Source organism: Ranitomeya imitator, chromosome 2, assembly GCF_032444005.1.
Source record: "Ranitomeya imitator isolate aRanImi1 chromosome 2, aRanImi1.pri, whole genome shotgun sequence".
Taxonomy (NCBI): Eukaryota; Metazoa; Chordata; class Amphibia; order Anura; family Dendrobatidae; genus Ranitomeya; species Ranitomeya imitator.
The window spans coordinates 766311471-766383559 of NC_091283.1; positions in this window are offsets into that span (position 1 = coordinate 766311471).

Below are 72089 nucleotides of genomic sequence, written 5' to 3' on the forward strand. Positions count from 1 at the left end.
ATCTTTTAAGAATGAAATACATGTACAGTAAGATGCACACATACTGTACTAATTGCATATGTCACTGACAGCTATTCTATGAGTATATACTGTATGTATTCTATCTATTCTAACCTGTCACTCTGTGATTTTACTTTACAGGGACATTGAATTGCTGGCATTTCATCTTTCTATCTAGAAAATAGGAGGAGAAAGGAACAGTACATACCAGTCCTTATATTATATAGAGAAAATGAGGAAGCAGCACACCATTCCTTTAGTGCAAAAAAAGCTGTTTTTAATGGCCCATTGTGTGATGTTTCAGCTTTGTGTGTGAGCCTTCTTCTTCAGCTTGAAGAAGACTCGCACACAGCTGAAACATTGCACATTGGGACATTAAAAACAGCTTTTTTGCACTGAAGGAATGATGTGCCGCTTCCTAATATTCTCTATTTCTATCTACCGTATTTTTTGGACTATAAGACGCACCGGACTATAAGACGCACCCAGGTTTTACAGGTGGAAAATAGGGAAAAAAAATATTTGAAGCAAAAAAGTGGTAAAATATTTAATAACATAAATAATATACTATTATATGTGATGTTATTATATATAATAGTATGTTATTATGTTGGAAGCTGCGGGAAGAAGATGGCGCTGCGGGACCAGTGTGGTGTCTGTAAAGTACTATATGAAGACTCTGGAGGGTGAGTATAAGAATGGGGGCACAGGACTTATATTTAAAGCACCACTCCAGCACTGCAAAATAACACTGGAGTGCCGCTTTAAGAACCCATGGGAGAACCATAACTCCCAGCATGTCCTGCAGATCCTATGGCATGCTGGGAGTTATAGTTCACCACAGGAGTGGCAGAGTGCTTTATTGTGTGTTATAAAGACTAACCTTTTAATTGTGGCAGCCAGCCACATTGTGATGAGGTGAAAAGCTGAAGCATCCCATGACCACACAGAGCCCTCCCTCTTGTTGCCTCTCCACAGCTCAAGTCATAAGAGGAAGCCAGCAGATTCTAGTGCGGTGTCTGAAGGACCTGTGATGTCAAGAAGAGGGAAGGCTCTATGCTGTCATGTGATGCTCTAGCCTGCCGACTTCATGACATCACACAGGTCGTTATGCCTCAGCATCCAGCACAGCCAGGCAGGTGAGCGGCGATCTTGTCTCCTCTGCCACCCTGCTGCTCCCTCCTCCATGGGGCACACAGATCTATCCAGCTGCTGCAGGAATCCAGCGTTGGGGAAACCAAGTGTGTCCCTGTTTAAGTGAAGGACTATGCAATGGCTGCTCCCTGCTCACTGCTCAGCTGACAGGTGGACGGGGAAGCGGCTAATGAATATTCACTGCACTTTAATCATCGGGATCACATGGTTTCCCCAGCACTGCAGTCAGGCAGCGGGAATTTTTCTGCCTCCTGTGAGTGGGATCACAGTGGACTCCACTCGCTGCTGCCACCCCCTCCCCACATGTTACATCCGGACCATAAGACACACCCATACTTTCCTCCCAAATTTGGAGGAAAAAAGTGCGTCTTATGGTCTGAAAAAACGATGCAAATTTCCAAAAGGTAAATAATATAGAAAAAACAGGAACAGCATCCAATACTACCTCAATAGTGTGCAAAGCTCTCCCAACCAGCAGTCCAAATGGCCTCCAGCAATAATATCAAAAAAAGAAAAGCAGCACAAAAAATAATAGAAAAGGTGGACTTTATTGCCTGAGCAGGCGTGGCGACGTTTCGGATATAAGAATCCTTTTTCAAGCAGTGAACAAGTGAGTGAAACCTCTCTTTATACAAATCCTGAGCATATCCAATCAGTACATTCATTACATTCAATAACATAGATGCTGGATAGGTGTAACTGTTAATATTTCAACATTCAGTGCAAAATGTGACCTGTGTTTCAATTATAAAAATTCATTATCTATACATACAGTGCATTACACATCCTGTGCATAATCCTAAAACATTGCTCAATGAGCAATTAACAATTATAAAATCCAGGTGCTCCAATCCCCCGAATCATGGTAATAATACACTTACAGCGTTGTATACATGCGTGCCCCTGTCTTCGGCGTCCTAGCGCACTTACTGCGCATGTCTGTGACATCACAGCCAGTGTAACCACAATGCACAGGCACGCAACTGCGCAGTATCGCAAAGAAGACAGCGGCGCCATTTTATTTAAGGGAAAAATCGCTATATGAAGCAGCGAATCTCTTCTTAGCACAATGTTAATAAAAAAGGGGTAAGATATGTCCAATTTACATCACCTCGTTCTCATCATCCTAATTAACCAAGAAAATAATAAAATCAAACAAGTTATCATCTAATAGCAATATAGAGCAGTTCCATATTATGCTGGGGATGAATCAAGTTGTGCCTTTAGCAGGATTTAAAGGGCCAGAGCATAAGCCCATAACAGTCATAAGGGCCGGGATACCCTCCCCAATCAAGTGGGGCACCCCGTACCTCCATGTGGAGAAAGAGACATTTGGGGGTGGTACCCCCCCGCATAACTCAAACCCACCAATGACTTAATATGACCCATATCCAGTGCCACAACATATCAAACCCATAACAGAAACACACACAACATTGCAAGTGCTCCCGATATCCAAAGTTTATTGTGCTCTCATATTTTTTTATATATTTTTTATACATTAATTTTCAAAAACAACGAGAACCAGGGGATGCAGAGGCCATAAAACTTACACAATCCTAATCAAAATTATACAAGAAAAAAATATAAATAAGACTCAGAGAATCCGTCACTCCATAAGCACAGAAGATTTTTAAATAAAGAAATAATATTCCTCTGAATACCATGCAATTCAAGGACTGGAGCATCTGAAAATAAAAGCAGAAGAAAAAGGAAATAAATATCATTCCTCATTTAATAGATACATAAATCAATACGTTTGAGAGAGGAAACCCACCCTCATACATTTTACATGACTTGACTAAGTTTATAGTCTACATTAAGACCATATGGCTTTAAGGTGTTCAACCTCTTTATCCACTCCAGTTCTCTCCTCTTAAGCAATTGCACCCGATCCCCTCCTCTCCTCTGTATAGGTATCATATCAATGATTCGAAAACGCAACTCCCTTTCAGTGTGAGACTTTTCTACAAAATGTTTCGAAACAGGTAAGTCCATCCGTTTTTTCCTTATGGTATGTCGGTGCTGATTGATTCTAGTTTTGAAGTCACATGTAGTTTCACCGACATACCACAAGGAACATGGACATTGTAATAGATAGATAACAAAAGCAGAATCACACGTTAAAAAATGTTGGATTTTGAACTCCTCATTAGTAATGGGATGAGAAAAACTTGAACCCTTTAAGATCAGACTACAATTAACACATGATAAACATGGGTAACATCCCCTTCTATTACGACCAGTCAGTGTATTTTGGCCTTGTTTTTTAAAGGAGCCTATGTCTGATTTAATCAATGTGGAGGCAACCGTACGATTTCTCTTGTACGAAAACATTGGAGGTTTAGAAAATTCTTTTACTTGGGGTAAACAATTGTGTAACATCTTCCAATGTTTATACACAATATCGGCAATTTTGTTACTTTCCTCACAAAAGGAGGTCACAAAGGGAATGCGATCAAGTTCATTTGCTTTTGTCTTTTTTATAAATAAATCCTTCCTAGATAGTGCATCCACTTTATTCTTTTGCCTCTGCAAAAGCTTTTTTGGATACCCTCTATCAGAAAATTTTTTTAAGGTTACTTCAGTAGATTTTTCCAAAGAACCTGTATCGCTCTCAATCCTTTTTATTCGCAATAATTGGCTGTACGGAATAGATTCCTTCATTTTCCGAGGATGTTGACTATTAAACATCAATAAATCCTTTTTATCAGTAATTTTTGTATACAATTGCGTGACTAGTCTGTCATTCTCAAGTCGGACATTAACGTCCAAGAACTGTATATTTGTATCCGAGTATACAAGGGTAAATTTAATCGTTTCATCGATCCTATTCAGATAATCATGAAATTCTTGTAGCAAGTCCTCGGTCCCAGTCCAAATGAGGAAGACATCGTCTATGTATCTCCACCACGCAGCTACATAGCAAAAGTGGTGGGACACATAGACGAGGTCCTCCTCAAGGACACTCATAACTATATTTGCATACGCGGGCGCCATGTTCGCGCCCATGGCGGTCCCACGCAATTGCAAATAAAAGGTGTCACCAAATAAGAAATAATTTTTGGTCAAAACCAATTCCAATAATTGAATGATGAACTGTCTAGCTTCAACAGAATAATGTGTAGTCAAAAGTTTTTTACCAACTGCCTTCAACCCCCGATCATGATCTATAGACGTGTAAAGTGATGTAACGTCAAAAGACGCCAACATCACCTCACCTGTCACTTCAATATCATTAATTTTTTCGAGGAAGTCTGAAGTGTCCCGAATAAAAGACTCTGCACAGCTCGCAATAGGATTAAGGACTCTATCCAGGAACACCCCAATCTTAGAAAGAATGGAGTCACACCCTGATACAATTGGCCTACCCGGGGGATGTACGAGAGATTTATGTATCTTGGGCAATATGTACATCACCGGAGTGATTGGAAATTTAACTGTCAAAAAATCATATAGGTCCATTGTTAGTTTGATTACTGTAAGTGATATCTGTAATTTGTATGTAACGCCTTCTCATGTACAGCACCGTGGATTCAATGGTGCTTTATAAATAAATAATAATAAGTTATCATTCTACAGGATGCAAACTTAAGGAACTTCGGTCCCGGCTGGAAGAATACAGATCTGCTCCATTGACCATGGCAAATCAATGGATACGTTTGGAGAAAGCCAGGATTCAGGTTCAGAGAAGCCAGGTTTTGACCCTCCGGTCAACTGGCCTTGTACCTAAATGGCCTTTTATCTTCCTACTCTTGTTGTTACCTCCTCTCTGTGTGCATGTCACAGGTGGGGTAATCAGGCCTGGAAGATCTGAAGTAACAGCTGCTATTATCCGAGTGAGTCAGCGGAAGGGTGAGACTCTGTAATATGCACCATCTTGGACTGTTCTACGTGTTATCTACCTGTTTTGTGGTTCAATAAAGTATTGCCACACTGTTTAACCTCACCCTGTGTTGTCTGAATAATGTTATGTCCACGTTAAAAGGAAAAAGGGAGCGTTTGGTAGAATAACCCTGGTCCATGCGGCTTCGGCTAGCGGAGCGGGGTGCCCGCCAAACCCCCGTGTCTTCACATATGGTAATCCTAATTGACCTAAAACGGGAAAGGGTTTTTCTGATTTCTGTCAAATATTGAGAAAAACATGCATATGTGTCTTTTTATATAGTGTATGTAAACTTCTGCTTTCAACTGTATGTGAATGGATCTATGAAACTGTGAGTCCATGTGCAGGCCGATAAAAAAAATCGGTCAACTTATGGACATTTCACACAAATGTTTTAGTGTGACCTAAGGGATGTTGTTCTACAAACAACAGTATTACTCCAAGTCATACAGTACAGAATAATATTTACATTCAGTGACCACTGACATCTCGTCTGATTAGAATTGTTTTCTGTTGTTTCTTCTCCATCTGGCCATACTTTCATGTCGACATCTCCCAGCCATGGCTCGTCTTGTCATGATAATCACCACAGCCTTGAAAATAACAAGATCACATATATTGTATACATACAATAGTCTCCTGGAAAAAAAATCCTCCACAGTGCGCCCCGAATACAAATATGTACTCCACGATTAATATACTATTAGCCACCCGCCAATCAAAATATAAATGAATAAGCCAGCGCCTTGCTCTTCATTAACTATAATTTTCACTATCCAATATATGGACCCAAATATGCAACAAGAACACATCATAAATGTGTATTTTACACAGTGTTCTTCCTGACAACATATAAGGATTTTTAGAAGGATTTTCTGATGCAAATCCTGAACATGTGCACATAGTATCAGACCTTGTCCTATGTATTCCCCCCACATTTCATTATAAGTTCTTTTGTACTGTCCCCCATTCATTATAAGTCCCCTATAGCATCAAAATTAATTTGGGGTGGGAGAAGAAGTAATCAGGGTTTTACAATGAATTGGTATGTGTCTGTCACGGAAGTGGTTGTGGAACCACTGTGCCACGGATCGCGGTGACCCTGGAGGGGCGTGACTAAGTGAGCACCGGACTGTTCACTAGAGCCTCTGATGGTGAGGTTAGACTTGGCTCCCGATGAACACCAGGTTCTACTCCAGGACAGACCAACGGTCATACAGCAGCTGGACCCAGAAGGACAGACTGAATGGAGCAGCAAGCAGAGTTTGTATCAGACAGCAGCAGACAGAGTTCGTATCAGAGTGCAGCAGACAGAGTTTGTATCAGAATGCAGCAAGCAGGGTCTGCACCAGAGTGCAGCAGGCAGGATCTGCACCAGAGTGCAGCAGCCAAGATCTGCACCAGAGTGCAGCAGCCAAGATCTGCACCAGAGTGCAGCAGGGACTGGTATGAAACCTTATACAACATAGACTGCAAAACAGGAAGGTTGATCAGGCACCTCTCCAATGGGGAGGAAGCATTATATACATAATGCCTCTCAGCCATTGGCTGGGAAGGAAATAGCAAGTGCCCGCTTGCCCTAAGGACATGGCTGGAAGCTCTGCTGAGAGCATGCAAAGCATGGAGAAGGGAAGAACCAACCACAGTGCTGGTGAGTGAAGTGACGCTGCCTGTCAGAGCAGGACTCCGGCATGGTTTTAACAGTGTGCAATGATGCGATCAGGTACTCAGCATCCCATTCCATCCCTCAATTCATTATAGATCCTTGATAGCATCTTATCCAGACCCCAATTCATTATAAATCCCTGTATAATGGCCTCCACCCAATCTTTATTACAACATAATATAACATCATAATGAATTGGGGGGTGTAAAAAGACTATCAGGGCCTTATATTGAATTGAGAAAGGATGCCATTTGGGACCTAGTATCACCTCCTCCACTATAAACCTCTTGTTATCATTTCCCCCTCCCCAACTGTTCACTATCAGCCTCTTTCCTTGCCCCCATCCCCGCCCTGTGCTCTCCATGTGAATGCTGGGAAAAAACTCACCATTCTGTACGTTACCCCGTGGAATCACTTCTCTCGTCTTCTTCCCTGGTAGCTTCTAAATGACACTGGTGCGTGGCGTGCTGAAATTATTTTGTTGCGCGGGCCTGCTTGTGTCACACAAACAGAGCTGGGCTGGAAGCTGAGCTGCCATTTTGTATTGTGGGCAGTGGAGCTTCAGGATCGCTCCTTGCCCAGCATGCTTCTAAAGATGAGGGCAATCTGTCCATGAGCCCACCAGAGCCACTGGCCAGATTGTCCTCACTTTTAGCTGCCCCTGAAAGGGCTCACCTCCACTAAAAGGGCCCACCTCCACCTCTGGGCCCCAGTGCAGCTATATCGGCTGCTCCGGTGGTTTGTCCATCCCTGCTACAAAGATCTATTACATAGAAAACATAAACTGCACGGTATACATTTTTTGGAGTGGCCTTCTGTTTAATAAACATTCACCGGGCGTAGGTCAAAAGTGTGTCCTTTTTACCTAATGCCATATTCACATATGTGTGTGTCATGATCAGAGCATGGACTATGATTCATGGACTGGCCACGGGTCTTCTGACCCAAACACAGCCTTAAAAGCTTTTATAAGGCTGTCAAGCTCTGGGCAGGAGACTTGCAGACAGGCCATTCATCACGGTCCCTGCGTGGACTGTGCTACTTGGATATGTGAGTACAGCATCAATCTGTCAGAGGCCAAAAGGACACATTTTTGCACTTGTGACCTATTTCTGGTGAATCAGAGTCTACGGGAAGAATAAAGTATATACATGTGAGATTTTCCCCTTTATATATGCTTAACAAACCGCACAAAACCAGTGTCCCTTAGCATTATGTGAGCTAGCTGAGAGGGTCATATTTCGTTGAATGAACCTTTCCTGTCTCCAGGCCTACATATAAAATGGATGGGTAATATACTAGAAAAATTGGTAAAATGGGTGTGTAAAATCAAATAGAGTGCACAGAAAATCGGCTATGATCCAACAAAGATAAAGCGTAAAGTTCAGCGCTGGCAACGTACCAACTTTACATGATTGCTAAATATTTCAGTGCATGGATCCTAAAATTGAAATGAAATGTTAATAATTTAAATGTGAGCTGTAAGAGTGATATGTTTAACATTTCTGATTTATGCCGTCTATATACTTTAGTTTGATGATATGAAATAATACTAGAAAAGCCTAAATTCTTTTAGTGGTTTCCTCCTAAGTGGACATAAAAAAGGAGCTGTCATCTCTGCTTACTTTTCTCTTTTAGCTACTTGAATTCTACATGAAATGACAAATCTGGGGAACTTTTTACACTGCTTTGCGTTTTTCCTACGTTATTCACCTGGAAATGTCTGAATAAATTGGCAGCTAGCCCTGTAGATTGTGAGCCCTCGCGGGCAGGGTCCTCTCTCCCTGTAGATTGTGAGCCCTCGCGGGCAGGGTCCTCTCTCCCTGTAGATTGTGAGCCCTCGCGGGCAGGGTTCTCTCTCCTCCTGTACCAGTTGTGACTTGTATTGTTCAAGATTATTGTACTTGTTTTATTATGTATACCCCTCCTCACATGTAAAGCGCCATGGAATAAATGGCGCTATAATAATAAATAATAATAATAATAATCTGATTGCTTAATTAGACTTTGTAAGGACGGCCTACAAGAGCAATAATATCACCCAGTTACTAACTTATACATACATTTCCAAACAGAATCCAAAGCAAGCCTGGCCCAAAATAGTCATTTAATGGGGAATATACGGTAAGTATTTACTAAGAAAAGATGTGCTTGGAGAGCGAAGAAACTAGAAAAGTCAATATCAAAGGGGAGAAGTGTAATAGCACTTTGAAGCTTCTCGAAAAGATGTTCTTCTTATGCCTGCTGCTTCCGTTGAGTAATAAGTTAATATAGATTATGCAATAAGGATTGGTTTACTTGGTTATAAATTCTGTATCTTTATGTTTCTGATTTTGGATGTAACCAGACGGAGATTTTTGGTCATTGATTCATTGCAAACCAATGATAAAAAAAATTGCATACAGCATTGAATGTTGTAAAATAGGTGAACTTTCCACCATTGACAGGGGAGAATGCAATGCCTTAGAGATACAGCATGCAGATATGGACTTATTTTTCCACACTGATAGAATAAAATGTATTTATTTTCAGATATACCATGCAGACACAGATTTTGATACACTCAATGTCCCCCGTATTATTAGGCTCGGTCACATTCACGCAGTACCCCACACTGAGCATTACATAAGGCTTTCTTTCTATATCCCAAAAAATGTGATTGAGGCGGATCTCTCAATGGAGCCATTCATTATAGTGAGGCAATTTGGACTTTTAGGAGGACACAAAAGCGTAGTATACCATGCTACAAAGAAATATGGACGTTGCCCAGGGGCCAAAATGGAGACCAAAGTAACTCCATCTTCAATATACTGCACAGCTCCATCTGAATCACTTTTTCTGGGGGGATTTAGATGGATACCCTAACACAAGTGCTTAATGTAGAGCGCTATATAAATGTGAACTAGGCCTTATATCAGCATGACCTGAGCTAATTTTAGCAGGTTGTCTGAGCAGATAATAGGAATAATTATAGTAATAATAGTCTTTGCCTATGTTCAGTTTAGGCTACGTTCACATTTGCGTTGTTGGGCGCAGCGTCGGCGACGCAACGCAACCAACAACGCAAATACACAACGCAGCGTTTTGCGACGCATGCATTGTCATCAGACCCTATTGATCAAGAATTTCGGCGCAGGGAAAACGCTACAAGTAGCGTCATCTGCGCCCTGTCTTGTGCATCTATATGACGCATGCGTCGTAAAACGCAGTACAACGCATACCGGCGCATGTCCATGCGCCCCCATGTTAAAGATAGGGGCGCATGACGCATGTGTTGGTATGCATCGACGACGCTGCGCCCAGCAACGCAAATGTGAACGTAGCCTTAGGCTACTTTCACACTAGCGTTTTCTGCAATCCGTCACAATGCATCGTTTTGCAGAAAAAACGCATCCTGCAAAAGTGCTTGCAGGATGCGTTTTTTCCCCATAGACTTGTATTGACGACGCATTTGCGATGGATTGCCACACATCGCATCAGTCGAGCGACGGATGCGTCGTGCTTTTGCGGACCGTCGGGAGCAAAAAACGCTACATGTAACGTTTTTTTCTCCTGACAGACCGCTTTTTCCGACCGCGCATGCGCGACCGGAACTCCGCCCCCACCTCCCCGCACCTTACAGTGGGGCAGCGGATGCACCGGAAAAATGCATCCGCTGCACCCATTGTGCAATGCAGCAAACGCTAGCGTCGGAATCTCTCCCCGACGCATTGCGACGGGGAGATTCCGACGCTAGTGTGAAAGAAGCCCTAGTTGAATTCTTACGAACAACAATTAACGTTCAACTTATTTTTTATATCATTGCTGCTTTCCCCATTTAAAAGCCATGCAGGTATTATAATTTCATTCTACCTCGTGCAATGTTATACAAGGCTGTACACATAATTACTTGCTTTTCTGGCACATTGAAACATAAATTCTATTTTGTGGTGTTTGGTCATGAAGAAACAAAGTTACATATTAAAGCTCACAAGAGACTTGTGGTAAAAGGTTTTTTGTATATTATTTATATTTCTGAATGCATACATTATACAGAAAGCCCCCTCCCACCCTTGCATCTCTTAGAAAAAGACCCTCGCATAGCTTTACCCCTTAATGATCAGGCCAACTTATTTAAAATCTGACCAGTGTCACTTATGTAGTAATAACCCTGGAACGCTTCAACATATCCCATTGATTTGAAGTTTGTTTTTTTCATGACACATTACACTTTATGATAATGGTAAACTTAGTTTGATATGTTTTGTGTTTATTTATCAAAATATCAGAAATTTGACACAAGATGTCAAAAAAATTAGCAATTTTCAAACTTTGAAGGATTATCTCTTTAATCCAGATAGTCATACCACACAAAACAATAGTAAATAACATTTTCCTCATGTCGGCGTTACATCAGCACCATTTGTAAAATGTTGTTTTATTTTGTTAACGTTTTTAAAAAGGTTTAAAAATGTAGCAGTAATTTTTCATTTTTTTCAAGGAAATTTTCAAAAATTGTTTTTTAGGGACCTATTCAGTTTTAAAGTGACTTTGGGGGTCCTACATATTGGAAAAACTCCAAAAGTGATCCCATTTTAAAAACAGCACCCCTCAATGGATTCAAAATTGCTTTCAGGTAGTTTATTAACCCTTCAGGTGCTCTTCAGAAATTAATGCAAAGTGGCATAACATGAATGAGAAAAATAATTTCTGCCACCTAAATGTTTCTAACTTCTGAACAGGCGGCTGTAGCTGGAAAACTTTAAGGCCGTTATTTGCTCGTAAGTTGCCATCGCATACATCAGGACCACACGATCAAGATCTCTGGGTGCCAATGGTGTTAAAGAGGGAGCCCCCCCACTCTGTTAACCATCTATATTCTGTAGTCACTATTTACAGCAGTATCTAAGGGGTTAAACAGCCATGGTCGGTGCCAACACTGATCATGGCTGATGCAGCAAGATGTCAGCTACAGTGTACAGCTGATAGCTGCTGGATTGTTACCCATCAGAGGATGCTATTCTCATATCACAGGTCAGTTTTAATCCGTATTAGTGGTCATTAAGGGGTTAAGTATTTTATTAGCAATATTTGGGTATGATAAGATGATACAGTACACATGGCTTTTGCGCTTGGCTTTATCACATCACTGTTTTACTCACCTGTCCCAGGTCCGAGCTTTGCTCCCTTCACCTTGGTCTGCTGCCCTCTGTTGTGCCCCACGCTGGGCTTTGCAGGTTGCCAGACATGTGACATCGTCTCCCTCGACCTTTTAAGGCCCAGCAGGACACACATCGGTGTCTTCGTATTGTTATCCCAGACTCTAGTATAGTATTCTCCAGCTCTTGTGCACACCATGCTAACCTGCTTCAATCCTAGGTTATCAGGACTCCTGTGTGGGCTATGTCCATGCTAATCACGTGCCATTGCCAGCTGCACTGACGCTTACGGTCCATGTGTCTATCCAGACCTGGTGTTTAGTGGGCACAATGAAGTAATAATACCTCCATATTATGGCATCTGATGTGGCAAGCAATGTTTTCTTCATATACCTTTTAAAGAGGGATATATCTGTATTTCAATATATCTCCAATTTCATATAAAGGAACAAGGTATACTGTACATAGACTTTTATGAGCCAATTATTTTGGCTCTATACAACACAGAGATTGTATAGAGCTGTAATACAACCAAGAGCCATGCGTATCATCTCATTATACCCTCAATCAAATAGTTGTAGCTATATGAGGGTCTCTTTCTTGGAGGTGCAGGAGAGGGTCCTTTCTGTATAATGCATGTGTGCAGAAATATAAATAAATAATATACAAAAAAAAACTTTTACCACAAGTCTCTTGTGAGCTTTAGTATGTAATTTTGTTTCTATGAGAATATATTGTAATGTAAAATTCATTGAAAATGAAACAAGCTAGAAATGATCGGTAATAAATATTAATGAACTCTTTTCTGCGCTGTTGGGTTTTGAAATTATTTCATTTTCTTTCGTTATATTTTCCAAATATGTGCAGTGTTTTTGCAATACAGAATAGCTAATTTTTCTACAATAACAGATATAACATAATTTTTACAATCAGTACATCGACTAATGGTTTAATCCACGGGCCTCAAACACGGCTGGGTATATGCGTCGCATATAGAAAAAACACCTTTTGAACATATTTGCCATGTTTTTAAAAAAATTTTTTAGAGCTTGGTTCGTTATGGATGTTATGATAACAAATGTGCACTCATATTGTAGCTATATCACCATATTGTAGTTATGTCTCCATATCCAGGTCTCCGTATTGTAGTTATGTTTCCATATCCAGGTCTCTATATTGCAGATATGTCCCCATCCAGGTCCCCATATTGTGGATATGTCCCCATATTCCTTATTGTAGTCATGTTCCTAGGTTTGAGAGGAGGAAAACAGAAAAAAAGAAGTGAAGCAAAAAATGTGGTCAATTATGTACTAATATCCCCCATCATATTATATATATATGTTGCCAATCCAGGACTGTATGGCAACCTCATCTCTATCCTATATGCATGGTCTCCTAGTCCCTATTTTGGTACGCATGGTGTCCATCATTATCTCTATCCCTATCCTGCTATGAATGATGCCCATCCCCATCCTGCCATGCATGGCCCCCTTATACCCATCCTGGTATACATGGCCCCCTCATCCCCATCCTTGTATACATGGCCCCCTCATCCCCATCCTTGTATACATGGCCCCCTCATCCCCATCCTGGTATACATGGCCCCCTCATCCCCATCCTGGTATACATGGCCCCCTCATCCCCATCCTGGTATACATAGCCCCCTCATCCCCATCCTGGTATACATGGCCCCCTCATCCCCATCCTGCTATGCATGCCCCCTCATCCTCATGCTGGTATATATGGCCCCCTCATCCTCATCCTTGTATACATGGCCCCCTCATCCCCATCCTGGTATACATGGCCCCCTCATCCCTATCCTGGTATAAATACCCCCCTCATCCCCATCCTGGTATACATGGCCCCCTCATCCCCATACTGCTATGCATGGCCTCCTCATCCTCATGCTGGTATATATGGCCCCCTCATCCCCATCCTTGTATACATGGCCCCCTCATCCCCATCCTGGTATACATGGCCCCCTCATCCCCATCCTGGTATACATGGTCCCTCATCCCGATCCTGGTATGCATGGCCTCTTCATCCCTATCCTGTTATGCATGGCCCCCTCATCCCCATCCTGGAATGCATGGCTTCTTCATCCCTATCCTGGTATGCATGGTCCACTCATCCCTATCCTGGAATGCATGGCCCCCTCATCCCTATCCTGGTATGCATAGTCCACTCATCCCTATCCTGGTATACATGGTCCCTCATCCCCATCCTGGTATGCATGGCCTCCTCATCCCTATCCTGTTATGCATGGCCCCCTCATCCCCATCCTGGAATGCATGGCTTCTTCATCCCTATCCTGGTATGCATTGACCACTCATCCCTATCCTGGAATGCATGGCCCCCTCATGCCTATCCTGGTATGCATGTGGATCGCCCCCACATAAGGGCAATGGGGTACTCGGTACCGGGTCCTTCAGTTCCCGAAGTGAGGATGTCATGGTGGCCTGACCCGGACCGTGGCCCTATGAGGGGCGCCCAATAAAAGGCAGAGTTCGTAGCTAATGGTAGTGTTTGTGACGCCACCTGTGGTATTCAGTCAGGGTGACCGACGCTGCTTAGGGGTCCGCTGGGGTGATGGAATGGTAGCTAGATGGTATACCTTCCCACAGGTGAAGTATATCTCCAGGGCTTCCCAAAAGTGTAGGTGGTGATGGTGGATGGTGCAAGGCGCAGTGAATAACGAGGACACAATGGGTGCAGTCTCTTTTCCTTTACTGAAGGCTTCAGCTTCCACAGTCCAGGGTGCCGGATGACAGGATAGGCAGAGTCTGGCCGGTTTGATGGCAATTCCAGAGTCCCCTTATCCAGGTGGAAATCAGTAGCCTTCCCCTTGCGCACAGTAATGTAGTAGGTCCCTACTTGCTTTAGCTACCATAAGGTCCTCACTCTTGTTATTTCTCTCTCTCTGTCCCCCAGATGGATAGGACATAACCCGTATGACGGTGGTGGCCTGAGGCTATTTTATAGGGACCCTAGCGTCGCCCCGCCTCCGCATTGCCACCTTGTCTGCTTAGGTGTTTAGGTTGGACAGCCAACTTGGAATTGACTGCCCTGCCGGTCTCTGAAGTAAAGCGTAGAGTCTATTACTCCCTCGGTGTTCCGGCCACCGGATCTGCGCTCAGAGGGAGGCAGCCTGCTTCTAGCTGGTCTCCCACTGATGTTCTACTCCTGTTGCTATGACTTCTGTGCTCACTCACTACAGCACACTTCCTTTCTTGTCCTTTCTTAGGAGGCTGCCGCATGGGTTGCAGGCGCAGCTCCGTGTCCTTCTTTCTTTACTGAGCCTCTGATGTTCCTTCTTGTTCCTTTGTCTGCCTTACAGGAATTCCCTGGGCCGAGCCCAGTCTGCTTCCCTCCCTCTCCTCCTCCTGGCTCCAACTGTCTGACTTCCTAACCAACCCACCAGTTTTACCCAAGTGTGAGGAGTGGCCTAATAGATAGAACCTTTTGCTCCCCCTGGTGGCCGGCGTGTGAAGTGTCTGTGTGTGGCTGTGATACCTGGCAGGGTGAACTCCTTTGGTGCCATCAGACGTAACATCGCTCCCCCTGGTGGAAGAACGACATTACTGCAACGACCAGGACTCTGGGGCGCTGCATATGGTCCACTCATCCCTATCCTGGTATACATGGCCCCTCATCCCCATCCTGGTATGCATGGCCTCCTCATCCCTATCCTGTTATGCATGACCCCCTCATCCGCATCCAGGAATGCATGGCTTCTTCATCCCTATCCTGGTATGCATGGTCCACTCATCCCTATCCTGGTATGCATAGCCCCCTCATCCCTATCCTGGTATGCATGGTCCACTCATCCCTATCCTGGTATGCATGGCCCCCTCATCCCTATCCTGGTATGCATAGTCCACTCATCCCTATCCTGGTATGCATGGTCCACTCATCCCTATCCTAGTATGCATGCCCCCCTCATCCCTATCCTGGTATGCATGGCCCCCTCATCCCTACCCTGGAATTCATGGCCTCCTCATCCCCATCCTGGAATGCATGGCTTCTTCATCCCTATCCTGGTATGCATGGCTCCCTCAGAGTACAATGCAGCCCCCCTACGAGTATAATGCAGCGCCCCCTCACAGGAGATCTGTTGCATATATCTTTGCATTGCCTTATAACAGGGTGTCATTCTAAGGGAGCCATTTATGAATATCAATACCACTTGATTTCTTTTTTGTTTAAATATATCCAGTGCCGGCTTTCATTAAACACTGATAGGGAGTGTATATGCTGTTTTGATAGGACTTTGTATTGTGGCATCTATTATATAACATTTGGGAACTTACAAGGTGCACAGTAATATATATCTTTTGAGTACTATTACTGTTAGAGTAGAATTTGCCGTGTATTAATAACGTCAGTGGTTCATTGGTGTATTTACTTGCTCGGTGTCCTTTTGACTGTATTATTGCTTTTTAATTGTTTTTAATGTTTTATTGAATAAAAGCTACATTTTATTTTAATATGGAATCTCTTCTTATTTCCATAAATATAATGTAAAATGGAAGTTGGGTGATACACTTTATTATTAGTGTTGAGCGATACCGTCCGATACTTGAAAGTATCGGTATCGGATAGTATCGGCCGATACCCGAAAAGTATCGGATATCGCCGATACCGATATCCGATACCAATACAAGTCAATGGGACACCAAGTATCGGAAGGTATTCTGATGGTTCCCAGGGTCTGATGGAGAGGAAACTCTCCTTCAGGCCCTGGGATCCATATTAATGTGTAAAATAAAGAATTAAAATAAAAAATATTGATATATTCACCTCTCCGGTGGCCCCTGGACATCATCGAGGATAACCGGCAGGCTTCTTTGTTTAAAATGAGCGCGTTTAGGACCTGAGGAATGACGTCGCGGCTTCTGAATGGTCGCGTGCCGCCCATGTGACCGCGACGCGACCAATCAGAAGCCGCGACGTCATTCCTCAGGTCCTAAATTCCTAGAATGAGGAGTTTAGTGCCTGAGAATGACGTTGCGGCTTCTAAATATCGGAATGCTCAACATTATTTATTATGTTGCAGCATCATTCACCTAAAAACCCTTCCTATTTTACAATCCTACACCTCTCCTACATTATGAGATATTAGCAAAACTTCCATTTATTCCCATGATGTCTTGTTACAAACATGCAAGTTAGGCTCAATTAAAGTATAAGGTTAATTAAAGAGTTACAGTCATGGCCAAAAGTATTGACACCCCTGCAATTCTGTCAGATAATACTCATTTTCTTCCAGAAAATGATTGCAAACACAATTTTTTTGGTATTATTATCTTCATTTAATTTGTCTTAAATAAAAAACACAAAAAGAATTGTCCTAAAGCCAAATTGGATATAATTCCACACCAAACATAAAAAAGGGGGTAGACAAAAGTATTGGCACTGTTCTAAAATTCATGTGATGCTTCTCTAATTTGTGTAATTAACAGCACCTGTAACTTACCTGTGGCACCTAACAGGTGTTGGCAATAACTAAATCACACTTGCAGCCAGTTGACATGGATTAAAGTTGACTCATCCGCTGTCCTGTGTCCTTGTGTGTACCACATTGAGCATGGAGAAAAGAAAGAAGACCAAAGAACTGTCTGAGGACTTGAGAAACCAAATTGTGAGGAAGCATGACCAATCTCAAGGTTACAAGTCCATCTCCAAAGACCTGAATGTTCCTGTGTCTACCGTGCGCAGTGTCATCAAGAAGTTTAAAGCCTATGGCACTGTGGCTAACCTCCCTAGATGTGGACGGAACAGAAAAATTGACAAGAGATTTCAACGCAAGATTGTGCGGATGTTGGATAAAGAACATCGACTAACATCCAAACAAGTTCAAGCTGCCCTGCAGTCCGAGGGTACAACAGTGTCAACCCGTACTATCCGTCGGCGTCTGAATGAAAAGGGACTGTTTGGTAGGAGACCCAGGAAGACCCACTTCTTACCCCGAGACATAAAAAAGCCAGGCTGGAGTTTGCCAAGACTTACCTGAAAGTCTAAAACGTTTTGGAAGAATGTTCTCTGGTCAGATGAGACAAAAGTAGAGCTTTTTGGGCAAAGGCATCAACATAGAGTTTACAGGAGAAAAAGAAGAGGCATTCAAAGAAAAGAACACGGTCCCTACAGTCAAACATGGCGGAGGTTCCCTGATGTTTTGGGGCTGCTTTGCTGCCTCTGTCACTGGACTGCTTGACCGTGTGCATGGCATTATGAAGTCTGAAGACTACCAACAAATTTTGCAGCATAATATAGGGCCCAGTGTGAGAAAGCTGGGTCTCCCTCAGAGGTCATGGGTCTTCCAGCAGGACATTGACCCAAAACGCACTTCAAAAAGCATTAGAAAATGGTTTGAGAGAAAGCACTGGAGACTTCTAAGGTGGCCAGCAATTAGTCCAGACCTGAATCCCATAGAACACCTGTGGAGAGATCTAAAATGGCAGTTTGGAGAAGGCACCCTTCAAATATCAGGGACCTGGAGCAGTTTGCCAAAGAAAAATGGTCTAAAATTCCAGAGGGCGTTGTAAGAAACGCATTGATGGTTACCGGAAGCGGTTGGTCGCAGTTATTTTGGTTAAAGGTTGTGCAACCAAGTATTAGGTTGAGGGTGCCAATACTTTTGTCTGGCCCATTTTTGGAGTTTTGTCTGAAATGATCAATGTTTTGCTTTTTGCTTCTTTCTCTTTTGTGTTTTTTCATTTAAGACAAATTAAATGAAGATAATAATACCAAAGAATTTGTGTTTGCAATCATTTTCAGGAAGAAAATGAGTATTATCTGACAGAATTGCAGGAGTGTCAATACTTTTGGCCATGACTGTATTAGAAGAGGACATTGGGGCAGATTTAACAATTCTGTTTAGTTCTTAGATGGTGTCTTCAGGGAATTAGGCTGCAAGCTGAAAGCAAGGACCTCCAACGTGGTATTTTCTGAAATACTGCCTGTACCACGTGCCAGGGGGAGAAAATGGCTAGAAGGTTGGAGGAGTGTTTAAACTAGGGATTGGGGGGGAGGGTATTCAATTTATAGGAGGGGAAGATAGTACAGGTAGAGACCTGGGCACAAATAAGGAAGTTGGGGGTGGCGGTGGCATGAGGGGTGGGGTTAGAACAATTAATAATTTAAGAAAGAATAGAGGTACAGAGAGGAACATCAAGTGCATGTATACTAATGCCAGAAGCCTCGCCAACAAAATGGAGGAATTAGAATTAATGTTGTTGGAGCATAATTATGACATGGTGAGGATATCTGAAACATGGCTGGATGAGAGCCATGACTGGGCTGTTAACTTGTAGGGCTATTGCATGTTCAGAAATGACCGAACAGATAAGCGAGGGGGAGGTATGTGTCTATATGTAAAATAATCCTTAAAACCATCCTGCGTGATAATATAGGTGAATCTAATGAAAATGTAGAGTCCCTGTGGGTGGAGATAAGGGGACGGGAAAACAATAATAAATTACTGATAGGGGTTTGTTGTTATAAGTCTCCAAAAATAATGGAAGCAACGAAGAATATCCTCATAAAGCAGATAGATGAAGCTGCGACTCAAGGAGAAGTCATTATTATGGGGGACTTCAACTACCCTGAAATAGATTGGGGAACAGAAACCTGCAGTTCCAGCAAAGGTAATCGGTTTTTGACAACTATGAGAGACAATTACCTTTCACAACTGGTTCAGGACCCAACAAGAAGGGGGGCACTGCTAGACCTAATATTAACCAACAGGCCAGACCGCATATCAAATATAAGGGTTGGGGGTCACTTGGGGAATAGTGATCACAAAATAATAAGTTTTCATGTATCCTTTAATATGATGTGTAGTAGAGGGGTTACAAGGACACTAAACTTCAGGAGGGCAAATTTCCAACGGATGAGAGATGATCTTGGTGCAAAAATACACAAAGAAAATGGGAGACGTTTATTAGCATCCTGGATAGGACCTGTGCACAGTATATACCGTATGGGAATAAACATGCTAGAAACAGGAGGAAACCAATATGGCTAAATAGAGCTGTAAGGGGCACAATAAGAGACAAAAAGAAAGCATTTAGAGAATTAAAGAAAGTAGGTAGTGATGAGGCATTAAATAAATACAGAAAATTAAATAAATTCTGTAAAAAGCAAATCAAGGCAGCCAAAATTGAGACAGAGAGACTCATTGCCAGAGAGAGTAAAAATAATCCCAAAATATTCTTTAACTACGTAAATAGTAATAAACTAAAAAATGATAGTCTTGGCCCCCTTAAAATAGTCTGGGTGAAATGGTGGATGAGGATGAGGAAAAATCCAATATGCTAAATGACTTTTTTTCATCAGTACTCAGGCTGGCTAGCAGCTGTAAATCATGCAGCTGTGTCAACAAAAACTAAATCTCCGAGCAATCACAAACACTCTGAGACCACCCAAACATGCTCGGGAAAATGAGCAACGAGCATACTCGCTTATCACTAGTGCTAAATTTAAGTTGATAATTTTTGCGTTTATTTGTGAAAAAAAATTAATTTGGGCAAAAATGTTGAACATTTTGCAATTTTCAAATTTTGAATTTTTATTCTGTTAAACCAGAGAGTTATGTGACACAAAATAGTTAATAAAAAAACATTTCCCACATGTCTACTTTACATCAGCACAATTTTGGCAAATTTTTTTTTTTAAGTTATAAGGGTTAAAAGTTGACCAGCGATTTCTCATTTTACAACAAAATTTACAAAACCATTTTTTTTAGGGACCACCTCACATTTGAAGTCAGTTTGAGGGGTCTATATGGCTGAAAATACGCAAACGTAACACCATTCTAAAAATTGCACCCCTAAAGGTGCTCAAAACCATATTCAAAAGGTTTATTAACCCTTCAGGTGCTTCACAGCAGCAGAAGCAACATGGAAGGAGAAAATGAACATTTAACTTTTTGTCCCAAAAATGATCTTTTTAGCAACATTTTTTTTTAATTTCCCAAGGGTAAAAGGAGAAAGTGGACCCTAAAAGTTGTTGTGCAATTTGTCCTGAGTACGCTGAAACCCCATTAGTGTGCGGGAACCACTGTTTGGGCGCATGGCTGCTCTCAGAAGGGAAGGAGCGCCATTTGACTTTTTGAATGGAAAATTAGCTCCAATCGTTAGTGGACACCATGTCGTTTTTGGAGAGCCAATGTGTACCTAAACATAGGATCTCCCTCACAGGTGACCCAATTTTGGAAACTAGACCCCCCAAGGAACTTATCTATATGTGTAGTGAGCACTTTTTACCCCCAATTGCTTCACAGAAGTTTATATTGCTCAGCCGTGAAAATAAAAAATAATTTTTTTTCCTCAAAAATGATTTTTTTAGTCCGCAATTTTTTTATTTTCACAAGGGTAACAGGAGAAATTGGATCCCAAAAGTTGTTGTCCAGTTTGTCTTCTGGAACATAGTTTAATCGTATCTCAGCTCCTTGGGAAGGGAGGAAGCAAAAAAGACCTACAGGACAGCATCTGGCTTCTGTAAGGAAAATTATTTCACTGCCTGTTTTTAAGCAATAAGCAGTGAATTCACAGCCTAGTCGTCACCACACCCGATTGGCTAAAAAAATCCGTTTTCACCTTAAGTATTTTGAGCGCTGACTGCTTTACTTATGCGATATTTACATGACAACAAGATAGTTGTCTGGGAGGCACCCACCTTTGACTTATTCAGTGCTGTTCTGGCATTATTATATCTACCTACCTACCTATATTTTTGCACATCTTTAACACCTGAAAATCTGCAATTTTTATTCTACATTATATTCCGGTACTTGGCACACGGATGACACACAGCTGAAACACAAGGATCACACATGGATGGCACACATATACACATGGATGGATGATATGCGGTGCCCCGTTGTCCTGGTTGTTGCAGTGGTATTGCTTTCCTCTCAAGGAGAGTGATGCTACGTTTGGAGGCAATGAAGGAGAACTCTTTGTCAGGTAACACAATGCATGCAACATGTTCACACTCCAGACCAGAAGGGGGAGCTCTAAGCCTGTTTAAGGTGAACTCCCCTATAAGAACATCCTGATCTGGAGGGAAATGGTTCAGTTCCTGTCAGAAAGATAGAGGGAAAGGAGGCAAGGGAGCCTTGTGGCCTGAAGTGCTGCAGCTCCTAGGAAACAGATGGATAGAAAGCAGAGCATATTGCAGCAAGCGTGAAGGAAAGCAAAGCAAAGGAGAGCATATCAGAGGGAGATCAGCCAGGACCAGGCTGCTTCCTTCTGAGGTGCAGAAATCCGGTGGCCGGGATACCGAGGGAGTACGGATCTCTAAGCTTTACTTCAGAGACCGACAGGACAGCTATTTCCACGGTACCTGTCCGACCGATACCCAGGAGGCACGATGGCAACTCCCAGAGGCTGGGGCATGCTAGAGTCCCTATAAACCACCTCAAGCCACCAATCATACATGTTTGTCCTATCCTATCTGGGGGACAGAGAGAGAGAGAGAGAGACATAACATCTACAACAGTTGTGAGGACCTTATGAGAAGCTTAGCAGTAAGGGATTACAACACTGCAGCGCAAAGGAAGGCTACTGATTTTCACCTGGATAAGGGGACTCTGGATTTGCCTCCAAACCGGCTGGACTCTGCCTACCCTGTGATCTGGTGCCCTGGACTGTGGATGCTGAAGCCTTCAGTAAAAAGGTAAAGAGACTGCAAACTTGTGTCCTCGTTCTTCACTGCGCCTCTCACAATCCACCATCTACACACTGGGAAGCCCTGGGGACATACTTCACCTGTGGGAAGGTATACCACCTAGCTGCCATAACATCACCCTGACCGAATACCACAGGTGGCGTCATTAACATTTTCCCTTTAAAATCCTTTCCCTTTTACACCGATGTCTCAGGGCCACTGACCAGGTCAGCCACCATGACACCCCCCTGTGAACCGCAGGACCCGGTCCCGAGTACCCCACGGCCCTACGGGGGCGATCCAGATACATGAGGGTACACATCCACCATCAGATGTGGAAAAACATGGCTACCCTTGCCAGACCACTTCACACGATCGAGACATACAGTAGCTCAACTTAAGTTCCAGGTCATTGAGCACGTTCCCCGCCCCAGAAGAGGGGGCGATCACATTAGGCTACTCAAATCACGTGAGACCTATTGGATACATAAGCTAGATACCTTAGCCCCCAAGGGACTGAATAGGGAGATTGACTGGCTTTTATGAACAGTTATTAATGTTTTCTCCATTATTTTACAGACTCACTAATCTACCATGACATTAGGTGAGTTTACCCCACTCCCTGACCCTTATTTTGCCAATCTAGCTGTACATAAGATTATCCCTTTATATATAATAACATTCTGGGTATATACCATCTCTATTTAATTTTACCATTATTATCTCTACTTTAATTACAAGTTCTATTCTGTTTTGCTACCGTATCCATAATCAGCCCATACACACCAGTATTCAGTGCGTCTACCACATATGTGCAGAGATCCCCTCAGGGGACGCTGATGTTGCCATTCAGTTAGAACCACCTATATAGACACTAAAACTGTGTAACCCATACCCTATTTGTCCCCTTTGTCAATGAAACGTTTTTTTGTACGTCGCATCCGCCATTTCTGACCGCGCATGCGTGGCCGTAACTCCGCCCCCTCCTCCCCAGGACATAGATTGGGCAGCGGATGCATTGAAAAACTACAGCTGCTGCCCACGTTGTGCACAATTTTCACAACGTGCGTCGGTATGTCGGGCCGACGCATTGCGACGGCCCCGTACCGACGTAAGTGTGAAAGAAGCCTAACCCTAAATTTAGCCCCAACCCTAACCCTAAATTTAGCCCCAACCCTAACCCTAAATTTAGCCCCAACCCTAGCCCTAACCCTAGCCCTAACCCTACCCCTAACCCTAACCCTACCCCTAACCCTAACCCTAGCCCTAACCCTAGCCCTACCCCTAACCCTACCCCTACCCCTAACCCTACCCCTAACCCTAACCCTAACCCTACCCCTACCCCTAACCCTACCCCTACCCCTACCCCTAACCCTAACCCTAACCCTAATTTTAGCCCCAACTGCTGTTCTCCTGCCGGCCGGCAGATGGAGACAGATGGCGGGCGCACTGGGCATGCGTCCGCCATGTTCTTCTGCCGGCGGCCAGGAGGAACAGCAAGAGGATCCAGGGACCTAGGTGAGTATGCTAGGGTCTCCGAATCCCCCTATTTCTCTGTCCTCTGATGTGCGATCACATCAGAGGACGGAGAATTACACTTTACTTTTTTTTTTTGCGGTCGCCGGTAAACAGTTAATTACCGGCGATCGCAAAACAGGGGTCGGTAATACCGACCCCGATCATGCTCTTTGGGGTCTCGGCTACCCCCGGCAGCCGAGACCCCAAAGATTCTCCCGGTGCCGGCCGGCGGGCGCACTGCGCATGCGCCCGCCATTTTGAAGATGGCGGCGCCCACCGGGAGACACGAGGAGCATCGGGGGAGCTAGGTGAGTATTGGGGGGCCACCTGGGACCCCTTTTCTCTGTCCTCCGATGTGCGATCACATCGGAGGACAGAGAAATTAAAAAGAGATCGCTTTTTTTTTTTTTGCGATCGCCGGTAAATGGTTAATTACCGGCGATCGCAAATGCGGGGTGGGTTAAAAACCCCCCGAATCATGTTCTCTGGGGTCTCGGCTACCCTCGGCAGCCGAGACCCCGGAGAAAATCGGCCTCTGGGGGGCGCTATGGACTTTTTCCACAGCGCCGTTAATTAACGGCGCTGTGGTTTAAGTACCCTTAGCGGCCGCCGTTAAAAGGCGTATCGGCGGTCGCTAAGGGGTTAAACAAGGATGACTTTATTATGACTGACATTTATTGCAGATGTTCTGCTTTGGTTTTATTGTTTATGTATATATTCTTTTATTCACAGCGATTTTTGACAAAGGCTCCGGTGGAGCCGAAACGTTCTTGTATATCGCATTTATACTGTTATGCTCCCAGATTATGAAGTAATACATTTTTACGTTTTTTTGCATGATAATCCACAAGAGTGTGCGGTGAATTATATATTTTATTTGAGGGTAAACTTGGACAGCCAACAGAAAATCACACATAGTAAACTTGGACCGCCTCTCGCGTAAGTTTTTTAAGCGGATGTGTGAAGGGGGCAAAACACTGTATGTGAAAGCACGCTTAAACACAAATTTAGCAGGCTATTGAGGTAAAAACACCCCTGGCGTGCCATCATCACACTAATGCGACACACTTGTTTGAATGTAAATCAAGAAAAGATGAGACCGTAAATATTTCTGTGGAATGCATGCTGGCTGCTGTACTTGTATACAGTTATCTATAGCATTACTTCACATGAGCCACACAATGCGGAGAAAAACAAAACAAAAAAGTTGAAGAAAATGCAGGCTTGTTTTCTGTAAGCATGTTATTTAGGACTCATGTATATGGATGTATTACTGCCGCATGAAGGAGGTGAGGGCTCTGCTATGCTTTAACATTTTTCTATTTTTTCCTAGAAAGACTATTTTTGTATATATTCATCATAAATACAATTGTGGTATGCTATATTGTATGTCAGGGGTGTCAAACTGCATTCCTCGAGGGCTGCAACGAGGTCATGTTTTCAGGATTTCCTTGTACTGCACAGGTGATAATTTAATCACCTGCAGAGAATGATTCCAGCACCTTGTGCAATGCTAAGGAAATCTTGAAAACACGCATGGTTTGTGGCCTCGAGGAATGCAGTTTGACACCCCTGTTGTATGTCATAGGCATCACATAGTTACCCATGCCCACTCTAATCATCTCTGCCAGGTGCTGCCCCTCTGTTACTATTCATAGTGTGATAGGTGATAGACCACCTAATTGGACGAACTATCTAACCAATCAGCAAACAGGTTTAGTGGCCAATCCTTTCTTCGGGTGTTCTATTTAAATTGCGTTACTGTCACCTCTATCAGCTTTTGTATAGAACTTTAGATACCACCCCAGGCTGAAGTTCTGTATTTTTTATACATAGTTACATAGGTTGAAAAAAGACCTAGGTCCATTAAGTTCAACCTTTCTCGACCAATCGTGCGTTTTTTCACTAAGTTAACTAACTATAACCCACAATGTTATATGAACAGAGGAAATTTTCCAGCCCTTTTTTAAAAGCTGTTATAGAGTCTGCCATTACTACCTCTTGTGGTCGGCATTCCACAGTCTGACTGCTCTAACTGTAAAGAATCCTTTCCTATTTATCTGCCGGAATCGCCTTTCCTCCACCTGTAATGAGTACCCCCTGGTTCTAAGTATGGTCTTTTCAAGGAATAAGTAATGTGCCAGTCCTTTGTACTGACCACACACATATATTTATACGTGTAAATAACATCCCCTCTGAGGCGTCTTTTTTCTAAGCTAAAAAAGCTCAATTGTTCCAACCTCCTCATAGAAACCCAACATGTTGGTTAGACATTACTTATCTTTCATGAATCTGTGCTGGTTGTCGGTTTTTATATTATTCTCTGAAATATATTTCTGTAGGTTATCTCTTATAATGCCCTCAAAAACTTTGCAAACCACTGGTGTCACGCTTACCGGATGGCAGTTGCCTGGATCCACCTTCTTACCTTTCTTAAATATCGTACCACGTCAGCCTCCTCCAATGCTGTGGCACCACCCTGCTACAAAAGAGTCTAAGAATAAAAGATACAGCGATCTATCAATTACTGAGCTCAGTTCCCTCAGTATCCAAGTATGAATGCCATCTGGGCCGGGGGGATTTGTCAATGTTTAATTTGCTCAGACACAGGCGTACTTCTTGTGTTAAACTAATTGTAGTTATAGTTTTGACTCAACTGTCTTACTGACTATTCTGCTGACTAACCCCTGGACTCGTCCGATCAAGCTACCTTTGACTTCTTTTGTTGGGCTATCTTTGTCCTCGTTCCTGTCTAGTACTGACTTGTTTGATTTAATCCCTGAACTTGCTTTTCTAGTCAACAACTTCTCAACGGATGCAACCCAGAGTGCCTTGAGTAAAATATTAGATTCCTGTACAGGTATCGAAGAGTGAAAACCAACAAGCTCTTGTATCTTGCTATCGAGAAATTGTGACCATTAAAGATCAGTTGAGTCGTCAGGTTTGTTACAGTATGTATGGATGAACTCTCCTCTGGAATCAATACCTATAGGAGAAAATATACCTCTTCATAGGGCACCCAGTAATGTATGGAAGTGCATGAATGCCCTGCGGCTCCTTAGAGAGGATCAGTGCATCCTTTGTGCACTTTTATAAATGTTTCATGAACTGGGCTCTGCTCAGTGTACAAAGTGCAGCAAATTGGAAATACCTGCCTGGCTACAATATCACCCCAAGGCCACTGACATTGATACAGACTTAACTCAGAAATAGATAACACTAATGTTGCATGAATTTCCTGCAGCAGTCAATGATGTAATACGGTGTAACTTGTGCTTCTTCATATTTTACTTCAAAGCACCATTCCAGCCTTTTTTATTTTTTTTTACTGCTGGAATGGTGTCACTAGTATTATACTCACTAGCCGCCATCTTCCTCAGTTATCGATGCCGCTCCGGTCATCTTCTGCAGGTTCTGTCCTACCAGATTGTGCCAGTGCAATCTGATAAAAAGGACCAATATTATTCAATGAGGCCGTGCAGATCAGCAAAGCATGCTGCGAGTGGAAGTTTAAATCGGGTGAAACTTTCAAATGCAAGTCTGTGGGTGCAAGAAAAAAATTCAAAAACCCACGGACCATCCGTATGGTGTGCGATTCTTACTCAAAATCTAAAAAAAAAAGCCAGGAAATTGCATCAGCCAAGAACAGGAAGTTGGGCTCTGGGATTTTCCTGACAACCTATAAAAAAGGAGCAAAGCATGCCTCCACTGAGATCAGGGTCATGTCTAGATATCTAAACTTTGTGATGCTCATTGTGTTGGTGCAAGAGAGACCTGAATTACGGGACTCTCAGGACTCTAGCTACGTGGATCGTGCACACAAGGATGTCTTGTGGACATAACTGCTAGTAGATGTTCCTGAGTTTTGGTAGCAGCCAACAAGAAGTTCACCAAAGCATACGACGGTATGGGTTAAATATACACTCTAATATGTACCCATACACATGTTGTGTGGCCTCACAATCCATTTGATGTTAGGTTAACATCTAATAGCAATATAACAGTCTGTGAGATGGCATCCTTTCAAACATTATGTGCCCACCCACACAGTGTGTAAGGGCGCTTCAAACACCTGAACACTGACACCTTTCATAATAACTCAGGAACACAGGTATTAAATCCAGATTCTGTTGACTTCATCTTTTATCATTATGTATGCAGTGAGTAATGTCACGAGATGATGGCGTAACTGTACCTGTCGCAAATGCCAGCAGCATGCAAGAAGTGGGTCAGTAGCACCTAAAAAAAGGCCATATGTACATAGAGTGACATAATTTCCTGGCCCAGAGATGGATGGATGTCGTTTAGTGTGATTCTTTTGTACTCTTTTGTCTTCTCTGCTGTGATGTTGAAAATTCATGATGCCATCAGCTAAATATTGTTTGCCACGCAGAAGCTAATCCAACCTACGAGAGAGGGAGACGGACTCAGAACCCGATGCTCTGGTTTATCCAGTTGCAAATTTGGAGGAGGAGGCAGAATGTGCACCACCAGCAGAAGTAGCAGATCCAGCAGCTGATTAACAAGAACTGATAAGGATGAGCCCAGCAGGAGGAGCAGCCAAACACTGCCGATAGACACATCCTCACAAGCTATACCCATTCCCAGAAGAGTCAGGCGTAGGAGGGACCTCCCCACCATCAGTAATAGTGGGTTAACTAACTGATTGGCTCACACTTTTAATGATGATGATGAAGAGGAGGCCTTTGCTCGTATACTGGAACGCTATTTAAGGACAATTTCCCAGCCTGTCAGGCTGCGAGCAAGGCCCGTTATCCAAATTATGCTGGAAGCCTGCACCCCCCCCCAAATAACCCCAATGAGGTATTTAACTACCTTGAGATGTGTCAGCAGTCTAACACCAATGGTCTCCATATGTCTGCACCCAAAGAAGCATACACACCTGCTTTACCACCACCATGTAACCCCATCAACCAGTAGCACAACCACTACCACCACCAGAAGTGCAAAGTCAACACCATTCTGAAGCCACACATTATGGGCACCTGAGTGGGCAGTCATGGTGACTTTACTCCGCCCTGCTACATGTCAGTACAGTGTGGGCCAAAGCCAGCACCCTTGACTCAGCCACAGCCAGGTTTAGGAAACATATTATGGTCCAAATGGCCGAGTCTATGGGCCCCCACAGCTAAGTAACCCCTCTCTGCAGCATGTTCACTCTAACTTTTCCTTTCTCTCTCCATCTCAACCACAACATAATACTTCAACCAATCCTAACCCTGGCAAAATATGGTGGCTTTTGTCTTTTGCCCTTTATTTTTGTATAAATGTAATTTAAACTGAATTATGCCTCATTTATTTATTGTATGGACACATTATATATGCTTTAAAGGAACATTTTACCTAAAATTTACTTGCTTTTCTTTTCTTCCCTTCTCTTTAACCATACTCACATTTGCCCTCACTGTTTCTGCTCCACTAATTCTCACTCTCCTTCGCTAACCCCTTACTCCTGCACCCTAAAACTAAATAACTATCCCCCCTCTCTTCCACCCCCTTACCTCGCTGCTTCAGCAGACCTTCTCTTTAACTTCAGACCTCACCTACTAAAATATAATATAAGCCGATTGCTCTCCTTCACCCAACTTTCTTTCCGTTTTTCTCCTCATTCTCACTGCTGGCGACATATCCCCCATGTGATCCACGATCTCTTCACTTCCCGCAACCTTTCCTTCCTGGCTCTCATTGAGACCTGGCTGATGCCCCCTGACATGGCCTCCCTGCTGCACTGAGTTACGGTGGCCTCCACTTTACCCACACTCCTTGCTCTGGCAACAGGCATGGCAGAGGAATGGGTTTCCTTTTTTTAAAAAACTGCTACTTCAACCATATCCAACCCCCACCCTCCCTTATACTTCCTTCTTTCGAGGTTCACGCTGTCCGTATCTACTCTCCCTCTAATCTCCAAATGGCTGTCATTGACCAATTCTCCACCTGGGTTCTTCACTTTCTCTTTGCTGACATCCCCACCATCATAATGGGTGACTTTAGTATCCCTACTGACACCCGCCAGCCAGCAACTTTCAAGCTCCTGGCCCTTACCTCATCCTTCGGACTTACTCAGTGGTCCTCCACAGCGACCCGCGCAGACGGACATACACTAGACCTCATCTTCACCTGCCTCTGTTCCTTATCTAATCTCACAACTTCTCCCTTCTCCCTATCTGACCACTATCTGCTTACCTTCTCATCCTTGTTCTCCTCACCCACCCCCCCATGTCCAGCCACTACCACATCCTCGCAGAAACCATGCACACCTAGACATTCACAGACTCTCAGATTCTCTTCTACCCCTGTCTTTCATATCTTCACTCCATGACACGGACAGCGCCACCGCTTTCTATAACTCCACCTTCACATCAGCCAGAGACTCAGTCGCTCCTCTCATGCATGGCAAAGTGCGACAAATCAATAGGCGACCCTGCCATAAAAATCTCACTAAAAATCTCTGACAAGCATCCATGGTCGCAGAGCAGCGTTGGAAGAAAACACGCCTGCCAGATGACTTCACTGCTTTCAAACAAGCTACATTTGCCTTCAAATTAGCCCTCACTTCTGCTAAGCAAACCTATTTCACTAACCTTGTATCCTCACTATCCTACAACCCAAAACAACTGTTCAGCATATTTAACTCTCTCCTCCACCCACCACTGCCACCTCCAACTAACCTCATCTCCTCTGAGGACTTTGCCACCTACTTCAAAAACAAGATAGACCAAACAAGGTAAACCTTTACTGTTCCATCACCCCAACCACTCCATATACCAGACCTCTGCCCTTCCCTAATAACTTCCCTCTCCAACATCACTGAAGGAGAGCTTACTCACCTACTTTCCAAATCACACCTCACCACCTGTGCACTTGACCCCCATCCCTTCCCACCTGCTCCCCAACCTCACTAACATGCTCATTCCAGCCCTAACCCATCTCTTCAACCTATCATTATCTTCCGGTACCTTCCTCTCTGCCTTCAAACATGCTACCATCACACCCATCCTCAAAAAAGCTAACCTTAACCCAACTGCTATGCCCAGCAATCGCCCCATATCACTGCTCCCGTTTGCTTCCAAACTCCTTGAGCAGCATGTCCATGCTCAACTTTCCTCCCACCTCTCATCTAACTCTCTCCTTGACAACCTCCCATCTGGCTTCTGCCCCCACCACTCCACTGAAACTGCCCTGACCAAAATTACTAATGAGTCGACTTACTCACAGCCAAAGCTAACAGACAGTTCTCCATCCTCCTCCTTCTTGACCTGTCCTCTGCTTTCGGCACAGTCGACCACTGCCTACTGCTACAGATTCTTTCTTCCCTTGGCATCAAAGGCCTTGCCCTGTCCTGAATTGCCTCATACCTTTCCGACCGCACATTTAGCGTTTGCCACTCCCACACTACCTTCTCATCCTGCCCTCTCTCTGTTGGAGTCCCTCAAAGCTCTGTCCTAGGGCCCCTACTTTTTTCCATCTATACCCTTGGCCTAGGAGAACTCATAAAGTCCCATGGCTTCCACTACCACCTGTTGGCGGACGACACTCAGATCTACCTCTTTGGCCCAGATGTCACCTCTCTGCTGCCCAGAATCCCGGAGTGTCCAGCAGCCATATCCTCCTTCTTCAACTCTCGCTTCCTAAAACTCAATGTAGACAAAACCGAACTCATCATCTTTCCCCCATCTCGCATATCCCCACTACCTGATCGATCTAATATGGTAAACGGCATCACGCTCTCTCCCGCACCTGAAATCCGCTGCCTCGGGGTAACTCTTGACTCACCTCCTGTCACCTCCAACTCTAAAATATTGCCAGAATATTGCCGTCCCTTCCTCGCCCCACAATCTACTAAAACTCTTGTGCATGCCCTCATCATCTCCCTCCTTGATTACTGCAACACCCTCCTCTGTCGCCTCCCCGCTAACTCCCTTGCACCACTCCAGTCTGTCCTCAACTCTGCAGCCCAGCTATTCCCCCCCTCTCGTTGCTACTCCCCTGCTTCTCCCCTCTGCAAATCCCTCCACTGGCTCCCAATTCCCCAACGAATCCAGTTCAAACTACTAACACTGATCTACAAAGCCATCACCAGCCTGCCCCATGCCTATATCTCTGAACTAATCTCCCACTATCTTCCCTCACGCAATCTTGGATCCTCCTAAGACCTCCTACTCTGCTCCACACTTATTCATTCCTCACACAACCGCCTCCAAGATTTCTCACGAATATCCCCCATCCTCTGGAATTCCACGCCTCAACACATCCGATTATCCACCACCCTCGGATCCTTCAGATGGAACCTGAAAACCCATCTCTTCAGGAAAGCCTACAGCCAGCAATAACCATTCTGCTGCCTCACCAATCACTCGAGCTGCCGCCTCACCAACCACCTGTGCTGCTGCTTCACCAACCACCAGAGCTGTCGCCTCACCACCACCAGAGCTGCTGCCTCCCCACTACCAGAGCTACCGCACCCCTGACCTTCTGTCTCTTCCCCAATATCCCGTAGAATGTAAGTCTACAAGAACAGGGTCCTCTCCCCTCTGTACCAGTCTGTCATCGTAAATTTGTGTACTGTAAATGATATCTATAACTTTGTATGTAACCCTTTTCTCATGTACAGCACCATGGAATTAATGGTGCTATATAAATAAATAATAATAATAATAATAATAAAAGCAAAAATAAAAAAAGGTTACAAGTAGTGTTGAGCGATACCGTCCGATACTTGAAAGTATCGGTATTGGATAGTATCGGCCGATACCCGAAAAGTATCGGATATCGCCGATACCGATATCCGATACCAATACAAGTCAATGGGACACCAAGTATCGGAAGGTATTCTGATAGTTCCCAGGGTCTGAAGGAGAGGAAACTCTCCTTCAGGCCCTGGGATCCATATTAATGTGTAAAATAAAGAATTAAAATTAAAAATATTGATATATTCACCTCTCCGGCGGCCCCTGGACATCACCGCGGGTAACTGGCAGGCTTCTTTGTTTAAAATGAGCGCATTTAGGACCTGAGGAATGACGTCGCGGCTTCTGATTGGTCGCGTGCCGCCCATGTGACCGCGACACGACCAATCAGAAGCCGCGACGTCATTCCTCAGGTCCTAAATTCCTAGAATTGCGGCTTCTGATTTGTCACGTCGCGGTCACATGGGCGGCACGCAACCATTCAGAAGCCGCGACGTCATTCCTCAGGTCCTAAACGCGCTCATTTTAAACAAAGAAGCCTGCCGGTTACCCGCGGTGATGTCCAGGGGCCGCCGGAGAGGTGAATATATCAATATTTTTTATTTTAATTCTTTATTTTACACCTCGCTATGGATCCGATACCAATACCCGATACCACAAAAGTATCGGATCTCGGTATCGGAATTCCGATACCACAAGTATCGGCCGATACCCGATACTTGTGGTATCGGAATGCTCAACACTAGTTACAAGGCATAAACACAACAAAATCTCTAAAGTCAAACAACAAAGGTGTCTTGCCCGGGAACAATTCCCCCTGGTGCTAAGAAATATGTCCCGTATTTTAAGTGCAGATGAACCCCGCCGTGCAGTTGGAAGAGGTGGAGCTAGTCCTGGACTGTTTTGTGCTGGTCTTCAGTAAACACATCCTCCAGACACTTGTGGATAATGGTATAGTTGTGGAAGATCATGTATGCCTTCACTGCTGAATTTAAATTTTGCTCATTTAATTGGAGGACTCACATAAGCACCCTCCAATTAGCACACAATATTCCAAAGGCACATGCAACCACTCTCATGTGATATGTGACATGTAACCACATCAACGGTGGTTCAGACCTCGTAGTAGAAAGACCTCATAACATGCAGAGTTAATTAGAAGGCCTCATCTCCAACCATGACATTAGGAGCTGGATTTAGTGTGGAACCAGGTTGGGCATGTGGGGGTGGGACACCCAATTTCTTGTCCTGAAGCCGCCGACTCATTATGGAAGAATTGAAGATTTGGGAATCACCAATTTTTTCGTAGGCCCCCATATCCACAATTACAAACCTTTTATGTGCTGTCAACCAAAACCAATAGAACAAAAAAAAATTTATAATTGAAATATTGGGACACTGAACTAGGCGACTTCTTCACGAGGATGTGTTTCCCATCCAGTGCCCATATGCAGTTTGGGAACTGGTATCCTTAGTGAAAATATGGGAAATCTGTTCTCAGTCATGAGGCCCAGGTTCTGACATCACTGTGGGTTGTAGTTTGGTCCAGATCTCTTCACATTCACATTCTTCTAATAATTCTGGAAATAGCAGACTTGCCTAGAAGGAACTCAAGGCGTAAGGCAGCATATGACAAGCACTTAGATAGAAACCAATAGAGGTTCAACAAAAACAACACAGATTTGTCGTTTTGAAAGAATTTGGAAAATAATCAAAAATCAAAAAGTAATCTAGCAATCTACTTCATGCAACAGTGACACCAGTAACGCATGTAATGTTTTACATTGTGATTTGCTAACACAGTGTTCCCCAACTCCGGTCCTCAAGAGCCACCAACAGGTCATGTTTTCAGGATTTCCTTAGTATTGCACAGGTGATAATTGCATCACATGGACAGGCAAGCATTCAATAACCTGTGCAATACTAAGGATATCCTCAAAACATGACCTTTTGGTGGCTCTCGAGGACCGGAGTTGGGGAACACTGTGCTAACACATTATTTGGTGGTGTGTTGTAACTGTAGGTAATCTATGGGGTTTGTCTTGCGCAAACACATAGATACCACATTGTTTCATGATGTAGGCCTATAGCATACAAAAAAACAAAAGAAGTTGCACTCTGTAATGCTAAAGCATGTAGACATGAGATACAGTGGGGCAAAAAAGTATTTAGTCAGTCAGCAATAGTGCAAGTTCCACCACTTAAAAAGATGAGAGGCGTCTGTAATTTACATCATAGGTAGACTTCAATTATGGGAGACAAACTGAGAAAAAAAAATCCAGAAAATCACATTGTCTGTTTTTTTAACAATTTATTTGCATATTATGGTGGAAAATAAGTATTTGGTCAGAAACAAACAATCAAGATTTCTGGCTCTCACAGACCTGTAACTTCTTCTTTAAGAGTCTCCTCTTTCCTCCACTCATTACCTGTAGTAATGGCACCTGTTTAAACTTGTTATCAGTATAAAAAGACACCTGTGCACACCCTCAAACAGTCTGACTCCAAACTCCACTATGGTGAAGACCAAAGAGCTGTCAAAGGACACCAGAAACAAAATTGTAGCCCTGCACCAGGCTGGGAAGACTGAATCTGCAATAGCCAACCAGCTTGGAGTGAAGAAATCAACAGTGGGAGCAATAATTAGAAAATGGAAGACATACAAGACCACTGATAATCTCCCTCGATCTGGGGCTCCACGCAAAATCCCACCCCGTGGGGTCAGAATGATCACAAGAACGGTGAGCAAAAATCCCAGAACCACGCGGGGGAACCTAGTGAATGAACTGCAGAGAGCTGGGACCAATGTAACAAGGCCTACCATAAGTAACACACTACGCCACCATGGACTCAGATCCTTCAGTGCCAGACGTGTCCCACTGCTTAAGCCAGTACATGTCCGGGCCCGTCTGAAGTTTGCTAGAGAGCATTTGGATGATCCAGAGGAGTTTTGGGAGAATGTCCTATGGTCTGATGAAACCAAACTGGAACTGTTTGGTAGAAACACAACTTGTCGTGTTTGGAGGAAAAAGAATACTGAGTTGCATCCATCAAACACCATACCTACTGTAAAGCATGGTGGTGGAAACATCATGCTTTGGGGCTGTTTCTCTGCAAAGGGGCCAGGACGACTGATCCGGGTACATGAAAGAATGAATGGGGCCATGTATCGTGAGATTTTGAGTGCAAACCTCCTTCCATCAGCAAGGGCATTGAAGATGAAACGTGGCTGGGTCTTTCAACATGACAATGATCCAAAGCACACTGCCAGGGCAACGAAGGAGTGGCTTCGTAAGAAGCATTTCAAGGTCCTGGAGTGGCCTAGCCAGTCTCCAGATCTCAACCCTATAGAAAACCTTTGGAGGGAGTTGAAAGTCCGTGTTGCCAAGCGAAAAGCCAAAAACATCACTGCTCTAGAGGAGATCTGCATGGAGGAATGGGCCAACATACCAACAACAGTGTGTGGCAACCTTGTGAAGACTTACAGAAAACGTTTGACCTCTGTCATTGCCAACAAAGGATATATTACAAAGTATTGAGATGAAATTTTGTGTCTGACCAAATACTTATTTTCCACCATAATATGCAAATAAAATGTAAAAAAAACAGACAATGTGATTTTCTGGATTTTTTTTTCTCAGTTTGTCTCCCATAGTTGAGGTCTACCTATGATGTAAATTACAGACGCCTCTCATCTTTTTAAGTGGTGGAACTTGCACTATTGCTGACTGACTAAATACTTTTTTGCCCCACTGTATATGAAATAATAAACAAAATATGAATAGCAATTCTGCTCTGGATAATAAGAAAAAATTGAGACGCTTAGCACAGAATTTGGTAGCATCCTGCTGCAATTAAAACCACCACATTCTGGAGGGTGAAGTGCTTAGTCACAGCGCTAATTTACAAATAACAAAAGACTGACTGGCACTTCCAAACTAGTGTGAACAGGTGCAAACTAGGAGCAGCCACCTCCATATATAACAAACAAAAGAAGTTGCACTCTGTAGTGCTAAAGAATGTAGACATGAAAAATATGAAATATTATTAGCAATACTTCTCTGGATAATAAGAAAAAAATGAAACAGCTTTAATTGTAGCAGGATCCTACCTACCCCAAAATTGAGGCTTTAAGGCCCCGTCACACTTAGCGACGCTAAAGCGATCCCGACAACGATACGACCTGTCAGGGATCGTTGCTGCGTCGCTATGTGGTCATACTGTGAGATCTCCCCAACGACGCAGCAGCGATGCGGCGACCTGTAGCGACCTGTACAACGATGTCACACGGCAGCTATTTCATGACGATTCAGACCTCAATGAGGGACGTCCTGTCAACGAGGTCGTTGGTAAGGTGTCAAACACAGCGATGTGTGCTACCCAGCGAGACCTCAACGATCAAAAAAAGGTCCAGGCCATTCCGACACGACCAGCGATCTCACAGCAGGGGCCTGGTCGCTGCTATGTGTCACACATAGCGAGATCGCTACTGAGGTCGCTGTTGCGTCACAAAACTTGTGACTCAGCAGCAATCTCGCTAGCGATCTCGCTTTGTGTGACGGGGGCTTTAAAGAGAGGTATTCAAATCTACCCAGAAATTCAGACTTCAGCCTAAGGCCGGAGTCAAACTAAATGTATAAAAAAAAATCAGTCGAATTCTCACTGCAGAGTCGCACAGGTGTTCTCCGTATGGTAATCCGTCTGTAATGTGTTTGCAGTGCGATAATGCGATTTTCTCTCAGCCATTTAATCTTATGACATCCATATGAGATCCGTACGACATAAGTATGGCTTTCCATTTCTCACTGATTTTCCCTATGTACCATCCCTTAAAATAACTAGCTCAATAGTCGGAAATGAATGAAAACCTAGTCAAGGAGGCCATACATGTGCTCCACAAGAAGTTCTCTCCTCCAATCTTTCAAATAGAGGCCCTGCTGGTGTCTTGTTTTTGCTGGTTTGTGACAAACATGTGTGAGAGCCTAACCTTAAACACAACTGAGCGAGTTATTTTCCATTGGGTCTTGTTTAACGTTTTGGCGAGCCTTACCCTGTGATTGTTGATCTGAGGAGGCGGAGACGAATGTGGGAACATCTGCTTTTGAGGCGACAGTTCACGAAAGGACATTTTCATCCACTGTATGGTTCTCCATGCAGCTATCCTGACAAGTTCTATCAGAACTGTCGGATGAGCATCTCTACACTTTACCTTCTTTTGGAAGCTCTGCATCCTGGCATAACCTTCAAGGACACAAAGATGCGCAAATGTATTTCAGCAGAGGAGCGTCTTTTACTTATATTCCGGTATGTATTAATCCTATATTTGTGGGATATTAAATGTAATGATAATTTTGAAACCCACTCCGGCCATACATTTTTTCTAAATATTGTGTGAATGTTTACGGCATCCTCACTTCAATGACTTCACAACATTTTGTCATGATCACTCCCTGATGTTTGACAAAATTAACTGTTCCTTAGCTTGCAATAGTGTTGTCTATTGTTAACTGAGTACCTATGTTGCTACTTTATGATGGACTACACTGTTAATATTATGGACACTTTTTTCTGATTTTTTGCTTATTTATTGTTAATTTTAGATTTCTATTCACCGGTCTCTCCTATGTGGCACTTTATCTAGAGTTTCTGATTGGGAAATTGACCATGTCAGCCATTGTACGTTCCACTTGTACAGAAATCTGGTCCAGCCATCATAATTTTGTTATGATCAAGCCAAACCATCTTTGTGATAACAATCCAGTTCCTCAAACGGCATAGGATCCGTGGATGGGAAACACATCCGTGTTCGTAAACCGCCAAACTCCCGGGTCCCAATATTACAATTATAAGCTATTTTTTTCTCTAGTGCTGTTGGCCCTGGTCAATAGTACAATAATACAGGTATATAATTGTCGATATTGGGGCCTGTGGAAGAACTGGAGAATATGGGAATAATGGCAGGGCTACAACACATATTGCCAATCCACATCGTCATCCCTCTGGCCTTAAAGTGTGGGCCATATTCTCCAGTTATTTTATATCACCAGAAGGGATATACTGCTTGGCAAGAATATGCTATGTCTATGCTATAATATGATTTGTTCAATTAATTTCAATAAAGAACTGTTACCGACCAAAGTGCAAGATGACTATTTATGTCCTAAAATAGACCCTGTATATCAAAAGCATCAAGTATATATTGGCCAAAACATAAATCGCACATTTAAATAAGAGTTTTATATATAACAAGTGTATTTTTTTTTCAAAAAAGCCATATTCAAATCATATGGCAACTTAGGATAATATTCCATGGAAACATTAAACAAACAAACAAACAAACAAGCAAGGGCATTACCCATGAAAATACCCATTTTTACAAATTCTGGTAGGAAGGTAGAGATGATGGCGGCAGCACAGGATGATTTGTTTGTTTAATTTTATTTCCTACATGATTAGGGCCCTGAGAGGTGGGTGAGGCTGAGACAAGGCAGAGCCCTGTTGTGGTAAATGGTATTGGCCACTTGGGTAATGGTATCCATACCCATGTGGATTTGTGTTAGGCATTTGGCTAAACCCCCCAGAATGGCCATGTCCAATATACCCATGCTGAGACCAGACTCCTACATTGAGTATGTTCAAGTGGCTATATTGGGCAGGTGCAGTTGGATTTGTGAAGTGCGCTTGTGGTTGGAGGTGTTGGTATGGGGTTTTCTATGGCTGAGGTGATGGGATTCATGATCAAGGTGGTTCTGGGGATATTATATGCTGGTCATCATTGCTTCCAGGCATGTGTATAGCTGGTTGTTGGTGGACATCTGCCATCTTTTAAAGAAGATGAAAACCATCCTTGGATTGTTAAGTTCTGTGCATGAATCAATCACAATTTGTACTGCACCTCTGGCGCACAGCCTCACCTCACAGGGAATTGTGCGCATATACCGAGCAAGACTCCGACCATAAGCCTCCTCACCATCATTATTAACAGTGCGCAATAGATATTCCATCACAAAAAAGTCTACTTGGCGCATCTTACCGGTGGTTGTAAGCTACCTCCTGCGCCAGCCCAGGCATGGGATGGCCGCACCCTGTGGTGAGGTATCCAGGGGGAGCGTAGGACTACTGCTCTGTCCACATTCATCCTCATCTTTATTGACCTCCTGTCCTCCATAAGGTTGTGGTGGTGGTCGTTGGTCTGTTGCTGATGGTGCAGAAGAATATCCAGTCTCCTCTTCAACATCGACAACAGGGTCCAAGTTGACTTCAGAATCCGATGCTGTTTCTCGTTCAGTAATGTTGGATTCAGTTCTTTTATTTTTCTAAATTCAAAAGAAAATAAACATTAATTTATGTAACTTAAGGCCAAATTTAAAAATGTATGTCAAGCATACACTTATGAACAGAGATCCAGAATGGGAGCTAGGAAATTGAAACGGTCTTAATACAAATACTTCCGCTTTTTACTGGCTGCTGCATCACTCCTGGCCCGCTACTCTTGCTCACAGCGGTATTGATCATGGCAGCTGCTCCACCATCTTGTGACATCAGCCACTGCAAAATGACACAATAAATAAATCTAAGTAATGTCTCCAAGCTGCATCCTTATTATTACAGTCTGCATAGTTGGTGTCACAATCATCCCAGATTTCTTGCACCCATAGGTTTCATTGGCGAGTCTTGGTCAATATACAGGTACAATTTCAGCCTGCTATGATTTTACATGCACGCCGAATACGCCTGAGAAAAAATACGCTGATCTGACCTGCCCTGTAGAGTAACACTGGGCCGATTGCTATGCAATATTTTCTCGCATAGCACTCGGCCAGATTGTATGGTAGTGTGACTCCGGCCCAAGAGAGATATTCACACTAGACATGTAGGTTCCCAGCAGTTCTGAGACCGCCTTGTCGTTGGCTGCTGGGCATGCATGAATTAGTTAAATTACCGTATGTGCTAAGTGTCACAATTTTTTCTTATTTTCCAGAGCAGTAATTCTATGCATATTTCATATATCTCATGTCTACATGCTTTAGCAGAAGGAATATAAACCAGCTCGCCCCCTAATGCATAAGCCACCTGTGTCCAGGTGTGTAGAATCCAAAAGAAAAAAATGTCCAGCTTCACCGAACCCGTGATTTAAACATGGAGGATACAAACTTCAGCATAAACCATATCAAGTTGTCATGATTAAGTGAGCTTAGTCTCCAGAAACACGTTGAGATTCTTACCCATATGGTTTGTGCTGAAGTTTGTATCCTCCATGTTTAAGTTTGTGAATAAAGAAAACTTTTTTCACGAATTCGGTGAAGCTGGACATTTTCTTCTTTTACATGTTTTAGCACCTCAGAGTGCAATTTCTTTTCTTTGTGGTATATGGAGGTGGCTGCTCATAGATTGCACCTGCTCACACTAGTTTGGAGCCAGTCAGTCTTTTGTTATTGGTAGGCATAAAGCAAATACTAAATGCTAAATAAATAAATAAATACTAAATACTCTCCCCAAAAAACACACAACGAGGATACGGAGATAGGAAACCACAAAAAATGTATGTCAACATGCTAGTGCAAACATACCTCAGGGTGACGAGCAGACGTTCTTCAGCGGAAATACATCTCCTCAGGTTTGTATTGCTGTACTTAATCCCAGGTCGTAGCTCCTAAAACAGATGTTCAAATGTGGGGATGGTCATGCGACATTAGGCAAAGAATTTGTTTGGATGTTGGCAAACCCCACAACATACTTACATTCCGGTGTCTGTCACGTCCCTCGCCGTCAGCTTCCCGCACTGACTGTGAGCGCCGGCTGTAAAGCACAGCGGTGACGTCACCGCTGTGCTCTGCTTTACGGCCAGCCAGCGCTCACAGTCAGTGCGGGAAGCTGACGGCGAGGGACGTGACAGACATCGGAATGTAAGTATGTAGTGGTTTTTTTTTTACATTTACAATGGTAACCAGGGTAAACATCGGGTTACGAAGCGCGGCCCTGCGCTTAGTAACCCGATGTTTACCCTGGTTACCCGGTCATTGTCTGTGTGACAGCTCTCCAGCGACCACACAAGGACTTTCCAACGATCACGGCCAGGTCGTATCGCTGGTCGTGATCGTTGGAAAGTTGCTGAGTGTGACGGTACCTTAAGGAGAAGGACTATCTAAGCATAGTATCAATAGGAACAATGTAGGTTGTGCAAGACAGAATACAACTGTAAAAACAAACTATCAGATGCAACCCTCCTAGTGTGCTGGTGGTGTCTTCCCCCAAATCAGAGCTCGGCATGTGAAGTGACTAGGTGATCTGTTGCTCCTGAAGGCAACCACCAAGGGGTAAAAATGGCTTTAATTAAAAAGATATATACACTACAACAGATTTTGGCTGCATCCAGCCTTAATTACATACCTGATGAAGGCTGAATGTAGCCAGAATGTGTTGCATTTCAGTTATCTTTTTAATTAAAGCCATCTCTACTCCAGGGCTGTTGCCTTTTTGGGAGCGCCAGATAACTTAGTCACCTCACTTTTGCTATTTTTTCATCCACGTTATTTTTAGTTTCTTTTTTCTCTTAGTTTTTTTTCTAAATAGGAAATCACATTTTGTCATCACAAACATTTCATGAAAAAGAAAATGTACATGATTGATGTTAATCCATTGGGGAGACAAGTTGTAAAATGTGTTAAAAATAATTGCTTAATTAGCAACATGTGTCATCTTGAAACAACTTTTAATATACTGAATTAAAACTGTATACTGTAAGATTGCTCTTACTGAGTGTATTGGGGGACACTCGCTTGGCACGGGATTAACGTACACAGTTCCGTTTTTTTCAAATAAAACAGTCTATTTGGTTTATTAAAGACTCATAAACCATTTCATGATAAACAGTCCATTACACATTCCATCAGGACGTCACAGTATATCGCTTTGAAACACGGTCACTAAACACGCTGAACCACTGTGTCCAGTTACCGTGGGTGACCGCACGCCATACAGTTCATCTGCCACGACAGGGTGACTGTCTTGTTCCGTTTTTAGCACAAACTCTTCCTCTGTCTTTTCTTCTGCTTGAGCCTTCACCAAGATGGGCATTGGCAACTCTTCTGCCAGGCAGCGACGCTCTTCCTCTCTCTGGAAAAGTTCCTGCTGATGCTTTTCTTGGGCCTTTGTGAGCACCTCCATATTTTTCAATATGGCCCTATTCATGGATTAACATGCTGACAGGTGACGTCTGAGCTCAAAGTCCTCCCTCTCCAGCTCGTTCACTCTGTGCACAATGGCTTGTCTCAGAACTCCTTCATGTTCGTCAGACTCTTTAAGCAGCTCTATCTCGCTTCTCCCGTCCTCTGGATTGGTGGAGCATCCATCACTTGAGGAGGTATTTACTTCAGGCACCACTTCTTTGGTAGCCTCCTCCACTTCTGCACCCTTAGACTTTGCACTGTCAGCGTCAGCCCTCTCTTGGGTCTCAGCAGTGACATCTTTAGGTTCATCCCTTTTTCCTGGGACTTTACAGTACCTCAGACACTCCAAGTCCTCAGCACCAGGTTTTCTGGAGCCTTCATTATCTTCTGTCAAACCTTCACAAGGTGCAATTGATTCGCCCCTTTGCCTTTTCTACGTCTCCGGCGACGGGAGGTAGACTTGCCATTTGTACCTGAGTCAGCCTTACCACACTCTTTCCCACTGGCGTCTTCATCCGAATGGGAGTCACCACCACCATCTGTCTCACACCCCACAACATGGTGAACCCTCAAGTCACTCTTTAACCGGGTGTCAGCTTCACAGGCTTTAGTAACCACGTAACCTAAAGTCAACTTGGGGTACCCATCAGGTGACATGTCCGTAAGTTGGGCAGACGCACCTTGTTTCCCCACTGGTCAGCCCGTCGTCTGACCCACCCTCTTTGGGAGATATAAATGCTTTAAGGTATGCAACCCCACCAGCTGAGAGCCCTCCATTCTCCTGTTGTAAAGAAGCTCCCTTCTCCCACAATTCTGTGAACAACCCAGAGTCCCGGCCAATTATCACTGGGCAGGGTAAGGTTGAGACTATGGCCACATCATGGATTGCACTGTCCTTGGCCGTCTCTAGGACCACCCTGGCCACTGGATAGCCCTTAGTGTACCCATGGATGCAGGTGACCGTGACCTTCCTACTGGGTATTTCGAATTCATCAGGTGCAACCCTCACTAGAGTCACCGGACCCCTAGAATCAACCAGTCCGTACATTTCCATCTCATGCATCCGCAGGGCACACTGTTGTGGATTCTGTTTTTGGGCTCCCTCTGGTGGTTACAGATGGTACTGGGTGACTTGTGTTCTCTGCGGTCTCTGGTGTCCACCTGTTCTATCAGGATATGGGAGTTTCCTATTTAACCTGGCTTTCTTGTCATTTCCTCGCCGGCTATCAATGTAATCAGTGTGTCTTGTTACCTCTGCTTCCCGCTTCTGTAACCTTCAGGACAAGCTAAGTTTTTGATTTTCCTGTTCCACGTTTTGCTTAATTTTTGTCTTAGTCCAGCTTGCAGATATGTGATTCCTTTTTGCTGGTTGCTCTAGTGGGATGATATTACTCCTCATGTTCCATGAGTTGGCACATGAGTTCAAGTAATTTCAGGATGGTTTTTTGTAGGGTTTTTCGCTGACCGCGCAGTTCTCTTTTGTATCCTCTGCTATCTAGCTTTAGCGGGCCTCATTTTGCTGAATCTGTTTTCATAACTACGTATGTGCTTTCCTCTCATTTCACCGTCATTACATGTGGGGGGCTGCTATTTCTGTGGGGTGTTTCTCTGGAGGCAAGAGAGGTCTGTGTTTCTTCTAATAGGGAAAGTTAGTCCTTCGGCTGGCGCGAGATGTCTAGGAATCATCGTAGGCACGTTCCCCGGCTACAGCTAGTTGTGTGTTTAGGTTCAGGATCGCGGTCAGCTCAGTTTCCATCACCCTAGAGCTTGTTTTGTTTTTTGTGCTTGTCCTTTTGTGATCCCCTGCCATTGGGATCATGACAGCACACCCCCGTAAACTTTCACCAGGTGGATAGTTCACACAGCATACCGGACATATATAACTTACTCGCCCTGGGCACCAATTTGTCTACGGTACCTCTTTGGGACGCTCCGCCCCCTTTTGGGAAACCACCATTTCCCGAGATTCCACCTCTTTTTGGGCTCCTACCCCTCTTCGGGTTACCGCCCCTTTTTGGGACTTCGCCCCCTTTTGGGCAACCATCCCTGTTTGGGTCCCCGCCCACTTTTAGGGACACACCCTTCCCTGGGGTACACCCCCGTGGACTTGCCCACGGCACTCAGGCCCCAGTTCGCAAAGTACACCACTAAGTCTCTGGGCTCGTACTGGCCCTTTAAGAGACTGCACGACCTGAAGGAAAAAAAAATAAAATAAATATATATATATATATACATATATATATATATGTCACTTCACCAGCTCCTGCTGGTACTGCCACAGCTCCCGCTGCAGTCACATACAACCGGCACCTACGGCTGCCGACCACAAGCCACTGGCACTGCAGCTCCCCCTGCTGCGAAACCTCTTGCTGCAACTACAGCTATGCTTCACAAGGCTCTGCACAGCTCTACCGCAAACTTCGTGGACCCACCGATCCACAGCAAGCCGCTTGTCATCTTCATGGACCCACCGATCCACAGCAAGATGCTTGTTAGCTTCATAACCCTGCCGAGTTACAGCCAGACGCAATCTTCGTGGCCCCGCCGAGCCACAGCAATTAACTCTGAACGTGCCACCTGGAACGTTGACCGCATTCGAACGCCATATGTAAGATTGCTCTTACTGAGTGTATTGGGGGACACTCGCTTGGCACGGGATTAACGTACACTGTTCCGTTTTTTCAAACAAAACAGTCTATTTGGTTTATTAAAGACTCATAAACCATTTCATGAACAGTCCATTACACATTCCATCAGGACGTCACAGTATATCGCTTTGAAACACGGTCACTAAACACGCTGAACCACTGTGTCCAGTTACCGTGGGTGACCGCACGCCATACAGTTCATTAATGCCCATGGAGCACAAGAGGCACCAACATAAGACATTCCGGTTGTAGCAACTAAACACGCTGGTCCTCTCCTGACCAGTTGCCATGGGTTACCACACAGTTCATAACACAAGCACCAGTAGTCCGTATCGGTACCTGACGGGAGCTCCTGCTCCACCTGCTGACTTTTGTCAGTCCTCTGGGAAAGCTGCCTCACGGGAATCACCAACTTGCCTGTGCGGCATATCTTAGTCAGTCCAGACCCACCGAAGGACGGTAGCTTCCCCAACAGTTTCACTGTGCGCTTTTCAGGGATCCGGTCCTACTCCCAGGATCTCCCAACACACAAGCGTGTGGCCTGTCCAGGTGCTATTCAGTACTCCGTCCAACACCCCAGGCATGTGACCTGTCCGGGTGCTATTCAGGATGGTAGTCCAACACCCCAGGCCACCAGGTCTGAAGCCCCACCATGTGCTCTTCAGGAAGCCTCCTCCCAGATCTTCCAACACAGGCTTCAAACAGGAAACTCACAGGACATGTGACCCACACCCTGGTCACATTATATATCCTTAACCACTCCCCTGGGTGGGAGTGTGGGTGTGTGGCTAGTTTGTCTCGCCCATCTCACATAACTAGCCCTGCAAACCTCCCATGACTATTATACAGCACAAAATACTTGTGGGACTATAGGTCCCAGAACACCACATCGCTTCAGGCTGGCAGCGCAGAGTCTCCTCCTCTGCTACACACATATCGGCCATTCACCACAATGCCAGACTTTGTTACATAATCATATCCATGCATGCAACTGCCATGCACTCTCACAGCCTCAATACTCCTCTGTGCGTATACTGGGGAGACCATGCAGCGCCCCCTACCTGTTACAGGGGTCACTGCATCACAATACATACTGCCAATTATGTTTTGATGAATCACCACAGCACTTATAGTTGAATTTAAAATAGAATATAATTCCAGTTAGCATCCTACAGTAAATGAAATGAAAGGTCAAAGCCCAAATGTACCGTACTCCTGCACAAGAACCAAAGCAATGCATGGAGAATTGACAAACCCAAAGTTAACGGAATAATATTTACTAGTAAGGTCTTGAATGAGTGAATCACCTAGCCGGGGATTCGAAGTCCACTGTGGGAGTATGCAGTGATATACTTAGGGTGAATTGAGTACAGGACTAGTATGATGCTGCCCTTTATTGGCAGAAGTAAATTCTCTTTGGCATTGTGCAATGGTAGTGCACAATAGGCTTAGCCACCAGTCTACTACCAGCAAGTGCCCAGACACTGAAATATGCTGAAACGAGAGCTTACTGGGAACATTGTTCCATTTAGTTTTAGTTGATGTAATTTGCATATATAAATTGGGTCATTGTTTTTGACTTTGTACTTATTTCATTTTTGCAGGGTCCTAGTTGACAGTTTTTATAAAATTTTAACCCCTACACCCAAACGTAGCTGAATGTCACATTCAGAGGGTGCGTGAATGGAGCAGTTTCAGCACCTGAGCCCACTCCATACCATCAAGTGTCGACTGTTGTTCAATCAGTGTCAGCTGCATTTGCTGAAGGTTTGCTAAAGCATGTGGAGCGCCCCCAGACACAGGGCCACTAGTCACTCGGTACCGGTCCTTTCTGCTCAGTTATGCGGTTGTCACGGTGGCTGGACCCGGTCGTGACCCTGCTAAGGGGCGTCCAATAAAGATGGTGGTGCGGAGTGCGAGGAATAACGAGGACACAGGGTTCAGTTTCTTTACCTTTTACTGAAGGTTTCAGGATCCTCAATCCGGGGCACTTTCACCAGGGCTGTCTGAGACTGGCCGGTCCGAAGGCACATCCAGGGTTCCATTTGCAGGTGAAAATCAGTGTCTAGCCACTAGCGCCTGTGTGTTGTAGTGCTTCACTGCTGAGCATTCAGGATAGTCCTCACAACTGCTGCTCTCATCCGTTTTAGATCTTTCTCTTCTCCGTCCCCCAGGTATGATATGGCTAGGACGCACCTTTATGACAGGTAGGGCTGGAGGTATTCTGGAACCCTAGTGTCGCCCCTCTCCCACGTTGCCTCCTATGGCCTTCTTAGGTGTTGTATGGTAGACAGCCAACCTGTAATTAACTGCCCTGCCGCTGTTTGAAGTAATGCGTGGAGACTGTTACTTCTTCGGTGCTCCGGCCACCGACTATGCGCCTCAGTAAGATGTTGCCGTCCTCGGGGCACGACTCCTACTGGATCTCCTTTGTGCTGATCTCTTTTTTCACTGTTCCACAATATCCTTCCTTTCTTGTCTCTTTCTTAGGATACAGCCGCAAGGTAGTGCAGGCGCGGTCCCGTAACAATCTGTCCTTTCGCTAGGTACCTGCCAGATTTCCCAGGTCTGACAGGTCCTCCCTGGAACTCTCCCAGGCTTCGTTCTGCCTAACTTCTTGTCCGACCCTTAGTTTTACCAATGTGAGAAGTGGCCCAATAAATAAGCCTTTTGCTCCCCCTAGTGGCCGGAGTGTGAAGTGTAGTGTGTGCTTGGTGATACCTGGTCAGTAGAACTCCTTTAGTGCCATCAGACGTACCATCACTCCCCTTAGTGGCAGAGTGATGTTACTGCAACGACCAGATCTCTGGGGGGCTGCACATGCAAGAGCCTACTAAAAGCCCTTGTTGTTAACATCTTGGTCTTCAAAAGAGAACATCAATGTCACTATATACAGTGGCATGTAAAAGTTTGTGAACTCCTTGTCAAAATGACTGCTATTGTGAACAGTTAAACAAGTTGAAGATGAAATGATCCCTAAAAGGGCTAAAGTCAAAGATGACACATTTACTTTGTATTTTAAGCAAAAAAATTTTTTTAAGTTTTTACACTTTAAAAATTACAAAAAGGAAAATGGATTGATGCAAATGTTTTCATGGTTAGTACCTAGTAGCACCCCCTTTTGCAAGAATCACTGCTTGTGAACACTTTTTGTAGCCAGCCAAAAGTATTTCAATTCTTGAGGGATTTTCATCTACTTGGAAAATTCTTCCAGTTATTATTATTATTATTATTATTATTATTATTATTATTAATAATAATAATAATTATTTATATAGCACCTTTAATTCCATGGCGCTGTACATGAGAAAGGGGTTACATACAGGGTTATAGATATCATTTACAGTACACAAATTTACGATGACAGACTGGTACAGAGGGGAGAGGACCCTGTCCTTGTAGACTTACATTCTATGGGATACAGGGGAAGAGACAGAAGGTCAGGGGTGCGGCAGCTCTGGTGGTGGTGAGGTGGAAGTTCTGGTGGTTGGTCAAGCAGCAGCACGGGTTGTTGGTGAGGCAGCAGCTCGGGTGATTGGTGAGGCAGGAGCTCGGGTGGTTGGTGAGGCGGCAGAATGGTTATTGCAGGCTGTAGGCTTTCCTGAAGAGATGGGTTTTCAGGTTCCATCTGAAGGATCCGAGGGTGGTGGATAATCGGATGTGTTGAGGCGTGGAATTCCAGAGGATGGGGGATATTCGGGAGAAAACTTGGAGGCGGTAGTGTGAGGAACGAATAAGTGTGGAGGAGAGTAGGAGGTCTTGGGAGGATCGAAGATTACGTGAGGGAAGACAGTGGGAGATTAGTTCAGAGATATAGGGATGGGACAGGTTGTGGATGGCTTTGTAGATCGGTGTTAGTAGTTTGATCTGGATTCGTTGGGGAATTGGGAGCCTGTGGAGGGATTTGCAGAGGGGAGAAGCAGTTCTGTGAGATTCCTGGGTCATCTTACATGCACTGCTATTTTGAGGTCTAGCCACAGATTGTCAATGATGTTCAAATCATGGGACTGTGAGGGCCATTTTAAAACCTTCAGCTTGCGCCTTTTGAGGTAGTCTATTGTGGATTTTCACATGTGTTTAGGATCATTATCCATTTGTAGAAGCCATCTTTTTTCAACTTCAGCTTTTTTACAGATCGTGTTATGTTTGCATCAAGAATTTGTTGAAATTGAATTGAATCCATTCTTCCCTCTACTCATGAAATGTTCCCTGTGCCATTGGATGCAACACAACCTCAAAGTATGATTGATCCAACCCCATGCTTAATACTTGGTGATATGGTCTTCTCCTGAAATTCTATGCCCTTTTTTTTCCAAACATGTCTTTGATCATTGTGTTCAAAAAGTTCTATTATAACCTCATCGGTCCCCAATACTGGTTTCCAAAATGCATCAGGCTTGTTTAGATGTTCTTTTGCATACCTCTGACATGGAATTTTATGATGAGGACACAGTAGAGGGTTTTTATGACTCTTCCATGAAGGCCATATTTGACCAGGTATCTCTGAACAGTAGAACAATGTACCACAACTCCAGAATCTGCTAAATCTTTCTGAAGGTCTTTTGCAGTCCAGCGGGTTTTCTGAGTTGGCTCTCTAGCAATTCTATGAGCAGCTGCCACTGACATTTTGTTTGGTCTTCGAGACCTTATCTTGACCTCCACTGTTCCTGTTAACTATCATTTCTTAATTACATTTTGAATGGCGGAAAGGGCAACTTGAAAACGCTTTGCTATTCTTATAGCCTCCTCCTGCTTTGTGGGCCTCCACCATTTTCATTTTCAGAGTGCTAGACAGCTGCTTAGAAGAACCCATGGCTGTTGTTTATTGGCACAAGGTTAGAAGAGGCTGGGTTTTTGTAAACCTGGGAAATTTGCATCACCTGGCCTTTCCTAATGATGGTGGTGAACAAGCCATAAGCCTTAGAGGCTAATTAAGGTCTGAAACCTTGGTCAAAGTTATATAAGCACACAAATTTACAAGGGTGCCCAAACTTTTGAATTGGCCCATTTTCTCTTTCGTGATTGCTAAAATGTAAAAAATAACAATATATATATTTTTTGCCTAAAATACAAATAAAATGTGCCATCTTTAACTTTAGCCCTTTTAGAAATAATTAAATTTTCAACTTGCTTAACTGTTTACAATAACAGTAATTTTGACTAGGGGTGCCCAAACATTTACATGCCAAAGTATTTCAATACTATTTTATTACAGTGTATGATAAATGGAATCATACAATTGCAGGTTCAAGTGCCCTGCAGGGACTAAAAAGCAAGTAAAAATGTATAAAAATATGTTTATTCTTTTAAATATATAACAATTAAAATCCCCCAATTCCCATTAAAAAAAAATAAAATACTGTAAAAAAAATAAACATATGTCAAAATATGTAAAAATAGCAAATAAAAAGAAAAGGTCGCACTTCTCAAAATGCTATAAAATGCTATCAAAAGGTTCTATATACACCAAAGTGATACAAAAAAATATGCCCGCAAAAAATAAATATAAGCCCTCACACGGTCATGATGACTGAAAAATAAAAGTTATGGCTCTTGGAATAAGGGGAGGAGAAAATGAAGGTGCAAAAATAAAAAAATCTGACCTTGAAGGGGTGAACTAAGTACATGTAAAGTTTTATTAGCTATTTAATTTAGTAGTGTCAAGTTGAACCATAGGCACCAACTACATTGTCTACTGGATGGCATCCTTTTTTGTGCATTGATGTTTAAAAACACTTATGCAAGTATTATGAGGTTTTGTCCGGGCAAGAAATTGTTTCATAAGTTTACGTCAGCTTTTTGTCTACCCCCAACACTGCTACACAGAAAATGATGCAAAGACTTGTCAGAATTGCACAACTCGGCTGTCAAGCAGGTCCCATCTAGTAGTAGGCATTGTTTATATAATGGAAGGGAGTGAACTCACCGCACTTACGGTATATGGTTATTTGATAACTTGAGTCACCCCCACAAGGGAAAAATTAATTACATGTACATTCTAAAATGGCATTATACAGTGCTGAAGACAAGAAATGGCTATTAAAAGGCCAAGTTCACACTATCAGTATTTGGTCAGTATTTTGGATCAGTATTTGTAAGCCAAAGCCAGGAGTGGGTGATAAATGCAGAAGTGGTGACGTGTTTCTATTGCACTTTTCCTTTGATTGTTTCACCCCTGGTTTTGACTTACAATTACTGACCAAGTACTGAACATGGCCTAACATGCACATACAGCACCAAAGACATGGTTATTCTATGGCAGCTGCTATGGGCCTCAGAGATAGAAGGGACCCACCAAAGTCCAAGAACATGGTACCTATTAGTAAATAATAACGAGTTGGTGGCTTTACGCTATTTAGTACTACTATGTGGGTTCTCTGAAATTTACTACTACTATCCACAAGAGATTGAAAAACAAGTTTATATTCATAATGTTGTGCTGTTTTCGTCATCGCAGATTTTACATTTTCATACAATTAACACTATCAAAACAGACATATATATCAAAAGCACAAGCTATATAATGAAAATCAGTCTCTGTCGTGTCCCACCACTTGGGAATCATACAGTATGGTATTGTTGCTGTTGTGTTGCTATGCAATAAGATTTGCCTTTTAGAAGTTTGTCCTTCATCTCTCCCTGTCTGCCTCTCTAGCTCTTATTTCTGTAACCCCTCACTTCTTATTTCTCATACTCTGTATATCAGCAATGTTTAGAAGCTCACGTCTTGCATTCCTGGTTCAGAATAGTCTGTCTTACCATCTGAAATTGTGCATAACTACAAGAATTCAGCTTGATAATAAACCTTCATCTGGAATCTTCCATACATGCCTCCTGCAGTTGAGTCAAGCTATCTGAGGAAATCTCTTCATGTGAGTACTGGTAGATAGAGACATCCATAAAAATGGTGTCTCAAGGGCCCTACACTCGCAACCTAGGTACGGAGTCAGAATAGTCTCAGATGTTGTTGCATTTCTTTTTCATGACTGGAGACCATTATTTAAGGGGACTTTTCTACTAGCAACAAACTATGTGCCATATGAGAAACTAACCACAGTGGTCATCTGTGGAGGAAATGTAAGGTGGTATTGAAGGTGGGTGAATTTATTCAAGTGAAATTGAAGTTTACTAAAATTTTTCTCCAGAATGCAGACTTTAAAAAAAAAAATTCGATCCATGCAAATTCAGCAAGATGGCAGCAGGCTAAACCGTAGAGTGAAGCAAAAAAAACGAAAAAAAAGACAGAAAGAAAAGAACTAATACATCACCGATTAACTCCTGGCTACCCCCGCTTTCGCACATAAGGTCCTTGCTGCACTGAAAATATGGCAAACAGTTGATTTTGGTACTTTAATACTTTGTTCCCACAATGAGTATCTGTTGAGTTTGATGTTGCTGGTTTTCTATAGCATTAGTGCACCTATTAGGTTACTTGCGTTTTTTTATTGCCTTTTTACGTGTTTTTTTTTACATGCATTCTTATTGAGTTTTTGTCACTACAGTTTTTTTTTTTTTGCTATGTCATCTTTCAAATAAAGCTGCTTTGTTTTTGATGCTTACTGGTATTTGCCTTTGACAAAACTTTACTGATATAGTCATGTACGGATTACATGCATTTTTTACTTGCGGATTTTGCACATCTAATGCACAGATTGTAAGCTTACAAGCAGGGCCCTCACTCTGTTTGGTATCCGAGTTATTGGTTATTTTATAATGTCTTCATTGTCTGTACAAATCCCCTCTAAAATGTAGAGTGCTGCGGAATATGCTGGCAATATAGAAATAAAAATGATTATTATTATTATTAGTTCTATGGGTACATGCAAGAAAAATAGGCATGTTGTGGATTTCAAACACACACCGCAGGTCAGTTTACGCTGTATATAGTAAAGCACAGCAAATACCATCCACTTTGCTGGAACTGTATGTCCAAAACTCATTGTGGGAACTTAACCATACAAGGCTAGGATGAACTAGTTAAAAAGTTTAATAAGTTACACCTCTTTAACTGCAGACTTTATAGGGTTTATAGGGGGAACTTGCCCCTTTTCATCATAAAGTGAACCTGTCAGCTTATACTTGCTGCCCAATAAGCTGCTCAATGCTGCCACGTTTCAGAGAGAAACATACGCTTGGGTCCGAGACTGTGCTGCAGACTAGTTAGACATACCAGCCCCCTGGTGGCTTCTTCCCTTCTGCTGCCCTGGATTGGCAGGTCTCTGCAAGAGCATATAAGAAAAGAGCTGTCAATCCTGGGGGGCGTTTAGCAGGGAGAAACCGCTGGGGACCCACCTGTCCTACTAGTGTACAGCGCAGTCTCGGACCTTATAGTAAGTCAAACATACCTGGCTGAGATCATACAGCCAGTGCGTGATACATACTGCCCGCGGATTGGACAGCATATATCAGCTGACAAGGTCACTTTACGTATTATTTTATTTTAGCCTTTCATTTTTCATCTATGTAATTTCTTTTCTTTAATAGGAAATGAAATTGTCAGTCCACCAAATGTAATCTAAATTAAATACACATATAATGTTAGTTTTTATGTGAAAAAAAGTTGTGAAACTTTAAAAAAAATAGTTACAAATATTTAATATTTTTTTCCCCATCTGCAAAGGAAGTAGTTTGACAATCACATGGAGGATAATTTTTTGAGTAGCTGAAGCACAGCTATACAGATATGATTCACACGCCTACATTTGTGAAAATTAGACAATCTAGTTGCAGGACAGGTTATATCTAGAATTATGAGTCGGCAACTTGTGTGTTATACAATTTAAGGGAGTAGACATGATGCGCTTCTATGGGAATGCGTGAACTTGATTCACCTAGTAAGGTAAGAGTTCATTATGCTTCTGTTGTGGGTAATAAGGCTACCCAGGTTTAGAAAACAAAGCAAAAGGGAGTGAACGCCACCATGCATATATAGGCAGAAGTAAACTTACTTAACCTTCTGAATCTGGATATAGCTACCTGTTAGAAAAGGATTCATTTAAAGACAACAAATGATTGACAGGCAATTTTAGAGACAACACTGCTGTATGGAATGCCACAAATATAGGGGAAACAATTATAATAAATAATTGCTGTAGATAATAATGGTGCGATCACAAAATGTATTCATTTTTTAATATTTCAATTGATTTTTTTAAGGAGTTGTTTCATGAAGGATTCATTGGCTTCATCAGAATGCTGAGGCTGTCACACAGTCATCAAGGTTTTCCATTCTCTATTCAATGATAGAAGCAAGAAAGTGAAATTATAATAATTTTATTTCTATAGCGCCAACATATTCCGCAGCACTTTACATTTTAGAGGTGACTTGTACAGACAAAAGACATTACAGCATTGCAATAATCACATAAATCAACAGATGGCAAGAGGAATGAGGGTCCTGTTCGCAAGCTATGATGAAATAGGGGAGACACGAAAGGTGGATGGTAACAATTGCTTTCATTGTTCTGACCAGCAATAATGTAAGAAATCAGGTGTTCATGTAATGCTGCATGAACCGGTTATCAGCCAGAATATGTAAAAGTACAGACACAGAGGGCATGTGAGAACATGATATGAGGAACCTGGTTATGGTAAAAATTTTGAATGGGCAACACAGGAATAGTTAGATTAATGTGTTGAGGCAGTAAGCCAGTCTCAAGTTTTAAGGGCATGCTTAAAGCTGTGGGTATTGAGGATTAATCGAATTATCCTGGGTAGTGCATTCCAAAAAATTGATGCAGCACGTGAGATGTCTTGGAGACGGGAGTGGGAGGTTCTGATTATTGAGGATGTTAACCTCAGATCATTAGCAGAACGGAGGGCAAAGGTAGGGTGGTAGACTGAGATGAGGAATGAGATTTAGGGTGGTCCTGAACTGGGGAGTGAGAGTAATAAGTTTAAATTGAATTCTGGTGTGGATGGGTAACCAGTGCATTGACTGGCACAAGGTAGAGGCATCGGTGTTACGGTTGTTGAGGAATATGATCCTGGCTGCAGCATTCAAGAAAGATTGGAGCGGGGAGAGTTTTGTAAGCGGGAGACCGATTAGTAGAGAGTTACAATAGAGAGAATGAATAAGAGCAACATTAAGGCTATGTGCCCACGTTGCAGAATGGCTGCGGATATGTCTGCAGCATTTCCGCTACTGTCTGCCACGGGTAAAATGCAGGCAGAATTCACATGTGTTTTCCCACAAAACACAAGCGTTTTGCAAGTGTTTTTAGCTTGCAGAATGCTAGCGTTTTCTAAGTGATTAGAAGCATCACTTGGAAAAGTGATTGACAGGTTGGTTACACTTGTCAAGCATAGTGCTTGACAAGTGTGACCAACTTTTTACTATTGAAGCTGCCTATGCAGCACCAATAGTAAAAGATAGAACGTTAAAAATAATTTAAAAAATAAAAAATATGGTTATTCTCACCTTCCAACGGCCCCCAATCTCCTCAGCGGCACTTCCGGTCCGTTCCCAGGGATGCTTTGCGAGAAGGACCTTTGTGATTCGTGCAATGCATCCCTGGGATCCATGAATATGGATCCCAGGGCCTGGTACCCAGGGTCTCCTCTCCTCCAGACCCTGGGTACCATCCGCACATGAAGCGCTCACTTTACGCATAGTGGGCGTAGCGATTCTGCAGAAATAATGAACATGCTGCAGATTTTACAACTATGCGATTCTGCAGCGGGAAAATCCGCAGCATGGGCACAGCAACTGCGGAACCCATAGGATTGCATGGGAATGCATTTTTTAAAGAGTTTTTAAGCATTTCCGCTGTGGCAAAAATGCAGCAGGAACGCATAAAAGTTTTTGCAGTGTCGAATGTAAGAAAGGTCGAATTCTAGAAATGTTTTTGAGGTGCAGACAACAAGAGCTAGCCGTTGATTGGAGGTGGGGGGGGGGGTTGGTGAATGAAAGCTGAGGAGTAATGGTAGAACCACACATGGAAATGGCAATGTCGGAAATAGGTTGGTTAGTAGAAGGAGGAAACACAAAGAGTTCAGTTTTTGACAGGTTCAGTTTCAGATAGAGGGAGGATATGATGTTGGGGACAGCGGTAAGATAATCACTGGTGTTTTCTAATAATGAAGGCATGATGTCAGGAACAGAGGTGTATAATTGGGTGTCATCAGCATAAATATGGTACTGGAAACCAAATCTACTGATTGTTTGTCCAATATGCAAGGAGAAGATGAGGGGGCCTAGGACTGATCCTTGAGGAACCCCAACAGTAAGGGGAAGATGAGAGGAGGAGGAGCTAGCAAAAGATACAGTGAAGGAGCTGTCAGAGAGATAGGAGGAGAACCAGGAGAGAACGGTGTCTTTGAGGCCTATGGAGCGGAGCATAGTGAGGAGGAGCTGATGATCCACAGTGTCAAATGCTGCAGAGAGATCCAGGAGAATTGGCATGGAGTAGTGACTATTCAATTTAGCTGTTGGTAGATCATTAGAGACTTTAGTGAGGGCAGTTTCAGTAGAGTGTAAAGAGCGGAAACAGGATGGAAGAGGGTTGAGAAGAGAGTTATCTGAGAGATAGCGGATAAGATGGAAGTGGACCAAGCGTTCCAGAAGTTTAGAGATGAAGAGATGATTAGAGACATGTCTATAGTTAGCAGCACAGTTTTGATCGAGGGATGGTTTTTTAAGCAATGGATGTATGATGGCATGCTTAAATGAGGAGGGAAAAATACAAGAAGGGAGAGAAGGGTTGAATATTTTTGCTAGGTGAGTGGTGGCAGCAGGGGAAAGGGACTGGAGGAGGTGTGACATAATAGGGTCACTGGTGCAAATAGTAGAGCGAGAAGATGCAAGAAGCTTGATCACTTCTTTTTCTGTGACTGGTTCAAAATCAGAGAGTGAGTTAGATGCAGTGGGGGAAAGAGAACAGTGCATGGGATGAGGGGATTGGGAGAATATTTCCTATCGGATATGGTCAATTTTTTCTTTGAAACAATTGGCCAGATCGTCAGTGTGGAGATCCGTGGTTGAGGCCTGCACTCTTGGGATGAGTGGGGAATGAAAATTGTCAAAGAGACATTTAGGGTTATTGGATAGTGAGGTGATGAGATCTTAAGGCAGATTGGATTTTCTCCACAGACGTTCAGTGCACCCGGAGCACCCCTGTAGGAAATGTGTTTGCAGCATGTGCCAGGGTTGTCACCATCTGTGCCGAGTTGTTCTATGTATAGGAGGTGCAGCTTCATCCAGAGCACTTTGCAGTGTTTCATTATAATGCTTCAGTGCAGAGTCAGGACATTAGATGGAGGAGATTGGGGCCAATGACGACTGCAAATTCTTCATAAGTTTCCGGGTGTTAATGGTCTGTATATTTCTATAAGTGTCGAGAGTGGTGGTGTCCTGAGTGGGATGGCAGTTATTGACAAAGAATGAAAGAAGGTTGTGGTCAGAAATCGGGAGAGGGGAGTTGATAAAATTGTACACTGAGCAAAGCCGGGAGAAGACCAAGTCAAGGAAGTTTCCGTCCTCATGCGCAGGAGAGTTAGTAAGCTGAGAAAGACCAAAGGAGGGAGTTGGAGATAAAATGCGAGTGGCAAATGAGGAGAGGGAAAAAGCAATGGGGATGTTGAAGTATCCCATGATGAGGGTGGGGATGTCACAGGAGAGAAAATGTGGAAGACAGGTGACAAAGTGATCCAGGCACTGATCGGAGGGGCCTGGAGGATGATACACAACCGCCACTCACATAGAGAAGGGGATGAAGAGTCTGAAAGCATGGACCTCAAAACAAGGGAAGATAAAGTGAGGGTACTTGAGGGATAAACTAAAAGGTACATTTGGGTGATAGGAGCAGACCAACGCCTCCACCTGCTCTGTTGTCCATTCTAGGGGTATGAGAGAAGTGTAGTCCACCATATGAAAGAGCAGCAGCAGCGGTGGTGTCTGACTGCTGGATCCAGGTTTCAAATTAGTCAAGTTTTGCTAATGGGACATAGTGGACCCCATTCTAACGTAGGTTCCTGATTGCCTTAGGCTCTGTTCACCTTCTATGCTACTACAATGAGTTTTTGGTGAGTTTTTTGTACATTGCTTAATTTTGAATTATTTGATAGGTTCAGAAACGGTGCAAAAAATCTGCAACATCAAAAACTCACCAGAAGCCCATAGCCTTACAGGAAGCATTGCTCATATAGCCCCTCTCTGAGAACTCTAGGCATGTGTGCATAGAGCATGAACGACAGTGCTCCATCTAAATTGCAAAGCCCCATTCTGTTTCATCTGGAAAGGTCAAAAAGTATAAATATCCACAAGCCAAGTATTGTATCTTTTATATATTCCACCCACAAAAGCTTTTAGGACTTCACTTCTAAATCCATAGACATTGATAGGGATTTAGTCCCTGATTTGAAGCTATAACAGCTTCCACTGTTTTGGGACGACTCGCTACAAGATTTTGGAGTGTGCTCAATCCTAGTTCATCCGAAAGGTATTGTATGTGGTGAAGTTCAGGACTCTGTCATGTCTGTCACATTTCTCCTCATCAAACTCCCTCAACCATGCCTTTATCTACATTACTTTGTGCACTGGTACACAGTTAGGCCGGCGTCACACTAGGAGTAAGTAAATACGGTCCGTTTTTTATGGCCGTAATACGCCGTAATTGTCCCAAAACACTGTTTTGTATTCAATGCAATTTTTACGCACAAATTTATCCATGTATCATCTGTATGGCATCCGTATGGCTTCCGTACGGCGATTTTTTTCTCGCAGGCTTGCAAAATGGACATATCATGGATCCATCGGCTCAAATATTCTTAAAAACATATATACAGTCTATATATATATATATATATATATATATATATAGACTGTATATATATATATATATATATATATATATATATATATATATATATGTCAGTGAGACACATATATATATATATTTAATTCAGCGCTAGATAGCAGAAAAGCCGGTAATTCAATTGCTGGCTTTTCCTATCTCCTTCACAAACCCAACAGGATATGAGAAATGGTTTACATACAGTAAACCATCTCATATCTCTTCTTTAATTACATATTCCTCTTTAATAATGTAAGAAGTGTCTTTGTGTCAAATTTGGTGTCTCTAGCTATTAACCCCTTCATGACCTTGGGATTTTTCGTTTTTCCGTGTTCGTTTTTCACTCCCCTCCTTCCCAGAGCCATAACTTTTTTATTTTTCCTTCAATTTGGCCATGTGAGGGCTTATTTTTTGCGGGACGAGTTGTACTTTTGAACGGCATCATTGGTTTTAGCATGTCGTGTACTAGAAAACGGGAAAAAAATTCCAAGTGCGGTGAAATTGCAAAAAAAGTGCAGTCCCACACTTGTTTTTTGTTTGGCTTTTTTGCAAGGTTCACTAAATGCTAAAACTGACCTGACATTATGATTCTCCAGGTCACTACGAGTTCATAGACACCTAACATGACTAGGTTATTTTTTACCTAAGTGGTGAAAAAAAATTCCAAACTTTGCTAAAAAAAAATTGCGCAATTTTCCGATACTCGTAGCGTCTCCATTTTTCATGATCTGGGGTCGTTTGAGGGCTTATTTTTTGCGGGCCGAGATGACGTTTTTAATGATAGCATTTTGGTGCAGATACGTTCTTTTGATCGCCCGTTATTGCATTTTAATGCAATTTTTTTCTCGCTACACCGTTTAGCGATCACGTTAATGCTTTTTTTAATTGATAGATCGGGCGATTCTGAACGCGGTGATACCAAATATGTGTAGATTTGATTTTTTTTTTATTGATTTATTTTGATTGGGGCGAAAGGGGGGTGATTTAAACTTTTATATTTTTTTTATTTTTTTCACATTTTTTTAAACTTTTTTTTTTTAACTTTTGCCATGCTTCAATAGCCTCCATGGGAGGCTAGAAGCAGGCACAACGCGATCGCCTCTGCTACATAGTAGCAATCTGATGTTCGCTGCTATGTAGCATAAATGCAGGTGTGCTGTGGGCGCCGACCACAGGGTGGCGCTCACAGCTACCGGCGATCAGCAACCATAGAGGTTTCAAGGACCTCTATGGTTACAATGTACAAGCATCGCCGACCTCCGATCATGTGACGGGGTCGGCAATGCCGTCATTTCCAGCCGCCCAGCCGGATGCGGTAGTTAAGTGCCGCTGTCTGCGTTTGACAGCGGCATTTAACTAGTTAATAGGCGCGGGCAGATCGCGATCTGCCCGCGCCTATTACAGGCACATGTCAGCTGTTCAAAACAGCTGACATGTCCCGGCTTTGATGCGGGCTCACCGCCGGAGCCCGCATCAAAGCGGGGCTTCTGACCTCCGATGTACTATCCCGTCCGAGGTCAGAAAGGGGTTAAAGGGTTAAATCCCGGAAAAAAATGGCGTGGGCTCTCGCGCAATTTTCTCCGCCAGAGTGGGAAAGCCATATCAATATATCCTTCCTCTAGTGTTAGGGTCGTGACCGACCCGTTTTAGGTTTTAAATGCATACAAATTCTACATACATTTGTTTATTGCATCAAGACTTTTTGACTTTTTCAGAAACTTATTGTTAAACAAAATACAATAAAATAAAACTATTTTTCTAAATTGTAAAATGCTCTTTTTAAAATTATAACATTTGTGTTGTTGGGGTCAATTTCGACGCAGGTCTAATGTAAGAGTAAATAAACAATAATAAGTGCCAAAACTGAACTCATAAACACAATATAAGCCAACAGCCCACAGCCAGCTCTACCTCCAACAACTTGAGTTAGGGACATGGCCAGGCATGTATGGCCAAATCAGCTTAGAGTTGTTACTTTGCAGAGTATAGTTTATATTATTCTCTTGAGGTTCATTTGACAATATTTTTATATTGAAAATGAAGGGTATGCTCTCAAATGAAAGGCCCAGGGGCCACAACAAAAATATTAAAATCAATCCTTCCATGGATGAGAAACCCTAACAAGGTAACTAAGAGGTAAGAAACAAATTGGATCATAAATAACTGTTTTTAGGGTATCCTAGGGGTGATTTAAGACACGGGTCAAAACCGACCCGTTAACATAAGAAAGAGTAACAGAAAGCTAACACTAGAGGAAGGATATGCAAAGAAGGGGTGCACCAATTGGCAAGATACAGAAAAGGGTGTGCTCTACCTAGCCTATATATAACAAATACATGAACACAAGAAAAAGAATAGACTAGATGAAGTAGGCACAACCACAAATATATAAATATCAATATCGGAAAATCCTTTATTACCGCCTCTCAAATTACCATAAAAACATTTAAAACACATAAGAAAAACAAAAAGTTACATCCCCACTCATGGGTTGTAATAGACCCCTGAGTCCTGAAACAATCATACCACAATATGAATACGTGAACAAAAATTGCACATGCAATAATATGCTAAGCCCCTAAGTGCACCCACACATCAATCCATATGGTGAGAGTATGCAGCCCTAACAAAAATTCATGTATTGGCCACAAAAACAGTATATACAGTACAACCTGGCTGTCGCTGAATAATAGAGTCATAATTCAGAATACATGGACTTGTGGCTGCTAAATGGAAAAAATGGCCAAGTGGTGCATAAGGGAATGATCCTACGCAGGACTCACAGAATGAGGTTCCCAGATGGGAAAAAGAGGGTATAATAGCCCTAAAAAGAGTGGGGTGTGACAAGCAGGCCCCACGCGTATCGCTGCCGCAGCAGCTTCGTCAGGGGAAGTGGCCTGGAGGTAGATAGCTCAGGATTAAATATCCCAAAAGATAAATGCAGATTACATACCGCTGTGACAGAGGAATAGATGAACCGGGGAGGCGAAAAGCAGTATAGAAGGTACGCATAGTTCCCTGCAAAGGCGGAAGTCTCCATGGCGTGCACTGTGGCCACTGCGCGTGCGCACACCGCAAATCGGTCCAGAGTCGCGTTGCGCATGCACTAGTATGCAGGGCAGGGAAGATGGTTCATTCTTCGGTCCCTATCCGGTTCCTTACCCTTCAACCGCTCACCTTCTGGGCACAAATCTGCATACATCCATCAATTCCCTTTCTCCCATCTGGCTTGTACCAGCGCTTCAATCCCCCCCCTCCCCTGTGCTTGGTTTTCTTTCCATCTTGTGCTGGATGAACTCATATGAACTCGAGCCTGGGAACTTTTCAGAATATTTTCCCACACTCGAGTTCATATGAGTTCATCCAGCATAGGGCGCATCACCGCGACTCGAGGTAACTACAGTACATTCCCCTGCATTCCATTCATTCACCAAGTTTTACAGTCTGGGGCGGCTGCATTAGCAGAGCTCCTGGGTGTAAAATGATTTAACCCCTTCAAATGGATTTACAGCGTGGGACAAGACTGTAACGATGGAAGGTATGGAATATTGTTGTTTGTTTTTTTTAACTTAGTTTCAGGTGACAAGGGTCTTCAGGTGGATTAAGAGTATAATAAAATATTAAAACACCATGTGTCTTTATTTCATTAACATACTTTTTAATAATGTGTGTGTGTTTTTTTAACCCTTTACTAGTATTGGATTAATAATGGATAGGTGTCATAATTGACGCCTCCCCATTATTAACCTGGCTTAATGTCAGTTTACAATAGCAAGGTGGCATTAACCCTTCATTACACCATATCCCACGGCTACACAGGAGTGGGAAGAGAGAGACTAAGTGCCAGAATAGGTGCATCTTCTAGATGTGCCTTTTCTGGGGTGGCTGGGGGCAGATGTTTTTAGCCAGGGGGGGGCCAATAACCATGGTCCCTCTCTAGGCTATTAATATCTGCCCTATGTCACTGGCTTTCCCACTCTGGCAGAGAAAATTGCGCGGGAGCCCACTCCAAATTTGACACAAAGACACTTCTTACATTACTAAAGAGGAATATGTAATAAAAGAAGGGACATGAGATGGTTTACTGTATGTAAACCATGTCTCACATCCTGTCGGGTTTGTGAAGGAGATAGGAAAAGCCGGCAATTGAATTACCGGCTTTTCTGCCATCTAGCGCTGAATTAAATATATATATATATATATATATATATATATATATATATATATATATATATATATGTGTGTCTCACTCTTTATATATATATATATATATACATATATATATATATATATATACATATACTATGTGTACACATTTATTCTGCCTATTCTATTCTATTCTGTCAGTGTGATTTTACTGTACACAGCGCTGAATTGCCGGCATTTCGCTAGAACACCGCTGCGTATTTCCCGCAAGTCACATGCATGGTCCGTGTGGTCCGTGTGTAATCCGTAATTTTCTAACCTCCATAGACTTTCATTGGCGTATTTTTTTGCGCAATAGGCTGACAAACGCAGCATGCTGCGATTTTTTACGCCTGTAATATACCGTATATTACGGATGCGTAATATACAGCAGATAGGAGCTGCCCCATAGAAAATCATTGGGCCGTGTGCAATGCATATTTTCTGGAAGCATTTTCTGCGCTCATACGTCCGTAAAACTCGCTAGTGTGACGCCGGCTTTATACTGCAACTGAAATGAACCCTCCCCAAACAGTTCCACAAAGATGGAAGCTACAATTATTCAAAATGTCTTATTCTCTGGCAGTATTACACTACTCCATCCGATTCTTGGCATTGTGTCTGGTGATGTAAGGTTGTATGTGTAGTAATCGAACAGGAGGCAGATCAAGAGTTAAAGTATTTATTTAACAATAAATGCACTCCACGCAGGGAGTAGTGGGTTGCAGGGTGGTGGTAGGAAATGGGACAGAACTGGGAGAGTGTCAGGGTAGGGGAGGGACGAACGATAGTTCAGAATTAAAGGGGTGAAACTTATCAGACTGTAGTTTTCTTCTCTGCGGCGTCACTGGGTCCCAACGGTGGCACCGACAACAGCGGCGCGTGATGTCTCAACACAACCTCTGGGAGCGGGTGGATTTCCAGTACTTAAAGGTGTCTAGCACGGTACTGAGTCCAACATAAGAGACCGCCGGAAAGGGACTTCGCTCCGTGGCGTACACTGGTCCTGGTTGACAGGGCTTGGGTCTAGTCACCTGCCTCTCTCGGTGTCGCACACCTGTTACAGTCCCCAATGTCAAGTCTGCGTCTCCTCCAGTCACTGAGGATGTAGGGGTCCTGTCACCTAATAGCACATCAGCGGTCTATGTGAAAGAGTACTGTCGGATTGGGCTATATTTACGGCATGCTCTGCCCTGTCAGCAGACACTGCACCTGACTCACCACTCAGCTTTCCTGCCCCGGCTCTACTGTGTGCACATATCTCTGCACGGCTCAACCGGCACACTAATCCCCCCAGCACTACAGCTCCTTTCCTCCTGGATGGCAGCAGTACAGCTGTTCACAGGCCTGGTACTCTCAGGTGGGGGAAAGAGCAGCCCAACACGCTGCTCACTGCTCTTCTCCACGCTGCTCTCCGCCGGCGTCTGACTGACTGGCTTCACGTGCTTATTTCCTTTTTGTCCCTGACGCTGCGTGCTCTCCAATGGCTCTCCCCACCCCTTCTGTCTTGCAAGTGCTTCCCCTTGGCTGCAGAGGAAGGTCCACCACCTTAAAGCTTCCCCCCGGGAACAGAGGATGCAGCCTTCTCAGTTCTGGACTTGGCATGCAGATACTCGCGGTCTGGTCTACCTCCTTACATATGCAGCTGCTCAACCATGAAAACCCATGTTCTGATGATCCCAGGGTACAGTTTTTGTATTAATATTAATACCAGAGGAGGTTATGGAGTCAGTAGAGCATTTGGGACTTTTATGCACTATGCTCCTCAGCATTTGGTGAACCCGCTGAGTTGGCTGAAGGTACCTTCCACTTGTCAACAAAACCACTCACAGATGATTGTGGAATATTTAGGAAGGAAGAAATGTAATCAATGGTCTTTTTAAATTGGTGGCTTCTATTACAAGACCGTGCTGGTATAAGGCAAATCTATAGAAGGAGCTGTTCTTTCACAAATGTTAGAGTAAACTGCATGTTAAAAGGCTGAATGTTATAAACCAGTGGTAACGGGACTAAAAGAAAATCCTGAATTCAGCAATTAAGAGGTCTGTCTAGAACAATTTGTTTGGACAGAATGTGAAAGGTGGTCGGCTACAGTGGTCATGTGACTCCCGCCCGCTAGATGTTGATACCCGGAGACACAGTATGGAGAGTGGATGAATGTCACCAGTCTCCGAAGTGAGTATACATTTTTATTATTTTCTTACATATCCATAGTCCCATTAAGATTAACTTGCATAGTAGTGGAGAATCCCTTTAAACAGATGATTGGTTATGTCAGGGGAGTTGAAGTACATTGTCCATGTTCACAGTCCCTCTCAATCTGACCATGAGAGTGGAGAAATGCAACTGCACAGTGGGTGGTATATTTCCAGAGTCAGCCATGCAATGCTCATCCGATATTGTGCATGGGTCATCTTCTAATAAATCAAATGGATACTCCTTGAGTTGATTAAGCAACTGTATCGCCTTGCGTGCAGATGTGTGTTTCCACACCTAATGTGGATAAAAAGCATATGTCTGGACAACCCCTTTAATGACTGTAATAACATATTGATTATAATTACTGGGATGTGCATCTTTTTTTATTGCAGCATAGACAACAGTGCTGGGAATATCTGGCCATTGTAGGCATTATGAAAGTAAACTAGATTAACCTCTAAGCGGGAACCTAAGGTGGGTTAGGAGCTCACTGCACTGCACCATGGAATGGTTGAGATAGGAATTCCATCGGTGGGTGCTGATCCCGCTGGGGAGCGCAGCCGAAGCAGAAAAATAGTGGGTATAATCATGTGCAACCATCCAGGTAAAAATAAATTGATTATAAAACCATTAAAACCAGGAGATTGCATACATTATCATCGCTGTCCCCATTGGGGCTCACAATTTAGATTCCCTATCAGTATGTCTTTGGAATGTGGGAAGAAACCGGAGACCCAGGGGGAAACCCACGCAAACACAGGGTGAGCATACAAACTCCTTGCAGATGTTGTCCTTTGTGGGACTTAAACCCAGGACTCGCCTTTAAGACAGACAGAAAGACGTTTGACCTAGTGACTAGCAGATTTGATTTTTTCTACTTAGAACTACAGATCGTTTAGAAAACCACCCACATGCACTAGCAAATAAGCTACATTGGGATCAAAATATGTTTGTCTGAACCAGTGGTCACTAGGGTTGAGCGAAACGGGTCGAAAATATTCAAAAGTCGCCAACTTTTGGAAAGGTCGGGTTTCATGAAACCCGACCCGACCCCTGTGTGGGGTTGGCCATGAAGTCGGCGATCTTTTGAATCTAGAATCGGAATTCCGATACCGATTCCCGATATGTTTAAGATATCGGGAATTGGTATCGGAATTCAGATTTTAGTGTAAAATAAAGAATTAAAATAAAAAATATCGCAATACTTACCCTCTGACGCGCCCTGGTACTAACCGGGAACCTTCCTTCCTTAGAATCAGCCTTCCAGGACCTTGCGGTGACGTCGCGGTGACGTCGCGGCTTGTGATTGGCCGCGCGGCCGCCCATGTGACCGCTCGCGCGACCAATCACAAGCCGCGACGTCACCGAAGGTCCTGGAAGGGCTGATTCTTAGCAAGGAAGGCTGCCGGAAAGAAGCAGGGCGCGTCCGAGGGTGAGTATATACCTAATAGGTATATACTCACCCTCGGACGTGCCCTGCTTCTTTCCGCAGCAGAAGCAGGGCACGTCCGAGGGTGAGTATATACCTAATAGGTATATACTCACCCTCGGACGCGCCCTGCTTCTTTCCGGCAGCCTTCCTTCCTAAGAATCAGCCCTTCCAGGACCTTTGGTGACGTCGCGGTGACGTCGCGGCTTGTGATTGGTCGCGCGAGCGGTCACATGGGCGGCCGCGCGGCCAATCACAAGCCGCGACGTCACCGCGACGTCACCGCAAGGTCCTGGAAGGCTGATTCTAAGGAAGGAAGGTTCCCGGTTAGTACCAGGGCACGTCAGAGGGTAAGTATTGCGATATTTTTTATTTTAATTCTTTATTTTACACTAAAATATGGATCGCAGGGCCTGAAGGAGAGTTTCCGCTCCTTCAGACCCTGGGAACCATGGAAACCCAATGCACTGCATTGGGTTTCAGGTTTCGGCCGACCCCGACTTTTTTATAGGATCGGCCGATTTCACTCGACCCGACTTTTGAAAAAGTCCGATCCTATAAAAGTAAAGGTCACTCAACCTTAGTGGTCACAGGTATGAGCATCAAAGGTATGGGAACAAAATTTCACCCTCCAAACCCATAGTGCCTCAATATCATGTGACTTGCCATTTTTTCACCATGAGTGTTTGCCTAGCACAACTTATGCAGAGCACAGCAGCTGAGATGAGTTTGGCATCAGGTGTTGTGCTCTGCCTAAGCGCCAAATGATATATTAAAGCTCATTATAATGAATTGAGCTTTGTAATCTCAGTTGCTGGCTATATAGAGCCGAGCGTTCAATGACAAACTTATTTTGATTCCTGCACTTTGCATAAGTATCAAACAAGATGACAATATGAGCAGCTAATATGTGAAGATCAATGTTAATCATGCAAATGTAAATCCAGATTTAGGGTAAGTTCCCAAGATGTATTTTTGTTTTTGACCCTGTGTAAACTAACCAGCGGCCTGTGTTTCAAATTTGCAGCATGTCAATTTCTCTTGAGGGTACACTGAGCTCCATTGGTGGATTTTCCCCATAGAATTGCATTTGATGTACAAAATCTACAGGTACAAAATGCTTATGCATATTATAGTGTGTTTCTGCTGCAGAAAATGCATCAAAAATGCACATCGGTCGGGCACTGTTTACTTTCACACATTAGTAGTGCATTGCATTGGTCAGGCTTTGCTTACTTTAACACATATCAATTTAATTAACCTGTACCAATCCTAACTGCCATGCTCAGGTGAGGAGACCAAGAAATTATGGTTTGAACTTGAGGAAATCACAAAAATAGATGGGTTTCGCATACAAATGCAAGGTGTGAACATAGAATTAGGGCTAAGGTTAGGGCTCATTTACGAGTTTGATAAATTGTTTGATAAAGGATGCCACAAGCATTTAAAAAGCGTAACTATATCTTGCCATGTGAACTTTGCCATTGCCATGATTTTTTATGAAGTATTTTCTAAATTTTTGGATTCAAAGAAGCTGGAACACATCTCCTTTTTCGCATCATACTGATACCCCTTGTGGACATTCCTGCAATGTCTGGAGCCTAGAGCTCGATCCACTGACTAGAGAGAGTGCCTGCTCTTCTGACATCTCGAGGTCAGCGGTTGTGCAACCACATGAAGGGCAAGTGGCCGAAGTTAACATTAAATTCCTGAGGCTGATGGAGTCAGTGGGCTTGTGGATAGTCCAGGACAAATAAGTAAAGCTGGAGATAAGTTATACTAAGGAAGTAAGAAACATGAAGTGCTGTGCCCAATCCCACTTGTTACACCCTGAGGAACTTGAAACTGACTAAATGTTTGCTTGTTGCAATGAGCTTTGTGCCCCCTGAGTTGTGCGCGGTGGCTCCCAAGGATGGAAGCCTGCAGGCAGCGGGGGGCCTGCAGCCCACAAGTGAGTGTGATGCACCCCACATCTAACAGCACACTGGGACTGAGACACTGTTTTCATGTACAGTGCCAGAGCGCAAACCGACAGTAGCTCAGCCATGAATCCCGTTCATGGCCATTTCAGGTTACAGGTTTGACAGCAAGTACAGAGTCAGATAAATGTCAGCAGACATGATTACACATGAAAGGCTTAGATACAACAGCTCAGCAGACAATATCACAAATTATGGACTTAGATTTAACATATCAGCAAACATTATCATATATGAGAGGCTTGGACACAGAAGCTTAGCTGACAGTATCCCACATAATTTCAGGTTACCACACTGGTCAACAAAAAGGCTATTTACGTCAATGCATACTTTTTATATATTTGATTAGCTTATATAGCGCCATTAATTCCACAGCACTTTACAGACATCATTGTCCTGCAAAGAAGGCTCCAAAAAGATCCCATGTCACATCATCCTGAATGTATGGTTTTCATCATGGGTTCCATACTTGTTCACAGAAATACACTGCTTAAAAAAATAAAGGGAACACTTAAACATCACAATGTAACTACAAGTCAATCATACTTCTGCAAAATCAACACATTGAGTTATGAAGCAACACTGATTGCGAATCAATTCCCCCTGCTGTTGTGCAAGTGTAACAGACAACAGTTAGAAATGATAGGCAATTAGCAAGACAACCCCTATAAAGGAGTGGTTTTACAATGGGTGACCACAGATCATTTCTCTGTTCTCATCCTTTTTTGGCTGTTTTTGTCACTTTTGCATTTTGTCATTGCTCTCACCCCTAGGTGTCCTGTACAGTAACATGAGGCATTGTCTACAAACCACAGAAGTTGCTCAGGTAATGCAGCTCATCCAGGATGGCACATCAATGCAAGCTGGGGCAAGAAGAGTAGCTGTGTCTGTCACCAGTGTCCAGAGCATGGAGCAGATACCAGGACACAGGCCAGTAGACAAGGAGAAATGGAGGGGGGGCGTAGGAGGGCAATAACCCAGCAGCAGGACTGCTACCTCCTCCTTTGTGCAAGGAGGAACAGTGCCAGAGCCCTGCAAAATGACCTCCAGCAGGATACTAACACCCATGTGTCTGCTCAAATTGTCAGAATCAGACTCCATCAGAGTGTTATGAGGGCCTGACATCCACAAGTGGGTGTTGTGCTTACAGCCCAACACCATGCAGGGCGATTGCCATTTGCCAGAGAATAACAATATTGGCAGATTCAACACTGGCACCCTGTGTTCTTCACTGATGAAAGCAGGTTCACACTGAGCACATGTGACAGACATGACAGAGTCTGGAGATGCCATGGAGAGCGCTCTGCTGTCTGCAAGATCCTCCTCCGGTTTGGCAGTGAATCAGGAATGGTATAGGGAGATCTTTGTTTGGAGAGCCACACAGCCCTCCATGTGTTAGCCTGAGGTACCCTGAATGTCAGTAGGTACCAGGATGAGATCCTCAGACACATTGTGAGACCATATGCAGGTGCGGTGGGCCCTGGGTTCCTTCTGATGCATGACAATGCTAGGCCTCATGTGGCTGAAGTGGGTCAGCACTTCCTGCATGATGAAGGCATTGATGCTATGGACTGGCCTGCCCAATCCCCAGCACTGAATCCAATCGAGCACATCTGAGACATCATATCTTATTCCATCCACCAACGCCTCATTGCACCACAAACTGTGCAGGAGGTGACTGATGCCTTAATCCAGGTCTGGGAGGAGATCCCTCAGGATAACATCCACTGCCTCATCAGGACAATGCCCAGGCATTGTAGGGAGGTCATATAGGCACATGAAGGCCACACATACTATTGAGCATAATTTCCTTATCTTGAGGCATTTCCACTGAAGTTGGATCCACCTGCAATTTGATTCTCCACTTTGATTTTGAGTATCATTCCAAATCCAGACCTCCATGGGATATTAGTTGTGATTTGCATTCATCATTTTTAGGTTTTATTGTTCTCAGCGCATTCCACTATGTAATGAATAAAGATTTGCAACCGGAATATTTCATTCAGTAATATCTACCATGTGGGATTTTAGTGTTTCCTTTATTTTTTTGAGCAGTGTATATAACACATCATTCCCCGACATATCCTTTGATGATATACGTATGCTGCTCAGAAGTCCACATTTTACTTTATTCTTGTCTGTTTAGTATTTGCACCCCCATCCCTCAATGTTTTTATCGCTCAAGTCTGGAAAAATCCATTTTTGTGTCAGTCAAGGAGTTCATCCTCTCTGGGACATAGGTTACACTCTAGATATTCCCTCTGTACAGTGTCCCCAGGTTATAAACCTGTTTTCAGTGACGCTTGTGAAATTATTTACTGACATTCAGTTCCACAGCTGTCAAACATTTTCACAGACTTTTCCCCTCCCCCCCTTGATCAGCTGCAAGCTGAGATCATGAGCTGGTCAAATCATAAAACTCTTTGGATTGCATTTTTTTCTGATAATAACCGGATACCTGTTCTTTTTCCTTTCTGGAACATGATTGATTTCAAGATATAAGATCTTGACACTGTGCAGAATGATTAGGGAAGTGAGTGTTGTAAGTGACTATATCATCATTTTTATGCAGAGTTTCCAACTCCAAGTTGTATAAACCTGAATGCTTATTGGATGAAGCAGATCAGGTGATATGTAGTTGTGCAATGATGGAGGGTGTAACCTAAGGACTTGAGTGTCTCAGTTAAGGCCTTGTCCTGGTCTTCCCTTATTCACAATGATGTTGCTCGACACATGATAAGGTTCTAATACTAGAGACAGGTTTGGATCAACCCGATGGGTACACCTTGTCATGGTAGGATGGCTTCTATGCTTTTTGTAATCAAAATAGTGTTAACTAAGTACCCCATGTGATTTTCATGTACTATTACTATTTACTTACAGTTGGGCGCATGCTCATTTTGTGTTTTGCTTCTTTTCTTGGGTTTTGTCAAATAGATGCGACT